The sequence below is a fragment of the Eupeodes corollae genome, chromosome 1, assembly GCF_945859685.1.
Source record: "Eupeodes corollae chromosome 1, idEupCoro1.1, whole genome shotgun sequence".
Taxonomy (NCBI): domain Eukaryota; kingdom Metazoa; phylum Arthropoda; class Insecta; order Diptera; family Syrphidae; genus Eupeodes; species Eupeodes corollae.
The window spans coordinates 23078102-23150190 of NC_079147.1; the positions used below are offsets into that span (position 1 = coordinate 23078102).

The 72089-nt window shown below is 37.1% G+C and overlaps 7 protein-coding genes across 7 annotated transcripts in view; 5 read left to right on the top strand and 2 right to left on the bottom strand.

Moving 5' to 3' along the window:
• The window catches only part of LOC129941700 (putative acyl--CoA ligase YdaB), a 2021-nt gene extending 1315 nt beyond the window's left edge, over positions 1-706 (top strand). Inside the window, exon 2 of the mRNA XM_056050401.1 lies at positions 1-706. This exon is cut by the window's left edge and continues 889 nt beyond it. Within this exon, the coding sequence (XP_055906376.1) occupies positions 1-337 (337 nt within the window). The 3' untranslated portion in view covers positions 338-706.
• An 11064-nt stretch (positions 707-11770) lies between these two features.
• Positions 11771-12738, top strand: LOC129941084 (putative acyl--CoA ligase YdaB). The gene is made up of 2 exons (XM_056049627.1): positions 11771-12167; positions 12239-12738. The coding sequence occupies exons 1-2, from the start codon at positions 11831-11833 to the stop codon at positions 12736-12738; spliced, it is 837 nt and encodes a 278-aa protein (XP_055905602.1). The 5' UTR covers positions 11771-11830.
• An 18-nt stretch (positions 12739-12756) lies between these two features.
• On the top strand, positions 12757-13598 carry LOC129941085 (uncharacterized). Its single transcript, XM_056049628.1, has one exon. It carries the CDS (start codon positions 12757-12759, stop codon positions 13552-13554), a length of 798 nt encoding a protein of 265 aa, XP_055905603.1. The 3' UTR covers positions 13555-13598.
• Positions 13599-21341: 7743 nt separating this feature from the next.
• Positions 21342-23144, top strand: LOC129939884 (uncharacterized). The gene is made up of 2 exons (XM_056048065.1): positions 21342-21728; positions 21805-23144. Exons 1-2 carry the CDS (start codon positions 21392-21394, stop codon positions 23118-23120), a joined length of 1653 nt encoding a protein of 550 aa, XP_055904040.1. The 5' UTR covers positions 21342-21391; the 3' UTR covers positions 23121-23144.
• On the bottom strand, positions 23142-23720 carry LOC129952874 (uncharacterized). Its single transcript, XM_056065832.1, has one exon. It carries the CDS (start codon positions 23718-23720, stop codon positions 23142-23144), a length of 579 nt encoding a protein of 192 aa, XP_055921807.1.
• Positions 23721-24851: 1131 nt separating this feature from the next.
• Positions 24852-26661, top strand: LOC129952933 (2-succinylbenzoate--CoA ligase-like). Its single transcript, XM_056065952.1, has 3 exons — positions 24852-25023; positions 25066-25188; positions 25261-26661. Exons 1-3 carry the CDS (start codon positions 24852-24854, stop codon positions 26574-26576), a joined length of 1611 nt encoding a protein of 536 aa, XP_055921927.1. The 3' UTR covers positions 26577-26661.
• A 244-nt stretch (positions 26662-26905) lies between these two features.
• On the bottom strand, positions 26906-28802 carry LOC129941997 (putative acyl--CoA ligase YdaB). The gene is made up of 2 exons (XM_056050790.1): positions 28368-28802; positions 26906-28297 (listed from the first exon to the last, which is right to left on the bottom strand). The coding sequence occupies exons 1-2, from the start codon at positions 28702-28704 to the stop codon at positions 26991-26993; spliced, it is 1644 nt and encodes a 547-aa protein (XP_055906765.1). The 5' UTR covers positions 28705-28802; the 3' UTR covers positions 26906-26990.
• Positions 28803-72089: the final 43287 nt, after the last annotated feature.

The following is a 72089-nucleotide window of genomic DNA, read 5'->3' on the forward strand; positions in this document are numbered from 1 at the left end:
TTTCATTGAAGGAGGTTGGTTCAACACAGGAGACATAGGAGTTGTGGATTCGGATAGTTTGTTGAATATTTTCACCAGAGAAAAACACATTTTACGTTATGCCGATGGAAAGATAATTTTTCCAGATACAGTTGAAGACATCGTAAATAGTTTTGATGGTGTTCATTCATCAGCTCTGATAGGAAACTGTAGTGCGGGAAATCCCAAACAATATCGTGGAACAATTTTTGTAGTTCTCCAAGATTTTATTGTTAATCTAGCTGATTTTGAGTATGATTTGAGAGCTTATTTAAGAAAAGAATTAACCAAAGAGCAACTTAAAATTATCAAGTACTAAAAAGTGATAGATCATTTACCAATGACAACTTGCTTTAAAATTGATAGGATGGCCTTGAAAAAAATGTTGTATGGAGGTTGTAGAATAATCTTATAACAACTGAGTTGTGTTTGTCAATATTTTGTTTTTGACAAAGTTTTAGTATAAATATTTATAAGATGTCTGCATTTTTTAAATCATTAGTAGTTTCAATAGTTAAATATTTTGAAATTGGAATAAAATTGCTAGTTTAATATTATGTCACAGTGTTTGTTTTCATTCTTATTCGAAATGTTCCCACGGCAGCTTTTAATGTTTTTTGATTTATTTATTTCAAAAAAAAGAAACAGTGTTACAAAACTCGTGAAATATATTTGCTGTCGTATCGAAAGCTTAAAGAACTGAATGAGCTTCAATTGAAATAAAAGGTCTGTTTGGATGTACTTAATTTTTTTGCTAAGGAATTCCATTTCTTTGAAATTCTGACTGTCAAAGACTTCTTTATAGATCTATTTCAAAATTCCCTTTGCTAAACACCATCTTCTGACAATTTCGAACAGCTTAAAAATTGGGTCGAATCGACTTAGCTGTCCTCCTTTTTCTGATGAAGACACCTAATTATTGTATTTTACTGTTCCGTAAAATTATTTGCAGGAGTTTCCACAAGACTTGGAACATTTCGAACAATAAATTAAAGCCAAATGATAACGAATAAATGGAACAACAAATGTTTCGTGCCTCCTGAGATTCAAATGTATTCAAAAACAATGATACGTATACTAGCTCCGGAATTAAGAACTAAGAGAACAAATGAGCTGTATACTCCCCAAATCAATTTAGAAGCTTCAAAGCAAGAACATGCCAATTAGGTAAAAGAAACAACAGCATCTTAAAGTTCCTTACAAGGACCAGATAGTTTTGATTAATATGAATAAAGAAAAAGCAGCAATTGAAGAACCTCCTACAACCTACATTAAGAACCACGAAACAAAGATTTTCAGATTTTTAAAAGACCGGTGTAGAATAGTATAGCCGATTTATCTGTCATATTTAATAGAATGATAATTTTTAGAGAGGCTTTTTATATCAAGTCCCATAAGTCATGACTTTTTTATTAGTAAAGGATTCATACTAGTAGTACCCGTGGCATGATGGTTAGTGCGTTGGACTGTCATGCAAGGGGTCTTGGGTTCAATCCCTGCCTGTGCCACCTTAATTTAAAAAAAATTAATTTTCGCGGGTACTGCCTCTTGCGAGGAATTGACAATTCCTTCAAGAGTAATTCTTGTCATGAAAAAGTGCTTTCTCAAATTAGCCGTTCGGATTCGGCATTAAAATTGTAGGTCCCTTCCATTCCTGACAACAGTACTCGCACACAGGAATGGTTGAGAGTTGTAAGTCACTAGGCCCTGGTTCACAACGGACTGTTGCGCCACCCCATTTGATTTTTTTTTTTTTGAAAGGATTCATACTAAGGCTTATAAGGCTTATTTTCTTAAGTCCTCAGAGGTGCCAGGTCCGTGGGTAGCCTTAATTATTCCTACCAAGATTGGGGAAAAGATTTTAACGATTTGTACTTCTGGTTTTCGGACTTCCGACTCTTCTGAGTATTTAAACGAGTGGATTCTACTGCATTGCAATAAGTTCCAAGCCCACTACCCTGCAGAGTTCTTCATTGGATATCGGCGTGGACATGATAATAGGTTATGTGTTCAATAAATACCTATTATAGAAGGTTAACAGTTTTCTAGTAACCGTTGCTATTATTTTCCAGAAGCTGCATCCTTATAACAATATTTTCGTTGCTTTGTCTTCAAGGTTAGAGAGTTGTTCTAGTAAATATTAGACAACTTCCTAAAGGCACCCTTAGAGGATGACTGGTAGGTTCTGAGGCTGAACAACTTACTTTTTCCCGTATTGATTTTCAGCCGCAAGATTTCTGCTTTTCTTGTGGCTTCCTGTTAAGTCCGCCCGAAGCACATGCCGGATCAGCAGTAGAAACAGAATTGATGACAATACGCAGACCTCTCTGACTTCACTTTAGACTTTAAACTCTTTGGAAATCTAACTTCCTTGGAAGACTTTGTAATATAAATGAGTTTATCAGGTATATCTTTCCCCCGCTAAGTAAGCCAGATAAACTATAACTGTTACCACTATCAAGACATTCTTAATTTCAATGAACAGCAGGTAAAGTGGTGATCCATAAGCAACGCACTGCTTGATAACAATCCTCAAGTTGTTATTGTTCAATGCAAGAGGATTTAGTGCGGAATTATTCTTGTTCAATATCAAGTATTTTATGAGTTCTAAAACAATCGTTTCTACTGTTTTGGGAACTGCATGCCAAACGCAAATGTCTTTCTAGTTTTCCCACTCCATCAAGTCTCCATTCTTGAGCTTGACAGTGATTCCCTTTTTCCACTCCTCAAAGAAGTTTTAAGATCTGATTCTGTGAGCGGTTGCAGTAATTCGCTGGATGAACTTGGCGCTTCTTGTAACAATTCTGCAGGAATGCCATTAAACCCTACCATGCTGTCGCCCTTCATTGCTATACATATCTCTTTCTCACTCCAGTAATCGTAAAGTTAGTGTCTTGAGGTAACTCAGGGTAAGTCAGTTGCACGGTCCTGTCGAATACATGGTTCGAAACCATAAGTGCTTTTCACACCTTCTCTTCATCCAAAATCAACAAGGCACCATTTATACCTTTCACCGGGTATTGTTTTCGGCAGCTTCTGTCTCTTGAACCGGAGCCCGTTCCGTTTTACTCCACTTTGAACTTGCTTTATCTTAGGCGAGTGCTGATTTCTGTCCAAATCCTAAAAGTTGCACAGGTTGCAACTTCCGTGAGGAATGTAGTTCAGTTTAAGGAGTTTTCCTCTTAGCCGGAACATGCGCGAAATTTGGTCAGTGTTATATTTTTTGTAGAAGTATTTTCTTTCCGCAGATCGTAGTAGTCTACTGTAAGTCATGCGGTGGAGTGAGCTTTTGGCTTTCCCGGTGTATTGTGTTCTTGAGGCTTCGTCAAAACGAGCTATTAAGCGATATAAAATTAGCTTCCAAGAGGCAAACATACTATAGTTTAGGTCAACATCCACCTGTTCAGGTAGTTCTATCCAGTCTTTAAACTATTTACTTCGGATTGAATTGTTTGAAGAACTACTTTCTTTGGGAGACGATAACTTGGCTTATCCAGAATTTCGAGGATGTAATCGGCCTGCAGCTTGAGAATTTTTATAAATAAAAGCGTTAAACCAGTTTCCGGAACGTTCATGTGCCACTTGTTCATATTTCCGACCTCCTCAAGCTTGCGCTGTATAAAACATAACTGATTCCGATACAGCTTTGAAGAGCCTGAATTTACTGGTGTGCGTAATTTCCTTATTATTAAAGCATTGCTTCCAATCTACGTTTATAGCTGTTTTCGCCTTACCAAGTTTGTCATGGAGATGTTTTTCCATGCAGACTTTTAGATACCTATTTGTATTCTTTTACCAACTCTAATCTTTCACCATTTAGTGCCATTCCTAACTTGCACCCGATCTTCCACCGCCATTCTTAAAAACCATCACTTTGGATTTGTTAAATTTACCACTAGGTTCCATCTTTTACAATATTGAGCAAGATTATTTATCACTGCGGAGTATATGCGAGCAGAACAATGTCGTCAGCGAAAAGAAGAGCTTTAATGTTAACGCTAATGCTAATGAAGAGTCCAAACAAGCTTGTACTAAGTGCACAGCCCTGTCTAACTCCAGATTTCGTTTGGAGCCATTCTGATAAGCATTGGCCATTGCACGCTGATGCTTTGGTAGTCTTGTACAAAATTTGCAATACATGTATCTGGAAAAGCTTGTAAATCAGCGCATTGTCATCCACGGTGTCGAAAGCAGCATTGAAATCAACGAAAAATGCAATTAGTTTCTTATGGTTTGATAGAAACGAGTCAGCAATTGAGCAGAGTACAAAAATGCTATCGACGGTTGAGTATCCCGATCTGAATCCAGCTTGGAACTCACTAAGCTGATTATTAGAATGTATCCAATCACTTAAACGACTAAGCACAATAGATTATAGTTTTACGGAACTTCAGTGCTTCCCTTCTTGTGAATTGGGAAAATCAAGGCATCACTAAACTGATTTAGGATGGTTCCTTCCTCAAAGATCTGGTTTAATACTGCTGTGAGAGATACAACAAGAGTATCTGTACCATATCTGTAGATTTCTTCGGGTATATCATCTGAGCCCGCAGTCTTTCGATCCTTTTGGTTGTTTATCTTTTTCCTTTGAAATTGGAGCATCTAAAATATTATTTTTGAAGCCAGGTTTGTCATACTGATTCAAAAACTTATTTGGCTCATCTGTGTTTAACAATTGCTCGAAATATGTTTGCAATCTATTTGAATTAAGATCCGGGCTAAAAGTAAATTTTGTTCCATTAAGTTTTCGGGCCAGGTTTCCAAACTCAAATCACTTGTTACACTTTGCAAGCTGATGTGCTTGGGCCGTATAGTCATTTTTTCTTTTTTCAGCAGAGAAGTTTATAATTCTGATTATACGCCATGTAACGATACTTTGAATAATTTGTATTATACTTCCGATATTCCCGCAGCCAAGGGTAAGAAAGGCTTTTCGCCTGCATGCATTCTTTGTCAAACCAAGGTTCTTTATGCTCCTTTAATGCTTTTTTCAATTTTGTTCAGGCTTGCGTCGTATCGTTCCATCATCAGAAGTGGATCTAAACGTGTTCTATAGGTGGATGCCGATTCGCTTGACCAGCGTAGTTTTTGAATCAGTAGCATTTGTACATAAGTTTCATTTTTGGCTTCCCCGTTAGTAAAAGATATACAAAGCGGCATGTGGTCTAAAAACGGTTTATTTTCTATTTCCAGATTTTAAACAACTGTTCTCGAACTTCCTTGATTTTCCACGAATGTAAATTCATCCAATTTATCACCATCATTGTAAGGCAGATAAACTCTCCAGAAATGGAAAAGTTAAACCCATTCTACATTTGATTTAAAGTGCTCAAGGTGCTTGCTATCTCTAAGCAGATCACTTATTAACTCGGTAATTAGTGTCATAACCGGATACTGTCTAAAAGAAAGCACGCTACGTTGCTAGGCGTATGCTTAAAAGACTTTTGACGAAGCTATAAATGAGAAAGAAACAATTCCTCACCTCCTCCGTACATGCCCCGCTCTAGCTGAAGACTTCAAGACCTACGTAGAAGAATTCTTCTGCAACGATCTCGCAATGATATTAACTTAAACAGTCACTGACTTTCATAAGGGAATAAAACATTTTAATTGAGCTTAGATGAACGCCTCGAGATTCAAGCTTCATCACAATGGTATCACAATGAACCATTAAAATGACCTAAATGCGTCCAACTCTATTTCGAACAGCCACTGATCTCGTGCCTGCTGATAGTTCTGATATACTGCAAGAAGTCCCTGAGTAATTAACTGCGGCCTTCTGATGTTTAAATTCGGTTTCTGAACTCCAGCTGTAAGTTATCTAACGGTAGGCTATGAGATGTTAATCGCAGACAAGTCCCATGTTAGCACGTCTTCTGTTTTTGATATTCTGGAAACGGCTTGTCCCGCGTCCGCTGATAGAGAATGGATCAATTTTGTAAGAATTACCATGTCTCTTCTCTTTATACGAAAAGGCATTAATTATAAAGTCGTATATAACAATGAATTGCGAAAGCTCAAGACGCTAGAAGTTTGCGTTGTATGCATCTCTCTCACTCAAGGGAAGCGGATGTATATGATTGCGGCTTATGCGGCTGGAGCTCCGCAGGTTACTTACTTTGCTTCAGAACTCGACATTCTTTTCAGCGAACTTAAACTGAGCTTGGAAGAAAACAATTTCATTTTGGCCGGTGATTTGAACGCAAAACATGAAGATTGGGGAAATCAACATAGTAATCCCAGAGGTAATCATCTTTTTAATTTGATGAATCTTTACAGCGTTGAGTATGGCGTCGACCTGCTGGCTACCGAAAAGCCATCGTATCCAAGAAGCGGCTCCTTTCTGGACCTTTTGCTGTACGACACGAGACTGACAGTTACAGACAAAGTGGGTAATCACCCGCGAAACTGCTTACAGACAGTCGAGTACGACAGTGATCACTGCGGACTGGCTGCTGTAATGCAGATTCCGAACGAACGCGTGGAGTTGGAGGAATACGTTCCAACGCATTCTTACAATTACAGTAAGATGCGGTGGCCTCGTTTCAACAATGCCGTAGCGAGAGAACTTCGTTCGAGTGACATAGCCCCACCAAACAACAGAAACCTGACAAATACAGAAATCAACCAACACTAACAACAGATGGACGAAACAATAAAACGAACGATGGAACGGACAATCCCAAAGTACAAAGAACGGGACCAAATGGACGCTTACAGAAACGCGACAATTGACGCACTACGTAGGCACAAGAGTGGCTTACTGACAAGACTCAAAAACTTGCACAGACGACTTACAGACCCACGCGACTTGGAGGTTAGGACACTGAAATCGTCAATAAAAAATGTCAATCTGTTGATTAAGGAGAACTACAGGCTATCAATTAACAAGTACTGGGACCGCAAGATCCGGCCATTTAATTCGAGTGACCCTAGTATGTTCCCTAAAATCAACAAGATATTCAGGAAAAAAAACGATAATGACCTTCCGTGTCTTAAACTCCAAAAAACTTAAGAGAACAGAAACGTACTCAGGACAGCGCAAATAGATCCAGAGGAAGCCATCTTTGACGATGACTTTTACATAATTGAAGATCCGAAGGAAAAAGTGGAGACGGTAGGAGCTGCCTTCCAGCAAGTGTACAAGGTGAATGTTAGAATTCGCCCCAACCACGACCTGGAAAACAGAGCCCTACTTAATCACTTTTACCTCCGTAATGATATCACACATTGGCGATCTGAGAACCGCGGTTTCATGCGGTTCAATGACGATTCCTTGGCAAATGCCATAATCGCCGAGCAAACGGGACCAAGTCCCTTGTTAGTGACGAAGGTTGAACTTTAGCTCATACTCAATAAAAAATAAAAAGTCAGCAGGTGTCGATGGTATATCCAACGTTGTACTGATACATTTAACGACGGAAGCAATTGACATTTACACCACACTCTTGAACAATGCACTGAATATTGCATATTATCCAGTGCATTGGAAGACTGCTGTGGTTCACCCTCTCCCGAAAAAGGGAAAGGACAACTCCAACCCGTCAAATCTTCGGTCGATAAGCCTTCTTCCGAGCATCAGCAAAGTTTTCGAAAAAAATCATTAATAGGGCTCTGACTAAGTGGGCTGCGGACAACAAAATAATTCCGGTTAAACAGTTCGGGTTCAAGGCGGGTCATGACACAATTAATGCTGCGTCTAAACTCGTTTCTGATATCCAATGGAATAAATCAAAACAACAATGCACAGGTGCTGTTCTGGTTGACTTTGACACCGTATGGTTAGAGGGTCTTTACCTAAAACTGAGCAGGCTTGGCATAAGCAAGCCATTGTTGTATATACTTTATGATATGCTTAACGGTAGAAAGTTTTTTGTCAAAAGTGGCAATGTAACTTCTACCACAACATTCTCAATTAAAAATGGTCTTCAACAGGGAGCGGTGAATTCGCCGATTTTCTTCAGCATTTACACCAGCGATCTGATAGGTAGTCTTAAAAAAGCAATTGCTTACGCCGACGATCTAATTGCGTACAGAACGGCCCGAAAGGTTGAGGTTATTAGAATTCTCTTGCAGCGTGATTTCGACAAGATTCAGCGATATTGCGACGACTGGAAACTGAAAAAAAGAGGGTGGGATGCGACCTACACTGATAACTTCCCATCCCGTCTGTCGATTTGTCTTGCTTAAAAGTTTGTCTTTATCTACTCGTATCAATTTTTACCAAATTTGCGTACTCTTTTTGTAGATTTTATTTTTTATATGAAAAAACGGACTGTTGGATTTTTATATTAAAATTACTGAATATCGAAAACAATATTTTCTGTGAAATAAAATAAGTTTCAAGCCCATATTTTTAAGTTTTGAAAAGCTATTTGAGTCGAAAGTAAATTTTTACCAAGTTTTAGTATTATGTTTATTTTAGAGTTTTATTTTTTGTAAAAAAAACTGTAAATTCGATTTTTTTAAAATTTTACCAACAATATTTCTTATGAGATAAAATTACTTTAAAGCCAATACTTTGTTGACAGCAAAATTTTTTGAAAGATAAAAGTAAATTAAAGCCAATATCTCAAAGTTTTGAAAAGATATTTGAGTCGAAAATCAATTTTTACCAACTTTTATAAATTATTTTTTTTAGGTTTTTATTTTTTGTAAAAAAACTGTCACTTCGATTTTTTTCAAACTTTAACTGAATGTTGACAACAAGATTTTTTGAAAGATAAAAGTAAATAAAAGCCCATATCTCAAAGTTTTGAAAAGATATTTAAGTCGAAAATCAATTTTTACCAATTTTTATAAATTTTTTGTTTAGGTTTTTATTTTTTGTAAAAAAAACTGTCAATTCGATTTTTTTCAAACTTAAATTGTATGTTGACAACAAGATTTTTTGAAAGATGAAAGTAAATTTAAGCCAATATCTCAAAGTTTTGAAAAGATATTCGAGTCGAAAATTAATTTTTACCAACTTTTATAAATTTTTTTTTAGGTTTTTATTTTTTGTAAAAAAAACTGTCTATTAGATTTTTCTCAAAATTTTATCAGATGTCAAAAACATTATTCTTCGTTGCACAAAATTGTTTTAGAGATAAAATCATATTTCAGTCGTAAAATTTTGGAGGTGACAAATTTTTTTTTTCAGTTTTATTGATTTAAAAAAAAAAACGTTATATTGATTTTTTTCAAAAAATATACCTGTTTAGTATCACGTTACAATCTATTATATAAAATTTAATATAAGTCTCTAGCGTTTTTGGTTCGTAAGATATTTAGGGTTAACCAAAATGTTCACCTTTTTTTTAAACTGCTATAGTAAAAAAACCAACCACTCAATTTTCTTGAGAGCCCTTTCTGCATCTTTCTGCCTTATTATCTGTATAACAAAATTTATTTGAAGTCGATATCCACGAAAAAAACGTCGCGAACGTACGGACGTACGGACGTACAAACGTACGTACACACGCACGCACAGACATCTTTCTAAAAATCTTTTATTTCGACTCTAGGGACCTTGAAACGTCGAGAAATGTCAAAATTTTCAATTTGACAAATCGGACCCATTACAATAACTTCCTAATAAGTTAATAAATGTCCAGAAGTCAGAGACAATTCTGTTCCGGACTCCGTTGGCTAGAGCCACGAGGGATACGTGTAAGAATTGGCGCAAGATGGTCATCGTTGATCTTCACGGGCAGCCATTAGCGAGCAAAAGTGTAGTGAAGTACCTCGGTATCTGGTTAGATCAGTATTTATATTTCGACAGACATAGACTAAGTAGGAAACATATCAAAATGATCTAAACTGCATCTAGAAAACAAAAATGTTTAATTTGCAAAATCATCATACAATTTATTTTTAAGGGATACGATGTGCTCTCACCTAGCCTTCAAAACGCCGTTTTTGACAGACATATAAATGCTGCTCTGACCAGGGCTAGAGGAGCCTTCGCTCTGACGAAACGGCTGTTTTTTAGCAGTCGGCTTGACTCCAGAGTGAAGGTAATTTGCTACATGGCCCTCATACGGCCAATGATCGTTTATGGTTGTCCTGTGTGGTTCAACGTTGCCCCTTCCCAGATGAAGGAGTTTCGGGTGTTCGAGCTGCAGTGTTTAAGACGCTGTACCGGCTTATATCGAACAGCCGAGTCTTCTTATGTGCATTACTATTCTAACGAGGTACTATACAACGGGGCTCGAATCAACAGAATTGACAATTTCGTGATAAAACTCGTTCGAGGTCACATTGCAAGAGCTAAGTCTTCGACCAACAATTTAATTTTCGGGGCGTTCTATCCGAACGGCGAGTATTTCGAAAGTGCACGCTTGAGCGGCTTTATTCCACCAGAGGCATTCCTCTCTTTAGACAAATGCGGTCTGATACGGGATAGATTGGCAGTTCCGTTAATCTACCACGTCAGACGAAGAACCGTGGAAAGGCGACTCCCGTACAATCGGGACGTCATGGCACAAGGCATAGCCGAGCTCCTTCGGTTCAGTAGGGCTGTGTCCGAACGGGACCGAACTGATAGGGTGTAGCAGGAGAACCAGTTTTGGTGGCTTCAATCGGCACTTGATATTGGGTAGTCGGGATGGGGTTTTAAGCCTTGGCCGGCTTACATACTTGTTTTATAGTTTTAGGGTTTAGTTTTAAGTAGAATAGACATGGTGGCACGAAAAAAAAAATTAAAAAAAAAAACAAAAAACAAGAAATAAAAAAATATTAAAACAAAAAAAAACATTAAAAAAAATAATAAAAAAAATAAAAAAAAAATAAATTAAAAAAAAGACAACGAAATATGAAAAACAAAAATGTTAGATAGTTAGATTTGCTGCTGTGGTTGTTCTAGTTTTAAGTAGTTTATAGGTAGAATAGGTAGTTTAAGTTAGCTTTAAGTTTTATTTAAGGACCTTTTTTAAGTACTTTTTAAGCAAAAATAAAAAGGATATTGATATTAGTTTTTTTCAAAATTTTCTAATAAAAACAAAACAAATAAAATTTAAATTGAAGTAAAATAGATCTTAAGGCCGAAAGGCATTAGTAATTAATGTTATAGTTTAGCTTAGAGTGTCTGTATGGGACCATTAAGTTAGTTGTAAGTAATGGATAATTAGGCTAGTTTTATGAATTTTTGTCTAGCTTTAAGATAGGTTTAAGATTGAACTAATAAAAATGAATTAAACAAAAAAAAAAAAAAACCGTGTCTGTTCTGCATAATTCTAGTGGAAAGTTTTGTGTTCAAACATGGTGCCGTCAAAGTTGTACTTTTATTGGATTTGATTGAATCATGGGTTTGGTGCTTACAATACAAATATGAAGCCGAAACTTTTGTTGGATATCAATACAAAACATAACGATAAAATACGTATTATTTATAGTTTCAAAAATATAACCTACATAAATTTTCCACATGTCATATTATAAAATACTACATAAATGCTAATTTTTCAAGTTTTGATATCACTCTGAAAACAAAAGTGGATATAAAAATGAAAGTTAATAATAGGTATAAAATATCAAAATATTTTTGTTTGCTTTTCAGGCATACGCCAGCTTTAATTAAATTTAGCATGATTCGTAATTTCATACAAAAGAATGAACGACAAATTTTTGTTTAAACAAATAAAATAAAACAACATCAGCATTTATGTTTACTTAAATTGTTTTTATTTGATTTGGTGCACTAATTTTTTCAAACGAATCTTAAAAATATAAGCTTGGTGCTTGGTGTGGTTAAGAAAACGCTGATCATTCAGTTTTTGTCATCATAATTGAAAAGATCAAAGAGGTGACTCCAATTTTTGATCAGGGCAAAATGGACAGTGTTGAGTACGTTGTATCTGAGAATATCTGGCGATCTCGAGACCTTGAAGTTGAAAGTTGCAGTCTTGGTGTGACTATTTTGCTAGAATTGAAGCACAGTGATCCACAGAAAATATTGGAAGTGCATCACGAAAGTGGCATAAATGTCACGGTGAAGGAGATTCGTGATCAAACAATAACTGTTGCTCAAAATCTCTTAAATTTGGGTATTAAAAAGAACGATAGAGTTGTATTCTTCACAAACTTGAACTTGAAAATAACACCACTTACGTATGCCTGCTACACAATTGGTGCACCAGTCTGTTTCTTCGAAATACATCTTCCACAAGGTATGGTTTTACTATTTAACACCCAAGCTCACAAGTAAGGTTTAACAAATTTGTGTAAATTATCATTTCAGAACATGTTCCCGCTTATCTGGAAATTCTCGATCCATCTGTAATATTATATGAAGAAGAATTTAAGTCTATGGTCACAGAAGGTTTAAAAGGTCTTAATCTAACGAATCTGAGATATGTGCTCACTTTGGACGGTGAACAAAAGTCTGTTGATGAGTTACTCTTTGCACCAGCAGTTGATATTGAAAGTTTTGAAGTTCCTGACATTGGAGATCCAAGGACGCTACCAGCTTTGTTAACATTCACATCTGCAACTACTGGTCTTCCAAAAATTGTTATGAATTCTCATGCCTTGGTCAGACATAGTGTCCTCAAAGAATTCGTTACAAATCCAGAGAGTGTTGTTCTGATTCTGAGTGAAATCCGTTGGATTGGTCCGCAAATCTTGATGCTGCAACCTGCTCTTCTTGGGATTAAGCGAATTTACAGCTCAATACCTTACATGGAATTGACTGGTGAATGTGTGAGGACAATAATTGACAAACATAAAGTTACGGTTTAATCTGCAGTTCCCAGATTTATGAGAAGTGTATATGAAGCAGCAGAAAAATCTAAGGTGAAAAACCCGTCGACTCTTTCCTCACTAAAGATCGTTTATACTGGTGGTGAAAACCTTGGAGAAGCATTGGAAAAATATTTTACAAAAATAACGCCCCATTGTAAGGTCGTAAAGTGTTATGGAATGACGGAAGTGGCTGGCGGGATAGCCTCTACTGAAAAAATTAGCACCCAAAAATACGTAAACGGTGGTGTTTTAAAAAGTGGTTTCATGGTAAAACTCATTGATGATGATGGAAACTCTCTTGGATCGAACCAAATTGGAATAGTTTGTGTCAAACCAGCTACCCCGTTCTTAGGGTATCTGAAAAATGATCTGGCCAACAAGGAATCTTTCATTGAAGGAGGTTGGTTCAACACAGGAGACATAGGAGTTGTGGATTCGGATAATTTGTTGAACATTTTCACCAGAGAAAAACACATTTTACGTTATGCCGATGGAAAGATAATTTTTCCAGATACAATTGAAGACATCGTAAATAGTTTTGATGGTGTTCATTCATCAGCTCTGATAGGAAACTTTAGTAAGGAAAATCCCAAACAATATTGTGGAACAATTTTTGTAGTTCCCCAAGATTTTATTGTAAATCTAGCTGATTTCGAAAATGATTTTAGAGCTTATTTGAGAAAGGAACTAACCAAGGAGCAACTTAAAATTATAAAGTACTTCAAAGTGATAGATGATTTACCAAAGACAACTTGCTATAAAATTGATAGGATGGCCTTGAAGAAGATTGTCCATGGTGGCTATAAAATATAATTAAATCTTATTTACTTGAAGATTTCTAAATAAATGTTAAGATAATTAAAGTTTTTTTTGTTAATGTTGCGATTTTTGAGTTATGGACTATGGTACTCAATTTTTGTGTGGAATCCGATTTTAATATTCATTTTTAATGGAAAGCTTTTTAAGAACCTCAACTTTCTCTTGTTTATGTCCCTTGTTGATGTCGATGACTTTGAAATGCTTTGGTCCTTGAACGGTTCCATCTTGTCCATCATACCTTTGGTTGACAATGGTTGTATATTTTTGATTTGCTCCCCAAGAGGATCAGGAACATAAGTAGAGGCGGGAAAAGTATCATTAGTCTCTGAAGTTACAAGAGATCTGATGAGACTTGCCACGCTTTCTTCTAAATCCGACGAAGAGGGCGACGACTGTTTTTTTATACGGTTCCGTTGCAGAAGGCTATCTCGTAGAGGGTATGCTTTAAGGCTGTTGACTGGTTTGAATATCATTACTAATTTTTTTTTCTGCTAAATGTCCCAAATTCATAACGCCTTTTTTCAATCTTTACTACGGCTTCCTCGAACGGAGTTAGTTCAATTTTCTTGGAATTTTTATTTCAATTAAAGTCCTTAACTACCTGAAAATTACGTTTGTCGATAGAGACGTTTTGATCGAGACGTTCGGTGGTGTAAGTCCTTTCTTGATGACAGCATGTACTTTGTTTTGCCTTATGAACTGTTAAAACAATTTTTGCCCGTCTGAATCTATACTCATTAAAGCCCCATTGACATCACGCTGAGTTCTTCGGGTTATGTTAATGTTATCAGCATATGCTAGTAATTGGACAGACTTTTGAAAGATAGTACTTCTATTGTTGACCTGGGAGCTCTGCACTATTCTTTCAAGTACGAAGTTAAAAAAATCGCATGACAACGCATCTTACTTACTTAAGGTGGCGCTACAGTCCGGGGCGGACCTGGGCCTCAACCAACAAGCGTCTCCAGCCAGCTCGGTCCCTAGCTAGCAGTCTCCAGTTTCGCACGCCAAGTTGGTTGAGGTCCTCTCCCACCTGGGTGCGCCACCTGAGTCGCGGTCTTCCTCTACTGCGCCGTCCCTCGGGATTGGATTCGAAGACCTTCCGGGCTGGAGCGTTGATGTCCATCCGCTCTACATGACCCAGCCATCTAAGCCGTTGGACTTTGATTCTGCTAACTAGGTCAGTGTCGCTGTACAGCCCGTACAGCTCGTCGTTATATCTTCTCCTCCATTCTCCATTTATGCGTACGGGACCAAAAATCGCCCGAAGAATTTTTCTCTCGAAGCATCCTAAGACGCTCTCATCTTTCTTTGACAGGGTCCTGGCCTCAGCGCCATAAATGAGAACCGGGATGATGAGTGTCTTATAGATGGTGATTTTACATGCTCGAGAGAAGACTTTACTTCTCAATTGCCTTCTAAGTCCAAAGAAGCAGCGATTTGCAAGAGTTATTCTTCGTTTGATTTCAGCGCTGGTGTCGTTGTCTGCATTAATAGCGGTGCCTAGGTAGACAAAGTCCTTAACTACCTCAAAGTTATAGCTGTCCATGGTGACGTTTTGTCCAAGACGTCGTCGTTCAGTGTCCTTTTTTGATGACAGCATATACTTGGTCTTGCCCTCATTGACCACTAAACCCATCTTCTTCGCTTCCGTCGCAATGCTCAAAAACGCTTCACTGACATCACGCTTTGATCTTCCAATTATGTCAATATCATCTGCGTATCCGAGTAATTGGATGGATCTTTGGAAGATTGTGCCTCTAGTGTTGACGGTTGAGTTTTGCACAATTCTTTCCAGAACGATGTTGAAGAAGTCGCATGACAGTGCATCGCCTTGTCTAAAACCTTTTTTGACATCAAATGCATCGGTAAGATCTTTTCCGACCTTGATAGAGCAGCGTGCATTCTCCATCGTCATTCTGCACAAACGGATAAGTTTGACAGGGATGCCAAAACTAGACATTGCTCGGTAGAGCTCTTCCCTATAGATGCTGTCATACGCGGCTTTAAAATCGATAAAGAGATGGTGGGTATCGATTTGAAGTTCCTGGTTTTTTTCCAAGATCTGCGGTAGTGTAAATATTGGGTCAATAGTGGACTTTCCTGGTCTGAAGCCACACTGATAAGGACCAATCAAGTTGTTGACGAATGGCTTCAGACGTTCACATAATACGGCAGAGAGGATCTTATACGCAATGTTAAGAAGACTTATGCCTCTGTAGTTGGCGCAGTTTAGAGGGTCTCCTTTCTTATGTATCGGGCACACTATGCTGAGATTCCACTCATCGCGCATGCTTTCTTCCGACCAAATTTTGCAGATGAGTTGGTGCATGCTCCGTACCAAGTCATCGCCTGCTGCTTTGAATAGTTCGGCAGCGATGCCGTCAGCTCCAGCAGCTTTGTTTGACTTAAGTTTAGATATAGCTATCTTCACTTCGTCAAGGTCGGGTAGGCGGAATTGTTGATCTGCGTCGCCGAGGTTGAGTGGTTCTATCTCCCTTACAGCGGAATTCGGTTCGTCATCGCCGTTATATAATTTGGAGAAGTGATCTTTCCATATTCTCAGCATCGACTGTGGTTCTACTACGATGTTCCCTTGATCGTCTTTACAGGCTTCGGTTCGTGGCTGGTACCATTGGGAGGTTTTTTTTACCTTTTGGTAAAATTTACGAACCTCATTCCTGTTGTGACATCCTTCTATCTCCTCGATCGCGCGCTTCTCATGCTCTCTTTTTTTCCGTCTAAGAAGCCGGTGTTCCTCTCTCCTCTTCTGCTCGTAGATCTCGCGAGCACCTCTCGTCCTTTTGTGCAGCGCCGTTTTGTATGCCTCTTGTTTCGCTGCGTGAGCTTGCTGGCATTCGTCGTCAAACCAGGGGTTTCGCTGTGGTGGCCGTGTGAAACCTAGCACTTCAGAGGCGGCATCTCTGATGGCTGCAATGCAATGTTGCCACTGGTTTTCAATGCTTAATGCAGGCAGCATAGGACTCCTTAAGAGGTTATTAGGGACTCGATCGGAAAAGGTCATGGCACTCTCTTGCGATTGTAGCCGTCTAACGTCAAATCTTCTCACAGTACTTCCTTGTTTTGGCTTGGATCGTGATATCCGTAGCCGTACCTTGGCTACAACGAGGTAGTGGTCCGAGTCAATGTTAGCCTCTCGGAATGTTCGGATATCCTGGATACTGGAGAAGTGTCGTGCGTCGATCGCAATGTGGTCAATCTGGTTGACGGTTGATTGATCAGGAGATTTCCATGTCCCCTTGTGGATATTAAAATGCGTGAACTGCGTACTAGCTACCAGAACGTCTCGCCCCGCAGCGAAATCGACCGAATCGAAATCGGAGGTAGTGTCGTGCAGGCTGTATCTCCCGATTATGCCACCAAAGATGTCTTCTCTTCCTAGCTTGGCATTAAAATCTCCTAAGACAATTTTAATGTCATAGCCAGGGCACTGCTCATATGTCTTGTCCAAGAGCTCGAAGAACATATCTTTGGTGTCTTCATCTTTCTCCTCTGTTGGGGCATGCGCGCATATTAGGCTTATGTTGGCGAATTTAGCCTTGATGCGGATTGTCGTGATGCGCTCGCTCACACTGTTGAAACTCAAGACTTTTTGCCTGAGCCTAGTTCCAACAAAAAATCCACACCCAAATAGACGCTGTCTTTGTTCTCGGTAGCAGTCGCCGTAATAGATATCGCAGTCTTTTAGTTTGCGTTTACCCGGTCCATCCCATCGCACTTCTTGGATGGCTGTAATATCTGCCTTGCAGCAGTTTAGGGCTTCCGCTAATTGTTCGGCTGCACGTGGTCTGTTAAGGGACCTAACATTCCACGTACATATCCGAAGTTCGTTGTCCTTATTTCGTTTGCGTGGGTTGTCAACAGTGAATCCGTCCGTATCCGAGGCTTGTTGTTGCTTCGAGACTATGATGTTTTTACGTGGCCAGGAAGTCACCCCGACGGCACAACCCCCAACCTGGAGGGCCAGATCCTTAGTATAACTCCAAGGAAGGGGAGCCGGATGAACCGCTCCTTATAGGCATGGGCTCCGAATATGACGAAGAAGCCCTATAAGGTGTTCACTAAGTAGTTCGACCTTACTGGAACTGTAGACGCCACCGTTGATTCTATCTCGAGAATTCGTCCGCTGCCGCCTGGATAAGGATAGGTGCCTTAGTGGAAACACCTCTCCCCCCCTCTCTCGTTTGCTGCCCCCAACAACTTTCCACTGGGGTTGGAACCCAATCTCCAGTTGAGGTACTAGGCACCCGATGTTCACCGCGGGGAGGTGAGAGTAGGAGTTGATAGACAGAGGTGGGTTTTGAGAAAAACCTGTGGACGCTTGTGTCCTCTTGAATGCACATGTCTACCATTTGAACATCATGACAACGCATCACTTTGTTTAAAATTGTGTGTCCTCCAATTAGAGCGAGAATTTATGCGGTACAGGATATATATCTTAGGGTTAAGCGAAGTTCGATGGTTGGGATTGGGCTAACACAAGTCACCGACACCGCAGAGATAGCTTTTATAGTCAACTAGGATTCGCCTACAACAACGCTTCCCGCGGAGATATAATTTTGGTTATGGGAGACCTCAATGCTAAGCAACAGCAACAACAACGGGCTAAGGCATGTGATGGTTGTTCACGGAGTCAGCAATTGCAATGATAATGGTGATCAATTAACCACTTCGCTATTCTTCGAAGCTTTAGAAGCAGGTTTTTGGATGTACGAAGTAGAAGAGGGAAATGCCCGTGACCACCTCATAATGATAAATACCGTAAGATTGCGTATACAGCTACAGTTCGGAAATCGGAATAACATGAGCCCCAAAATCAACATTGCCAGACTACCCACAACCTAACAGCAATGCAGGGACAAACTCTCTCACGAAATGAGAACAATCAGCAGGACAGTACATGACGACGTCGAACACCATTGGAATGCTGTGAAAAATGTTTTAATTTTAGGTGCTGACAGAAAAGAAGGAAGCAACAACAATTGACTTTCAGAAGAATCTTGGGCATGGATCAACGACACTGCGACAAGCGTAACTACATCAACGTATTGGCGCAACAAGCAGAAGATGTTGCAAACAGGTGCGACAACAGGACCGTTTACAGAATAACCAAAGAGCTGAGTGGTGCACACAGATCAATGCAACGCCTCGTAAAAGAAGTAGACGGTACTGTGATAAGTTCTGTGGATGAGCAAGTCAGAAGGTGGAAAGAACACTTTCCATCGGTTTTAAACAGTGTGTGTTTGAAAACAACGGGCAGCCGATACCATCTGTAGAACCTGAAGAAACTTATCCTCGAATCCGCAGCACACTTACAACTTAAGATGAGATCGTTGCTGCATATAAAGCACTTAATAACAACAAAGCGGTAGAACTTGATGGAATTCCCGCACAGCTTTTACAAGCAGCGCCAATGTCATACAGCGAACTGCTTCATCCGCTCATATAAGAAGCCTGGACACCTATGAGTGGAAGAAGGGAATTATCGTCAAGCTCCTAAAAAAAGAACATCTTACAAAGTGTGAAAACTGGAGATGAATTTGCGTCCTACCTGCTGTTACCAAAATAGTAGCAAAAATCATACTGGAACGCATCAGAGAACACCTTGATGCCACACTCGATGCCAACAAGTAGGACTCCGCGCTGGACCCATTGATCACATCAACAACAGTGTGTTGAATATCGATCACCACTAGACCTGCTGTTCATCGACTTCGAAAAGTCCTTTGATAGCGTTAACAGGGAATATATCTGGTTAGCTTTGCGCAGGAGAGGCATTCCAGAAAAACTAATTGCTATTATTATCCAAGTGTCACGTTCTGCACGATGGTTTTGAAATCCGAAGCGGAGTCAGACAGGCCTGTATTCTGTCGCCAGTATATTTTTTTGTTGGTGATAAGCGATGTACTGCGCTCAGCCAGCTCTGTCAGGTAGCGGAGGGATCCAATGGACTTTGACATTCTAATTAAAGCACTTGGATTACGCAGACGATGTTTGCTTACTCTCTCATAGGATCATGGATCTCCATCAAATGACAACAAGTGTGGAGAGAGAAGCAGAAGTTGTGGGGCTGAAAATTAGGGTAAAACCAAAATGATTAGAATCGGAACAAGACCATCCTCTCAAATAAATATTTCCTAGCAACCGGTGGAAAAAGTGGAGAGCTTTCAGTACCTTCGAAGTATCGTCTCCATTGAAGGCGGAACTGAATAAGACGGCATCTGCCCGGCAAACCAAAAGCGGCGTTCGGTATTTTGTCGAAAATTTGGAGGAATAACTCTATCAGCTTAAGGACAAAGCTACGACTGTTCCGCACAAATTGTGCAATTCGTGCTTCTTTATGGGTGCAGCACTTTTAAGGTTACTTCAGCCATAACAAGAAAGCTGCAAACCTTGAATAGATGTCTTCGTAACATCCTAAGGATTTTCTGGCCAAACCTTATATCAAATGAGGTCCTTCATGGATAGACAGTTCATTAACCTATAGACCCTATAATACGAAGACGTAAGTGGCAATGGATTAGGCATACGCTTCAAAAAGGTAACGACTGCATTGCAGGCCTAGGACAGTCGAGGCGGTATCATCGTCACTAGGCAAGAGTTGGAGGGAGCTAAAACACATCTCCGGAAACCGTACACAATGGCGCGTAAGCGTAGTAGAGGCCATATGCCCCTTAAAGGGTTCCTAACGGACTTAACAGCTCTGAGGACCTAAGTAAGTAGTAGGTTTATATGTATTTTTCATGTGCTTGTCTTTTTAAGTTATTTTAGGTCGTTTGCGTAGAGGAGAATTTTGATAATTTCTTCAAGGATCCTTAGTCCCCTCTGTGATGCGACTTTTGACATCATTTAAAAACATTAAGAAGAGCAAAAGACTTCGGACTCAACCTTGAGGAAGTCCTGTTTGACGTCAAAAGTTAAAAACAAACAAATTAAGTAAGCCAAATAAGTTGGGAAGAAACTTTAGTGTGGAACTTACAAAATACGCAGAAGCTCTTCTCACTTTTATTTTCGAAAGATTCATCAACCATACGCCTACTCCTCTCCCCCTGGATCCGCCATCGGTTGTAAAATATGAAATATTTTTAAAACTGCCTTGAAAAAAAGAAAAGTGAAACATTCGCATGAAATTTGTCCTTATTTCACTTTATCAAAGTCTAAATAAACAACGAGTTGAATTTAAAATTATACAAATTTGGCCCTATATGACCTTGTTTAAGTGCAACAAGACTTATTTCTGAAAAGTGGGTATTTATAACTTTGGCACCATTTATAAATATTGTTAAGCAAATAAATATTTACAAGATACTAATCTCCTATTTCATTAAAGGTAAACAAAAAGACGCATGATATGACCTTTGGATATTTTATTGCTTGAAGCTTTTAGTTTAAAAGGGCACTTTCAATACAAAATACATTAACAGCGAAATAAAGTTTTTTTAATTGAACATTTTTTTAAACAGCACATAAAAATAGAAATTCAAAACAAAATACTATGTTATAAACAAGCTTAAGTATCTTATCTTTAGCATCATTATCTATTTTGTGGTGTGTAAATAATTTAGTGAAAAACAATTTATTTAAACAAATAAATAGAATAAACCATGTTTTATGTTGAAACAATGTTCGTAACATTTTATTACATTAGGGTCACCTACGAACATTTCCATAAATTTTAAAATGATAAGCGTTATAAAAATTTACACATAAAATCACACAGTGTTTAAAAGAAGAACATTTCAAAAAATCTGATCATTTTGTTATCTTAATTCAAAGTGAAAACATCATCTAATTTTTCAATCTCAGCAAAATGCAAAGTGTTGAGTATGTTAAATCTCAAATCATCTGGAGAGCTCCAGAATTTAAAATTGAGAATACCAGCCTAGGTGCAGCTATTTTAGAAAAACTCAAACACAATGATCCCAAGAGAATATTTGAAGTGCTTCACGATAGTGACACGAAAGTCACCGTGAGACAAGTCCGTCATCAAACAATAACCGCTGCGCAAAATCTCATGAACTTGGGTGTGAAAAAGAACGATAGAGTTGTCTTCTTCACTTTGTTGAACTTGAAAATAACACCACTTACGTATGCCTGCTACACAATCGGTGCACCAGTGTGCTTCTTCGAAACGTATCTGGAACAAGGTTCAGTTTTACTCTGAAACACTAAAGTTCTAAATTGAGAATTTATAAATTTTTGTAACATCCTGTTTTTTTTTAGAACACGTACCTGCCTACCTGCAGATGCTCGATCCTTCTGTGATCATCTACGAAGAAAGATTCAAGTCTATGGTCACAGAGGGCTTGAAAAACCTTATTCTAACGAATCTAAGCCATGTGCTCACTTTGGACGGTGACCAACAGTCTGTTGAGGAGTTACTCTTTGGACCAGTCGTTGATATTGAAAGCTTTAAAGCTCCTGACATTGGAGACCCAAGGACACTACCGGCAATTTTGGGGTTCACATCAGCAACCACTGGGCTACCAAAAGTTATAATGAATTCCCACGCTATGGTTAGACATTCTGCTTATAACGGATGGGAAGCAGATCCAGAAAGTGTTGTTATGGTTCTAAGTGAAATCCGTTGGTGTTGTCAACAGGTGGCTATGATTCAACCAGCACTACTTGGGGTCAAGCGAATTTACAGCTCAACACCTCCACTGGAGCTTACAGGCGAAATCGTGAGGAAAATGATTGACAAGCATCAAGTGACACATTATTTCGATGTTCCAAGGTTTATGAGAACCGTATTCGAAGTAGTAGAACGTTCGAAAGAAAATGAGCCATTAACCCTCTCATCACTAAAATTTGCTTGGATTGGTGGTGAAAGTGATGGAGGAGTGTTAGAAGCATACATTGCAAAAATAAGGCCTCATTGTAGGTTCGTTAAGTGCTATGGAATGACCGAAGTGGGTAACGCAATTGCCACTACGGAACAGATCCCAACCAAACAAAATATAAATGGCGGTATTTTGAAAAAAGGGTTTGTACTAAAACTTATGGATAAGAATGAAAACTCTCTTGGACCAAATCAAATTGGCCGAGTGTGTATTAAAGCAGCTGCACCATTTTTGGGTTATTTGAAAAACGATATGGCCAACATGGAAACTTTCATTGAAGGAGGTTGGCTCAATACCGGAGACCTGGGAATTGTGGATTCAGATAATTTTCTTAGTATTTTCACCAGAGAAAAGTATACTTTGAAATATGCTGATGGAACAATGCTTATTCCAAATTCAGTGGAAAACTTCGTTAATAATTTTGAAGATGTTCATTCGTCAGCTCTAGTAGGAAACTCCAGTGCGGACAATCCCAAACAATGTTGTGGAACAATCTTTGTAGTCCTTCGAAAGGGTATTCCTAATTCGGCTGATTTTGAAAATAGTTTTAGAGCTTATTTGAGAAAAGAATTAGCCAAGAAGCAACTAGAAATTATCAAGTATTTCAAAGTATTAGATGATCTTCCGTATACGAGTTGCTTCAAAGTTGATAGAATGGCCTTGAAATATATGGTTAATGGAGGTTGTAAAATTTAATCTAATATTGAAATTTAAATATTACCAAGATGTAAAAATATGCAGCAAATTATCTGAATCCACCATTCCCAAGTCTCCGGTATATAGCCAACCTCCCTCAATGTATGTCTCGTCGTTGGCAATTTTATTCTTCAAATATCCCGAAAATGGGGCCGAGGTTTTCAAACAAACTCGTCCAATTTCATTTGGTCCGAGAGAGTGTTTGTCCTTGTCGATTATTTTCACCATACAGCCTTTCCTCAGAACTCCCCCATTCACATTTCTTCTGGTAGCCAATTCTGATGAAGCTATTGCTCCAGCCATTTCGGTCATTCCATAGCACCTTCCGATCTTGCACTGTGGGGTTATTTTTGCCAAATAAGCTTCATATGCTTCACCGACACTTTCACCACCGAGCAGAGCCAACTGCATCGAACTCAAGCTCGATGGGTCACCAGAACGATCGGCAGCCTCTAACACGGTTATATAAAATTTGGGAACCTCAAAGTAGTGAGTGACTTTGTGGGTGTCGATAATTTCCTTGATAAATTCTCCAGTCAGTTCCATTGGGGGAGTTGAGCTGTACACTCGCTTGACATCGAGAAAAGCCGGTTGCATCATTATTGATACCTGACATAACCAATGGATTTCGCTTAGTATCATTAATACTCTTCCTGGCTTTGCCTGCCAACGACTGTAGATGAATATATAGACTTTATAGATGTCTTCGCAACATCCTGATGATTTTCTGGCCAAACCAAATATCTAATGAGGTCCTTTATAGAAGGTACATTCTGAAACCTATAAACTCTATTATACAAAGGCGTAAGTGGTAATGGATTGACATACGATTCGAAAAGTTAACAACTGCTTCGCACGCCAAGCAATGCAGTGGAATTCGATATCGCAAGATGTTAGAGGAGCAGCAGCAAAAAAGCACATGGCGCAGGACAGTCGAGGAGAAATCAGCGTCACTAGGCATGAGTTGAAGGGAGCTAAAACACATCTCCGGAAACCGCACACGATGGCGCCTAGGCGTTGTAGATAAATAATATATCACAAAACTGTTTTAAGTTAACTTTAAATTCTGAAATTAAGGAAACTCAAAATATGTTGTACAAAAGAATCATGATTTTTCATTAAAAAAAACATTTTCCTTCAACTAGCAGAAAATTAACATTGTAAAAAAATGTAGTTTTAAATACTCAGAAAACTTTATAAATGCCGTGTTTGTACCTTTATAATAAATCAGATATCAATAATTGATCACTTGAAGAGTAAACGTATCTATAAAAATCAAGAACACTTAAAAAAGTTTATTAACTTAACTACCTTAAACTAAATTATCTAATCGTATACAGGGTGTTTATTTAATCTTCAATTATATTTAAGAGCATTCTTGGGGGCTTTTGTTTAATAAATTTCACAACCATCGTTCAGACCTTTGTTTTGAGAAGACAAACAGTCTTTTTAATTACGGTCCATTTTTGTATGATCGTTATATTAGTAAAAATTAAAAATAATAATGGTTAGAAGCTCGTAAATATGTCTTTTAAGGTTTTTCGTTTTAATTTAAAAAAACACCCTGTAGGAATAGTAACTGCTCGAACTATTTCATGTTCATTTTGTTTGTCCAAAATATCGATTATAGTGTTCGACGCCCCTAAAACGGTAGTGTCTAAAATGAATTGATAATTTTCTTTAACTGGAAAAAGTTATAAAAACTTGAACTAGTGTGTCACTTTGAGCAAAATGCAAAGTGTTGAGTACGTTAAATCTCAGAAAATCTGGCGAGCTCCAGAGTTCAAAATTGGAAGTTTCAGCCTTGGGGCTGTTATTTTAGAAAAACTCAAACACAGTGATCAGGAAAAAATATTAGAAGTTCATCACGAAAGTGGCACACATGTCACGGTGAAGGAGACCCGTGAGAAAACAATAACTGTCTCTCAAAATCTCTTAAATTTAGGTGTTAAAAAGAACGATAGAGTTGTGTTGTTCACAAACTTGAACTTAAAAATAACACCGCTTACGTTTGCTTGCTATACAATCGGTGCACCGGTGTGTTTCTTTGAAACATATCTGGAAGAAGGTTTGGTTTTACTCTGAACAATAAAGTTATGAGTTGATAATATATATATTTTTGTTAAATTCTATTTTTTAGAACATGTACCTGTCTACCTGGAAATGCTGGATCCTTCTGTGATCATCTACGAAGAAAGATTCAAGTCTATGGTCACAGAGGGCTTGAAAAACCTTAATCTAACGAATCTGAGGCATGTGCTCACTTTGGACGGTGACCAACAGTCTGTTGATGAGTTACTTTTTGAACCAGTTGTTGATATTGAAAGCTTTAAAGCTCCTGACATTGGAGACCCAAGGACACTACCGGCAATTTTGGGGTTCACATCAGCAACCACTGGATTACCAAAAATTATAATGAATTCCCACGCTATGGTCAGACATTCTGCTTATAACGGATGGGAAGCAGATCCGGAAAGTGTAGTTATGGTTCTTAGTGAACTCCGTTGGAGTTGTCAACAGGTGGCTATGATTCAACCAGCACTACTTGGGGTCAAGCGAATTTACAGCTCAACACCTCCACTAGAGTTTACAGGCGAAATCGTGAGGAAAATGATTGACAAGCAGCAAGTGACACATTATTTCGATGTTCCAATTTTTATGAGAACCGTATTCGAAGCAGTAGAACGTTCGAAAGAAAATGAGCCATCAACCCTCTTTTCACTAAAATTCGCTTGGATTGGTGGTGAAAGTGATGGAGGAGTGTTAGAAGCATACATTGCAAAAATAAGGCCTCATTGTAGGTTCGTTAAGTGCTATGGAATGACCGAAGTGGCTAACGCAATTGCCACTACGGAACAGATCCCAAGCAAACAAAATATAAATGGCGGTATTTTGAAAAAAGGGTTTGTACTAAAACTTATGGATAAGAATGGAAACTCTCTTGGGCCAAATCAAATTGGCCGAGTGTGTATTAAAGCAGCTGCACCATTTTTGGGTTATTTGAAAAACGATATGGCCAACATGGAAACTTTCATTGAAGGAGGTTGGCTCAATACCGGAGACCTGGGAATTGTGGATTCAGATAATTTTCTTAATATTTTCACCAGAGAAAAGTATGCTTTGAAATATGCTGATGGAACAATGCTTATTCCAAATTCAGTGGAAAACTTCGTTAATAATTTTGAAGATGTTCATTCGTCAGCTCTAGTAGGAAACTCCAGTGCGGACAATCCCAAGCAATGTTGTGGAACAATCTTTGTAGTCCTTCGAAAGGGTATTCCTAATTCGGCTGATTTTGAAAATAGTTTTAGAGCTTATTTGAGAAAAGAATTAGCCAAGAAGCAACTAGATATTATCAAGTATTTCAAAGTATTAGATGATCTTCCGTATACGAGTTGCTTAAAAGTTGATAGAATGGCCTTGAAAAATATGGTTAATGGAGGTTGTAAAATATAATCTAATATTGAAATTTAAATATTACCAAGATGTTCTTTTATTTTCAAAATACAAAACAGTTGTGTGGTTCATATTTATTTCGTTTGTGTTGTTAATCTTGGTAGAGCTCTTTACAACAAGATGAATCTGAGAATCTTACGAAATTAGCCATAATTTGTCATTTCATGATTCATGGGGTGTAAGCCAAATCTAAATGTTCTCGATTTCAATACAGCTTCAGATATATAAACTGGATTTTGAACTAAAAATCTTTGGCGAAGCACACTTCGAAAACTTTTAAAAAACATGTTTAAAGAAAAAAAAAAGAACTTTTTTTTAAAAAGAGTTAATTGGATTTTTGTTTTATTTGATTATTAAAATAGTTTATTCTTAAAAATACATTTTTTTAAATACTTCATAATTACATCACAAAACTTACAATATTCTATAACCACCATCAAACATTCCCTTCAAGGCTACTCTATCAGCTTTAAAACAAGTTGTCTTTGGCAAATCTTCTAGAACCTTAAAATACTTTACTATCTGCAACTGCTCATCGGTTAATTCTTTTCTAAGATAATCTTTTAAGTTATTTTCAGCATAAATTGAATGAGTATTATTTTTGAGAACCACAAATATAGTTCCGAAGTCTTGTTTAGGATTTTCTTCGCTTGGCTTTCCTACCAGGGCTGACGAGTGTACTCCCTCAAACTTATTTACGATATTTTCAACAACATTTGGCATAAGAATCTTTCCATCAGCATATCGTAAGACGTACTTTTCTCTCGTAAAAATATGCAGCAAATTATCTGAATCCACCATTCCCAAGTCTCCGGTATTCAGCCAACCTCCCTCAATGTATGTTTCGTCGTTTGCGATTTTATTTTTCAAATATCCCGAAAACGGGGCCGAGGTTTTCAAACAAACTCGTCCAATTTCATTTGGTCCGAGAGAGTGTTTGTTCTTGTCGATTATTTTCACCATACAGCCTTTCCTCAGAACTCCCCCATTCACATTTCTTCTGTTAGCCAATTCTGATGAAGCTATTGCTCCAGCCATTTCGGTCATTCCATAGCACCTTCCGATCTTGCACTGTGGGGTTATTTTTGCCAAATAAGCTTCATATGCTTCACCGACACTTTCACCACCGAGCAGAGCCAACTGCAACGAACTCAAGCTCGATGGGTCACCAGAACGATCGGCAGCCTCCAACACGGTTATATAAAATTTGGGAACCTCAAAGTAGTGCGTGACTTTGTGGGTATCAATAATTTCCTTGACAAATTCTCCAGTCAGCTCCATTGGAGGAGTTGAGCTGTACACTCGCTTGACATCGAGAAAAGCCGGTTGCATCATGATCGATACCTGACATAACCAACGGATTTCGCTTAGTATCATTACTACACTTCCTGGCTTTGCCTGCCAACGACTGTAGACACCTTGTCTCATCAAGGCATGGGAATGGATGACAATTTTGGGCATTCCAGTCGAACCGGATGTAAAACCCAAGATTGCTGGAAGCACCTCTGGATCTCCAATATCAGGGGCTCGGAAGCTCTCAATGTCAACAGCTGGTCTAAAGAGCAGATCATCGACAGACTTTTGTGCACCATCCAAGCTGAGAACATGTTTCAAGTTCGATAGATTAAGCTTCTCCAAAGCTTTAAAAACCATGGATTTGAATCTCTCTTCGTACAATATCACAGTCGGATCGAGCATTTCTAAGTAACGAGGTGTTGGTTCTGAAAAAATTAAATTAAAAAAACACAGTTGCATGAAAATTTGTCAATAAAACTGAAAAGTTCAACATACCTTCTTCAAGATATGTCTCAAAAAAGCACACGGGTGCTCCAATTGTGTAACAAGCAAACGTTAGTGGTGTAATTTTCAAGTTCAACAACGAGAAGAACACAACGGTATCGTTCTTTTTCACACCCGAATTCGAGAGGTTCTGTGCAGCAGTAATAACCTGATGCCGAAGTTCCCTTACCGTCACATGTGTGCCGCTGTCGTGAAGCACTTCGAACACCTTCTCCGGGTCACTGTGCTTGAGGTTTTCCAAAATAGCTTCTCCAAGCCCCGCACTTTTGACATCAAGCTCTGGTGCACGCCAAAACTTCTCCGACTTAACGTACTCAATATTATGCATGTTTCTCTAATTTCTTTTAATAGTTCAAAATATGACTAACAAACTAACCCAGTGATATTTTAATTTGTTGTTTCCACTTTTTAATCCAGTTAATGAATGATTCGAATATTTATAGGTAATCGTTTATAAATGGAAATCTCAATAATATAAAAAATTTACTAAACAAAGATAAAGACACTTCATTGTCATAGCAATATTATTATGGCAGGTTATAGATTTAGACTTTGTTTTTATTTTTTGTTGATAATCTATCTCAGATCTTATAATTTAGTCATTATCAAACTATAACATTTGCATATTGTTTTTTTAGAAGTGTGGAGATCGAAACACCCGATGTAGCTACATCTGATTATAGATTAATTATAAACAAAATGACAAGAAAGCTATCACTGAGCTGTAAATCTATAAAAGCATGAAATTAGATAGAATTTCGTTTTTGTTTGTTTTGTTTAAAAAACAAGTTGGACAAAAGTTAGAATTTGCATAAATTAAAAACTGAAAATGTCAAAATACTATAATAACATTGGTAAACTTTGAGTTGATATAAAAGTGTGACCAATTGTTGCAATATAGTGGAATAAATACATTTTGTGACGCTTCAGATCGTGAAGAACCATAAGGTCTATTAATTTACAACTCTTAGCAATTAATGTGTGCATCAGAAGGGGACCTACAGTATTACGGCAAATGCGAATGGCACGTTTTATGGAAAAAATTAATCTTGCTGAAATTGTTAATTGTTCGCTGTAACTATAATTGTTACTAGAGTAACTGAAGTCAAAGGTGTTAAGTGAGTTCTTATCAATATGAGCAGCATTCTTGAAATGTGTGCAAGTAAGGTGATTAGGTGATTGGAGGAGTATGTCTGGCTTTAAACTTATTTGAATAAATGAAAAACTTGTCTAGAAGAAATTGCATCATTTTTAAAAACTGGTGCAGCAAGAGAATATCAGGGACTTAGCGGTGTTTTTGAGGGATTTGCAGATAAGATTATTAGAAAAGCTCGTTGTATAGACACAATTTAGTGATTCAGGGGTTTAAGAATATTTTAGACCAAAGTTTGATGAACCCAAGACTGTTGTATTTTTATAAAAAATTAACTGAATGTCTAAAATAATATTAACTTTAACTGTGGGATGAAAATAGTTTTCATCCAATGTTTTTAAATTTTGAAAAAGTATTTAAGTCGAAAGTAAATGTTTAGTATTGTTTTTTGTATGTTTTCGTTTTATGTAAAAAAACGTTAACAATATCTATATATATAAAAATCAATGCCACTTTTCGTTGTAATGTTATAACTCAACAATGGCTTTACCGATTTGTCTAATTTTGGTCTTAAATTATTCGTGAAAGTACAGAGAAGGTTTGTACGTAGAGAAAATTTAAAAAAAAATCTTGAAAAGGTGTAAAATCAACATCTTTCTATACTCCCATATACAATCAATTTGTATTAATACTTAAAGAAATCCAGATTTGTTGACTAACTTGGAAAAGTACAACGAAGCTCTAATAATAATCGAAGATACGTGTCTAACGATTGTAAATAAAGCATTTTCACAATTGGGAAAGACCGCACTAAATCGTGAGATGCATGATTTTTTGATCGTGAATTGCAACGTGAGCAGGAGTTCAATTCTAAAGATTTACGTTTATTTGTAGAATCGAATATAACCAAATAAAATATTCAACAAAAACATGTGCCGTTTCCAATAATACAGGTGGACTTTATTTCTGAGATACACCTGGTGGTACAAGCAAAACTTTTGTTGTATTATTTATTTTAGCGCCTATTCGATTGGAACAGAAAATTGAATTGGCACTTGCATCTTCGGGAATTGCTGCTACATTATTAGAAGGTGGTCGAGAAATTCTGCTATGGCAAAAGTTCTGCGATTAACGTCGATTATTTTATGGGATTAGTGCACAATGTCAAATAAAACATAAATAGAAGCATTTAATCGAGCAATACATTTTAGGCATTAATCAACAGCTGTTTTAGTTGTGCTCTGATATTGCACATTATTATGCGTATTCACATTCATAATGATGCTTGAGTTATCATAACAATTGTTAGAAATTGGTCATGGAAAATACAAATCGACAGTACCAACGGATTGATCACTTTACCGAACAATTTTTGTACAATTGCGCAATCTATAGATGAGTTTATAGAAACTGCCAGATGTAGTAACGACATATAAATCAATTGACAATATTGCGAAACATTAATCCACCAAAACTTTGTAATGGCACCAGATTGGCAGTGAAAAAGTTATTGCCAAATTTTATTGAAGCTACAATCGTAACTGGTAAACCAAAAGGAGAAGTGTGTTTGATACCGAGTATCGCTATGATTCGAACTGATATGCCATTGGAATTCAAATGATTACAATATCCTGTGTGTTTACCATTTGCGATGTTCAAAACACTTTACGTTTGTTCGGTCGATTTGGAGGAATCATGTTTTGCACATGGCCAACTTTATGTTGCCTGTTCCAGCTGTTTTAGACTAACCCATATAGATCCACCATAGTAAGAGTGCCCAATTCTTTTTTATTTTTTAGTTTGTACTCTTTGCTGATAAATATAATATAAACAATATATTATTTGGGTCATTTGGACTTTTAAAAAGCTAGCAATTTAAAATATTTTTTTGTTTGAATAAATTAACTTAATAATCATTTTTTTATTACTATGCCTTATACGTAGCGAAGCACGTACCGAGCCGCTAGTTTGTTATAAAATTAAATTTGATTAAAACCATAATCTCAAATTTTTTAAAAGACATTTGAGTCGAAATGTTCTTAAGGTTAGGTTAGGATTGCTTAAAGTGGCTGTCCATGATGGAACCGAGCACACTTAGGCCAGTTTAATTGGCTTCCTCCTAAGCTCAATGGAATCAGTTTGAGTCTCTTACAAAATGTGAAAGGCTGATTCTGCTGATATGATTTAGATCGTTGAAGAAGAATTCCCCTAGGTTATTCTTGCGTTTTTGAGCTAGAGCAGGGCATTTACAGAGAAGGTGAAGAACTGTTTGCTTCTCTTACTTGTCCATACAGCTTCTGCATAAGTCATTGTCATTGTGGTAGGATGGGCTGCACTGTATTGTTCCTGGCGAGTTTATCTGCTTTACAGTTACCTGGAATGTCTCTATGGCCCAGCATCCAGCAAAGGTGAATATTAAACTGTTGTGTCATCTCCATTAGAGATGATCGACATACTCCAGAGATTTGATAGCGGCTTGACTATATGAGGAGAATCGGATATCAGATGTTTATATCACGTTTTCTTTAAGCCATGACAAGACTTCTGCCAAAAGTTCGGCCTGGAACACGCTACAATGATTGGGAAGGCGGAATGAGAGACTTAATTTCAGTCGTTAAGAGTACACACCTTCACCGACCCCTTCTTATGTTTTTGAACCATCTGTATAAAAATGGATTCACCATCTTCCCGGAATGTCCTATTGTCCCACAAAGATTTGGGAGGTATAGAAATCTGGAAGTTTCTGTCCAAAGCAGTTGGAGGATGGTACAGTCTGTGTGCCTTGGATTTGATTCTAACTACCTAAGAATTACGGAGTGGCCAATATTTTTGTTAGTCCACTGGGACGAAGTTTTGTGGCAAATAGCAGAGCTTGCAGCTATTTGTTTGCAAAATATGTCAAGAGGCTTAAGGTGGAGTAAGGTGTCCAGAGCCCCAGATGGGGTCGTGCCCAAAGTATAGGTCTGTCTAAATCATTTTGTAAGAGTTCTTTAGTCGTGTTTCCTGAAACTGCTATAGCAACGTAGTCCGTATAGGCGATGATTCTGAAACCCTTCGCATCCAGACTAGTTAGCATTTTGTCTACCACTAGGTTCCACAGGGGAGGGGATAGAACACCACTTTGCGGTGTCCCTCTACTAACGAATCATCTACTAGAAGAGATGCCCAGTTTTGAGTTAATTATTATTATGTCTACGTTGTTAAAGGCACCTTCGATGTCGAGGAAAGCAACTATAGTGAACTCTTTATGATGGAGGGAATATTCGACGGTGCGTACTAAAGTGCGTTACGCTGTTTCCACCGATTTACCTTTACAGTAGGCATGTTGAGAAGAAGACAGAAGTCTTGTATCGATACTTGCCCATAAATGGATATCAATCAATCTTTCCAAATTCTTAAGAGGAAATGATAATAGACTTATAGGTCGTAGATCTTAAGGATTAAAAACAACTTTAACTTCTCTCCATGCCGAGGGAACATGGACCAGCTAAAGACAGCTTGTAAAAATTGCCTCAAGGATTGGTGCAATTATGTCAGAAGTTTTTTGTAACTCAGCTCGTATTATTCCATCTGGTCCTGCAGATTTTAAAGGTTTGAAGCTGTTGAGAGCCCATTGTAACTTGTCCCTTTTGATCAGACATTGTGGATATGTTGTATTGTTTCGGTAAGAGAACTACCAGGAAAGTGTGTGTCCAGTAATAAGTTCAGTGATTCATAACTTGAATTTGTCCAGGAGCCGTCTGCATTTTTCAAGCAGCTTGGCATAGCTGGATTAGTTGAAAGAATTTTCCGTTACCTAGAGTATTCAGAAGTTTCTTCTATCGTGCCACGGAAGGATCGTCAGGAATATCGCTTTGATTTCCTTAATGCTTTCTTGTAAATTCTTAGGGATTCTTATGAAGAAACCCACTGTCTTACGACTTTGGCTCGGTTGAAGAGTTTCCTGCATTCTCTTCTGAGTGAGTCAAGCTCTGAGGCACACCATTGTTGCTCTTTTCTCTTATGAGTATAAGTGGACAAGGTTCGTTAAAGTTCTTATTTTTTGTTAAAAAAAAAAAAAACAATTAAATTTTCACCAAAATTTGGAATTAATGTTGACAACGATATTTATTATAAGACAAAATTAATTTGTCGTATATAACTCCTAGGGAAGGAATAGATTTGAAAGATTTAATGGTAACATAGTGCAAACCATAAGTTCGGGAGGTTTTTCGTAATCATTGGCAAATAGAAGTCATAAAGTTAAAATAGTTTAGTTTTTGTTGTTTTAAGTTTATTACCAGTAAAGGGTTTTTCGTTTAAATACAGTGCGAGCTTAAGGAAAATAGGAAGGGATTTTAGACTTAAAATGTTGACATTGTACATTCTCGATATGTGGTTAAACAAAATTATCTACACTTGAAAATATGTCCAAAATTAAGCTCAAGGGTAAATTGATAAGCATTACTGACGGGAAATGCAACTGGCTAATTCCACAGAACATTGTTTTTAAAAACTCTGTACAAGGCATGAATCATTGCGGATTTGTTCGAGTGCTGTAATTGTTTCGGTTAAAGTTCTATCGCCTATCATTTCTAAAGGTAATTTTTGGATGCTATTCAAAACACTTGAACTTGTTTTAGAAGCACCTGCCAAAATATGCTTTTGGACTTTTATTTATTTTTTGGACGAATAAAGGCTTTGTAAATTATATCCAGATCAAAAGGAGGACAACTTTTTGCACCGTCTAAGAAATCTTAAGGACCTAGCAACATTCTTGGCAATGTCAAATATGTGGTCATTTCATTAGAGGTGAATTTTGAACAATGCTGCTGAAATCAGAATTTAATGAGCTTATCATACTCTGCCGTTGAAGTTCGACATAGAAATGACAACGATGTGAATCTAGAAAGGAATATAAAAAGTTAAGGGTAGTTTCGTCAGCGAAACAGTTAAGTGAATTAGAAGAGGCAGACAAAAGATCGCTTACCAATGTAAGGAAAAGAATCGAACACAGAACAGAGAAAAACCAGCCTATATTTTATGAGTTTCAGACTTGAAACCATCCAATACAAATTGTATTCAACGATTAGAAATGTATCTTCCAAACCAATAAAAAAAGGATTCATCAAAATCAAATGCACGCGTTTTCTATAAGCTTGGTGCAAAAGTCTTTTATTTATTTATTTATTTATTTATTTAATCCGTTAATTATCTAACGTTAATATAAACTTATAGCTATTTACATAATTTTTAATTTAAAATTTTAATCAATATAGAAATAAATAAATACTATATCAAATTAAAAAATCTTTCTTTAAATTGTTTACTTTTAACATTGTCATTAACAGATGAAATTAAATTATAAAATTTATTGAAGACTGAAATCAATTGATTTAAAGGGCTATTCATACCATAGTTAGTTCTGCTAAAGATCGGACATAAAGGTATCTGTCTTCTTATGCTAGTTGGGCTATAGCTAAAATTTAGACGATTCAGAGCTGTTGCGGATATAATAGAACCATTAATTAATTTTAAAATAAAACAAAATTGGAGATATTGTCTATGTTGTGAAAGTGTAGGGAGCTTTATTAGCAAAAGTCTCTGAGAATAAGGAGGTGGTGTAAATATTTGGGAAAACGGAAGAAAACGAAGACAAAAACGCATAAATCTTTTTTGGATACTTTCAAGTCTGTCAATATGGACTGAATAGTATGGTGCCCATATAACACAGCCGTATTCAAGTATTGGCCTTACAAATGATACATAAAGAAGTTTTAAGACGTATGGGTCACGAAAGTCACGAGAAAAACGTTTAATAAAACCTAGAATTTTGTTAGCTTTTTTAACTATAAAGTTATAATGGTCACAGAACGTTAATTTACTGTCAAGAATAACACCTAAATCAGAGAAAACGGAAAGCTTACAAAGGGAGGAAGAATCTAATAAATAGTTATAATCTATAATTGTTTTTTTGCGTGTAAAACACATAGTTTTACATTTGTCAATATTCAATAAAAGTCGGTTTGTATTGCACCATTCCCTAAAACTATGAAGATCTTCTTGAAGCTGTGAGCAGTCATTAATTGAACTAATAGATTTGAAAATTTTAATGTCATCAGCGTATATTAAAACGGAGGAGTTTTTTATAACGGATGTTATGTCATTTATATATAAGATAAATAATAAAGGACCTAAATGGCTACCCTGTGGAACACCAGAGTTGACGTAAAATTGGTCGGAGAATTCATTTCTGAATATAACGCTATAACTTCTGTTCTTGAGATAAGACGCGATCCACGTCAAGAATTTGTCGTTAAACCCTAAGGCCTTAAGTTTATGGACTAAAGTCTTGTGACACAATTTGTCAAAGGCTTTGCTGAAATCTGTGAATACGCAATCTACTTGTTTACGATCTTCGAAAGAGTCAAGGCAGAAAGAAGTGAAGTGAAGTAGGTTTGTAATTGTTGATTTATTCTGGACGAAACCATGTTGATTTTCACATACAATTGAATTACAATTAAAGGATAATATCTTACAGATAATGGACTCAAATAGTTTGGGAATAACGGAAAGTTTGGCAATCGGCCGGTAATTCGTTATTTCATTCTTAGATCCTTTTTTATGAATCGGAGTTATAAATGCACTTTTCCATAATGGTGGGAAAACTGAGCTTCTAAGAGATTCATTGAACAAAACAAACAGAGGGTACGATAAATGAGACACACATTTTTTTAAAACACATGATGGTATCCCATCAGGGCCAGGGTGAAAACAGTCATCAAGTTCTGAGACACAACGAACAATTGAATCCTCACATATTGTCAAGTCAAGTGAGTTAAGGTGAGGATAATTTTGGGCTGGAAAGAACGAATGGGGAATTTGAAAGTCTATCAAATGTTTTTGAAATATCAAGTGCAATAATCTTACTTTCTCCAAAACGATGTAAAGACTTGTTCCACTGCTACCGTTGGGCTGAAGGCCATACTGCCGGTCATTAAGAATCTTTCGTTCTTTCAAAGAGTTTTAATAAATCAGTAATTTTAGATTTTTCACAAACCCAAAAATGGATTACCAAGACATTTTGTTCAACGTAATTGATGGAATTCCATCAGGACCAGGACTGAAATAATGATTAAGCATTCAAATATTGTGTAAACGTCACGAGAGAATGAGCAGAAGAAAAACATTCAGAGGCAGTCTTAAAATAATCAGCGAACATGTTCGGAATTGACTCTGGAAGATGTCTTAAAGAATTTAATAATATTTCCATTATTTTTCCCTTATTATTTCATTCTTTTTCCTTAAGTTTGATAGCAGCTTCTGTAACTCTTTTGGCTCAATTTAAAGGAGGGTTTTTGACACCTTAAATATTAAAACTGCATCTGTCAAATCAGCTTCCCTTTGGGTTTTTTTTTTTAAACACAAAATAATAAATACAAAATCTTAAGTAGACTTTCTTTTTAATGGCCAAGGGTTGAAGATACATAACGTTTAGAAAACTTCTCAATAGCCCGACCATTTAGCTATAAAGAAAAAATCGCATCGATTATTCTACGGTTCTTGTCATTATAATGGCCTAATGACAAGAACGGTAGAATAAAGTAATCTGTAGTTTTAAGTTGTAATTATTAATCAAAGTGTGGGGAACTGTTTGTCAACTTTTTTAGCATTTTAAATATTTGCCTGCTAAGGGGATTGTTTTCTTAATTTCATCATAATGTTATTTTCTGAATTACTCATTTTATTACCAACAGAATAAGAATTGATAACTTGATGGTCAAGTACCTTCCGTGACGAATATCCTATGGATCGACTTATATTACTTTATTGTTTGTGTTTTTGTTAAGATACAAAAACTTCCATTGACATCAATTATTAAACAAAAAACAACAAAAAAAGCTCCAAAAATAAATTCAAAATTTATTGATTGTCTACGTAAATCATCATAAAACAATATATCACAGATAAATTTAACCAACAAAAAAATTGTTAAATAGTTGCTTCCCCGTAAGGTAAAACAAATTTATTACACCATAAATATAAAAACTGATCTTCGATAAAACAATAACACTTGACTCAATTGACGATTTAAAACGTTTCCACTATAAAAATATATATAAAACGATAAGAGACCTATTATTTTTAGAAAATATTAAAGATCCAAATTATCGATTAAAAAGAAACCAATTAAGTCAAATTTGATTCAGTTTGTTATGATAACGAATTTCGAGGGGGTAAATGAATGGTTTGTAGTAGGAATTTCCGTTTCCTCAAATTTTAAAAGATTTGCTTGGAGATATTAATCGTTGATGAACATTTTTTTAGAAGCATAGAAGGTACTTCGAAGTCACAATCGAATTAATATAGTTTTGAATTTGATTATCACTTCAACTAAGATAACTTTTTCGATTGAAAAATAGTTTCAGTTTCATAGGGTCATTGCACAATTATGTTTCCGTTTGATAAATAAGTTTGTTCCGGAAAAAATGTAATGTCAATAATACCATACATTTTATTTTAACAAATGTCAAGAAACGTGTAAACAAAAAATAACCCTCAGTCGCAAGAACAGCTATTTAAGCTCTTAACTATATTCTTGGGATCCCTATCGATTTTGATGTTTGTTCCCTTCTATTTCTGAAAATGGCAACCAATTGGCAGTGTTTCGGAGCATTAAAATTTTTAAAAAAGTAAGTGTTGTATTTAGCTGACAGAAATGCACAAAACATACAAAAAAGTGTCAAATATTGCGGCCTTGTAGTATCAGTGTGTTTAAAAAGCAGAAGAAACAAAAGTTTTACATTCTTTCAGTTTTAATATTTTAAAATGCGGAAGTGCAAAATGTCTGACAGTGTTCAAGATAGTCATAATAATAACAATAACATACAATTGGATAGTGTTTGCAATGCAAAAGTGTACTAATTTTGTGTTGTCTGACGGATGACAGTTCTTGATTTGCAGGTACTGTTTTCAAATGTGAAGTAAGCTGTGTTGCATGTATAGTGATGCCTAGTGGAAATTTTATGTTTTTGATGATCATTCTTCCAATTTTTTTAAAGGATAAAAAAAACTAAGGACATTGCACCGTTAGTTTAAAATCCGGAACAAATAATGACTTTATCCGGTTTCATTCGACAATCTGAAATCTCCTGTGAACTGGTATAATCATCATGTTTCAGAATTTTTAACAAGCGTATGCCCAAGTCAAGATGAAAAATTCGACGGGTTGTGGTCTGCAAGAAACTAAGGTGACGCAATAGCTCATAGAGAATCAGTCCCTAGTGATTTATAACTATCGACTATTCATGTATCCGAGTGAAAGATAGGGGAAACTACAGTTTGTTGTGCGAACCCGAACGTCTAATTTAATTAAGTACATATCAGGACAAATATTTCTCTTTGACAATTTAGTAATTCAATGCTACAAACGGCGTCTTTTTTTTCAGCATATAGGAGCTGGTACTGATTTACTGAACCTGTAAATTCAACTGTATCCACCAATCAGTAAATAATACTTTCAGTAGGAAAATTGTGAAGTTCGTAAAGCAAATGAAAAGACATTATGAAAAACATCCAATTTGACAGACTTATGATGAAAACAATATGGCCGCAATTATCTGTTAGGTTCAGAAACTACAATTGGAGGTCCCTGCAATATACTCCATATCAAAAAGCGTGCCATAACGCGTTAAAACTACCGGCTTCTCAATAACAGAATCAATTCAGTAAGGAATCAATTCAGTAAGGAGGAACTAGTGGATTAACAAAGGATATCAATGAAACGGCTACCGTTTCAGTTCTATATTCTGGGCCTTATCACTAAAGGTGATTTTTTGATTAAAGTACTCGTCATTTTGATCCATTTGAAGAGCCAAATAAGTGAGGACTTGACGTTGCATGGTGATTGCCAGAATTAAGTTTTTTATAAAGACTTAAGTCAAAAGGCTTTCAAAGTTCAAATTAACACAATAACTCTGTTCGGTCAACAAGGGCGAATCCAGACTTTTAATCAGGGGGGTGGTGGGAGGTGTCACACACTTAACATATGGACAAGTTTTTATTCACCGCTTTAAAATGTTCTCTAATTTTCTCTAAAGAGGCTGACAAAATTTAAATAAAAAATGTGCATCAACATAATGTGGAAACTTTATTGACTCAATTATTTTAGAACACTTTTGTTCAGCAAGGTATGGTCCAACTTTTTAATTTAGACGACTTCCTACATATGAAAGCATTCCAAGACTCCAAGAGTTTGTTTTGAAACGTAGCTTTTTTTCAAAATAATATATATTTTTCTTGTTTCCATTTCTATAAATACGAAGAACGTTACACAAATTCAAAAACCAAGAAAATAAGAGGGTATCTGATATGAAGAATTTTCGTTTTTTTTGTTTACGTAATTTGTTCGTGTTTAATTTTTGGGAGACTATTATTAATATCGCTACCAGTCTGCTTACTCGTAAATGCTTAAAAATATTTTGATCTTAAAGGAGTCAACAAAACTTCAAATTGTAGGAAGAAAAATGTTTGGTTCTTGAATTAAAGGAAAAAGTTGCATTTGAGTACATAATTTCTCTAAAAATTCAATACAAATAAATTAAGGGAAACAAATAAGTTGGGAAAAAACTTTTGTGTGGCACTCACAAATTACAAGTTTCAGAATCTCTTTTCACTTCAAATCTCAAGAGATTCAAAGCCTTTATATATATTAATAGAATTAAAACGTTGATTGTGTTCAATTAGCCATTTTGGGAGATTTATATTATTGAAATTAGAGTTTAAATCTCCGTTTTAGAGCATCCAAAGCAAATACCCTTCACATAAACTTGGTCACGAGAACTTGCCAATGTCTTCTAAAAAGTCTGTTTAAAAATATTTATTATATTTAAAGATTTAAAATTGTATCTGATGCAAAATAAATCTTTCTCAAGAACTTAAATGTCATATTACTCCTAAATATTTGCTCTTTTTTTTAGAAACAAATTTCATATAAATAATTTTTCCAAATTCTTAAAAATTGTAGTTGCTTTCGACAGCAAACCACTTTTTGAAAATTGTCGTTAAATTACTAAAAAATCTTAAGATGAAATCTTTACGTATACAACTTAAATGCATAAGCTTTATGACATATATCCTAAACCCCCCCCCTCCCTATATTTTTATTCATTGGTTCATTGGTCAAAAGTTGCTGAATTTGTGCAGCATTATTGGAAAAGTGCTGAATTTCCGATTCATATTATGTTCTTGATCAAGTCCTCAGTTAAAAGTAGTAGGTACTTTTAGCAAAGTTTTAGGAAGTAAAATACAAATTTTGTTTTCTTATAAACAATTAATAATAAATTACAAATATAATGAAGGTGATATCCAATAACGCAATAAGGTAGTTTTTTATTCAAGGGAGGTTCTTCGATAAAACAAATGAGGTCAAATTGAGGACCTTGCATAAAAAGTTGGGCAAGCCCATATTTTTATTTAACCATAAAAAGTGGTTTAAAATTTTTTTAAACTTCTAAATTGAATGCATTTGTTGATGCGTGTATCGTTTCATTTGGAGTAATGGCGCAATTTTCACTTGTCAAAAATCAAATTATGACAGTTTCTAAGGTGCCGGCTATTCAAATATTTAATAGTTCGAAAGTAAACCTTCTTTTATTTGGAAAACACCACGACATCTATCAATCAAGAAAACAATCTAATATAACAAACCATCCCCGATTTAATAATTCTGTATTTTTATGTTTGAATGTTGAGAACCCTTGTAAATAGCTTTTAATTTTAAATAAACGAACATTCCAGAAAAGTTAACTAACTAAACTAACCAAACCTGTATTTTTACATCTTTAGAATCTTGGAAATATAAACAACCACAAATTAACACGCAATCATCAAGCTAAATTTCATATTTTAATTCTTTTGCATCGTTCGCAAAGTAAACTTGAAATAATTTTTAACTGAACAGCATCATCTCTTCTAAAAAACATGCCGAATACGAAAACCGGTGATCTACATAAAAACAAGAATGAGCAAACTACATCAGCAGCTGGCATCAGCGAACATGCAGCTCGAGTTCAAGTTCCACAGCTGCAAGGATACTCAACAACATTGAATCATGGTTTACTCGCATGAAAGCATTTTTCAGAATTCATGGCTTCGGTAAAATGAACCAAGAGCAACGTAACCAGGTTAAATTTAACATTGCCGTGATGTACATGGACGCCTTAACAAACAAGTTTACGAAGTCGTGAAAAATTCTCCTGAGAGGTCAGACTCGAACAACTTACATCTGAAATACAGTTAGGTGACAACAAACAAAGCCACATGCTCGCACAACTTAAACGCACTGACGTCACAAACGACCAACACCTCATCAAGGATTTCTGGATGCAACGACTTCCAGTTTCGGCAACAGCAGTGATTGCGGGTGTTTCCAAAAACAACCCGGAACAACTCGCCTAAATAGCTGATGAAATTATCAACGCGGTTCGGATTAACTCAGTTGATACTGTACAAGCACGTCCAAACCAAAAAGTAGAAGCTGTGAATTTCAACAAAAACAAATCAATAAAAGATCGGGTCAAACAATTAGAGAAAACACTAGTTCGCATCGAAGCAAAAATCGACGAAATGCACCACCATCGTTCCCGACCCCATTCTTAAACGCACAGTCAAAATAACCAACCAAAAACATCACAGTGAAACCAAACTCATGACAAAAACATCTGTTGGTTTCACAGACGATATGGCTCACAGGCGAAAAAATGTGACACCCCGTGCAGTTACAACGAGATGTACCAAAAAATAAAAACTATTTTTGTCGGCAGCATCGAAACAAAATGCTGTCGACATATCTACACCTCATCCAACATTCAAGCCCACATCCACATAAACAACAACATCAGCTTTAAAACAATTTGACGACACATCAACAAAATTAAGGTCGAGTAGCCATCTTTTTATTCAAGACCGTAACTATAAACTCCTATTTTTGATCGGTACTGGTGCTGATATATCTACGAGTATAATTACTACCAAAAAAAATAAACATTTTCAACGCCAGAATGCAGCAACAAAACTATTCGCTGCAAATAATTCCACAATCGATACATACGGGCACCTCAGACTTACTCTGGACATCGGACTTCAACGTTCTTTCGATTGGATTTTCATTGCTGCGAATACTGCACACAACATTATCGGCGAAGATTTCCTGCAACATTTTAATCTTCTGGTAGATATTAAGAATTCTTAATTCATCGACACCACCACCAAACTGAAGAGCCACGCCATCCATTTGCACCATCGCTGATCCACTGCTATATCCTAAGATTTACATCGTAAATAACAAGTTTTCTCAAATACTCCACGAATTTAAGTACATCACAGTCATTAATCCTACGAACTCTACATCATCATCAACAAATATTGTGACACACTAAATTGAAACACATGGCCAACCCACTTTTGCAAAGCCTCGTCGTTTAACACAAGAAAAATACCAGTATTTGATGAAAATTGGAGTCTGTCGGCCGTCCAAAAGCTCATACGCTTCGCAAAGCAAACAACACTTGCAGACCTTGCGGTAACTACCGTGCCCTAAATGCCCAAACAATTCCCGACAGATACCCGTTGCCACATCTACAAGACCTATCAAACGGATTGCATGGTAAACAATTTTTTTCTAAAATAGATTTAGCTCGTGGTTACCACCAAATACCGATGGAAGAGAAAGATATACCAAACACAGCAGTTACGACAGAGTTCGGTTTCTTCGAATTTTTACAAATGACATTCGGACTCTTAAACGCAGCACAAACCTTCCAGCGTTATATGGGCCAAACTCTCCGTGTTCTTGATTTTGTCTTTTATTACATCGACGACATTTTCATCGCCTCGAAGACCTACAACAGCACGAGCAGCACATCCGCTTGATATTCGATAGGCTTCGACAATTTTAGCTAACAATAAATCCATCAAAATGCGTTTTCGGTCAGTCGGAGATAAAGTTTTTGAGACATCTCATCACTCCAGATGGTCTTAAGCCAAGGCCTGAAAAAATCAAAGTCATCAAGTCATTACCGCTCCCCAAGTTAGCATACGAACTCAAACGTTTTCTAGCTATGTTAAATTTTTATCGTCGATTTATTCCGCACGCAATAGAAAATTGTGCGTCCTTATAAAACATACATTTTATACCTTTTTGTTATCTAATATTTGCTCTATTAATAAAAATTCTAAAAATAAAATTATTGATTTATGATTTATTCGTCAAAAAAGTCATCAGATAATAGTATAAAATTTCCATTAAAGTTGTTAATGGAATCAAAATGTTTTGTTTTAATTATAAATTTATTCAATTACTACATTTTGTCGATAAGATTATGCAAACGACGTCAATAAACGTATTTTTAAAGACTCAAAACTGATGTGTTAATTTATTGAAACATGTGTGTGATAGCGGCTTTTATAAATAGATGAATATTGTTTGTGGTATAAGCGAAAGTTTTAGTTTAAATGTTTAGAAACCATTAGGTCGAAACTTTTCATATGTGAAGAGTTTTCAATAAGATATGTTTTATTCCGAAAAGCCCAATATTAAGGCAGCTGACTATTTGACTAGTAAAAACTACGCCATTACTAGAAACGGAACGATTCACTCTTTATCATCAACAATCCATACAAATTGTTGAAACTCACTTAAAAAATTGTGAACACTTTGCAGGCACGGTCTGTTTTGTTTTCATCTTTGAAACCAACCATGGTTCCAGAAGGCCAGTTGTAGCTATCATTATAATTTTTTGACAGATAGTTTACAGAATCATTGGAATCCACCAGAACAAATTTTGTGACAAAAGTCGGTGATCAAACTTGTGTGTTCTTGAAACAAAAACCGGTGGAATATTCGTTTAGATTTCGGACATGCACAAATCAGCTGAACGAAATTCCGTCTGAAAATAGAAAAACTCTTTTTTCCCACTTAAATAGTGTGAAATTTTATCAATTGATCAGTAAACGTTTTGCATTTCTTGTTAAAAGGAAACATAGTAGAATACCCGTTTCAATGACAGCTATAAGCTTTGTTTCAAAGAAATCAATTGGGACAACTTTTAAAAGTCTGTCCAACTACTAGCATATGTTGATGACATTGACATCATCGGAAGAACTCAGCGTGATGTCAATGAGGCTTCTGTGAGTATTGAAGAAGAGGCGGAAATAAAAGTTTAAACGGTTAATGATGACAAAACAAAGTGCTGTCGTCAAGAAAGGACTTACAACACCGACATCGAAACCTCACCATAGACAGACGTAAATTTGATGTTGTTAAGGACTTCGTCAACCTATTTTCAGCTTTGACTGCTGAAAACAACACCAGCGCTGAGATCAACCGAAGAATTGCTCTTACTAACCGCTGTTTCTTTGAGCTAAGAAAGCAATTGAGTAGCAAAACCTCCTCTCGAGGGACCAAAGTGCCGCTATATTTTTTTTATAATGAGCGCATACTCAAGAGGATAACAAAACTCTTTTTATGTAGACACAGTGTGTGTGAGCACTAGGAAAGGTAGAGAGGGGTTTAAAGGAGGTGTCGGTGCACATTGGTTTTGAATTCCTGAATATTGCAATGGGTGTTAAAGACAGAGTGTGGCAAGGCATTCCACATTCTCGTAGTTCGGCTAAAAAAAGAATCTCTGTAATTGAATCGAGGCTCGAGGTATATTGAAGAGCATTTCTAAAAGAGCGAGTATTACGGTTGAATTGTTTAAGGGGAAGAAGACCGCGGACCAGGTGGCGCGCACAAGTGGAAAGTGACCTCATCCAATTTGGAGCGCGAAACTGGAGACATCTAGTTTAGGACCGAGATAGATGGAGAAGTTTGTTGGGTGAGGCCCTTGCTCACACAGGACTGTATCACCAACTTGAGTAATTAAGGATAATTGAAACAATGTGCGTTGAATATTGCTGCTGTTGACGAAGCCCCTATATATTGTTTGTTTTTAGTCTACTCTCTAAGCACAACTGTTTAATATTCACCTTTGCTGGATGCCGGGCCATATAGACATTCCAGGTAAATGTAAGGCAGATGAACTCACCAGGAACGGTACAGTGCAGCCCATCCTACCACGTTTGTCAAATGCTGGCATACTAATCGCTACTTGTAAACTTGCTAATGCAAGACGCTTTAAAGAAGGCAAACACCAGGTGCTATCTCTAAGCAGATCGCATATAAGCTCGATAATAGGTTTCATAACCAGACACTGTCTAATAGGAAAGCACGCCACGAAACTAGGCGTATTCTCAAATGACATTTTCAGAAGCTGTATGGACTAGGAAGATTAGTAAACAGTTCTTCACCTTATCTGTACATTCCCTGCTCTAGCTCAAAAACGCAAGAATTATCTAGTAGAATTCTTCCTTAACAATCTAAACGATCTAAACCATATTAGCATAATCAGCCTCTCATGTTTCGTAAGGGACTCAAACTGGTTCCATTGAGCTTAGGAGGAAGGCTCAAGATTCATATGGTATCGCAATGGGCCATTGAACTGGCCTAAGTGTGCCCGATTCCATCATGGTCAGCCACTTTAACCTAACCTAACCTTGTTTTTAGTCTGTATTTGGCATTAGAAATTCACAAACATTACAACTTATTTTGTTTCAAGGGTTAAAATTTATTCTCTATGTCTTAGAAAAATCAATCAGAAAATAACATTGTCAACTTTTCCAAATCACAGGATTGTGTAATTTGTAATTTCATCCATTAACTTAACCAATGTTTTAGAACAGCTATAATTAGGATGAAAACCCGACTGTACTGAAGAGAGTAGATTAGGACTTCAAATATTGTTCGATATGAGACCTTTGACAGGCAGACTAAAATTCTAATGGGCTGGAAGTCAGGAAGTCAGACTAACGAGAAAGATGGGACTGATGAACTTAATATACAGAAATGTATTATGTTGGCAAAAGTCTCGGAAATCATTATATACAATGTTGTAATTAGATGCAAAGTTAGAAGATTTTTAAGACTCGATGTAAAAGCCTGGCTTAGATCGTTAAGGTCAGGAAAATAACCAAAAATGTCCTTTCTGCCAACCCCAATAGAACTAAGGCTACTCCAAAGTTTGCGAAAGGTTTTTTTTATCTAAGAGATAAAGTACTGAGAGTAACGAGAATTTAATTGTTACGAATACGACAGGACATTTTTCGCCTTGGATTTGAGTCAACGCTACAGCACACGTTACATCCATACAGCAGGATAGGTAATAAAAGAGATCTTACAAGCAACATCTTACTGCAGACAGGAACAAGCCTTTGGGATGACCACAGAAGACGCATAGCACTATATAACTTGCCAGTTGTAGTAGCTGATGGTGATTCCAAGAAACAGTCTAGTCGATTTAGATTTTCTTGGATTAAGGGTGAGGTTATGCTTGACAGCCTACTGTTGTATAACTTCTAGATGCTCATTGACATAGTTAATAGCATTTCTTATGCATCTACAGGAGTGTCTAAGTATAACTGGACGTCATCAGCAAACATATAAACTTTAAAAGATTCAAGCAGTCGAGGAAGCTTGTTAACGTAAAAAGAAAATAATAGAGGTCCAAGAATATAACCCTGAGGAACTCGTGCTGGGACTTTAAGAAATGAAGAAGTCTGATTCGACTGCAACGCATTGTTGGCGATTAGATAAGTATGAATGCAGATGTTTCACCACAAAACGAGAGAATTTGAAATCATGCTTAAGTTTTTGGTACAGCAAAAAGTGATCGACAGTGTCGAAGGCTTTGGAAAATCTGGCAAAGTTAGGAATATAGCACGATTCATGTTCATAGTTCTCCGTATATCATCAACAACAATTAAAAGCGTCGTTGTACAGCTTCATTTTGCACGAAAACCAGATTGGTTTGTATCTAGCAGGCTATTGTATGTTAGGTGTCGAAGACTTTAGATGTGAATGGCAGGATAGCAATAGTCCTATATTCTGAGTAAGCACAGTTTAAAGTCTTAGGAATAGGAAGTATCTTAGCATATTTCCATATTCTCGGATGCTTAGGAGTGGTTAATATAGAATTAAATAAATGAGTTATGTATTTTAGAATATGAGGAAGTACAATTTTCAAGAGCTTCGGATTGATCCCATCAAGGCCTAACGCTCCTAACAGCGTTGCCTCGACGATATCTTCATCTGTGAAACGAGTAAAGTAAAACAGTTTTTTCAAAGTCGTCAATTTCATTACTCGAATTGAGAGGCAGTTGAGTTACATGTTTTGAGAGCAGATACAGACACAAACTGGGCATTGAGTTAGTTGCAGTTTATGTTAGCATTAGATTCTGAAATTTTTTTACCATCGCCCAATTTACACAAGTTTTTCCAAAGGGTTTTCACACATTGGGTATCAATAAATTTTCAAAATAGCGTCTCTTACCAGTTTTAATGCGAAGAACTACTATATTTCGGGAAAAACAAAGGTATCATTAAACACTTAAACTTCCAACGAATAAACGCATTGTTTCGTTTTCTAATCAAATCTATTATAAAAACATTTAACTAAGTCGAAGAATTACTTTTAACCACCTTATATTTCAGGGGACGTGACGATCATAATCTATGGTTCTATAGAATATCATAGGTTAAGAGATACCCAGTGCAGTTAGTTGGTTATAGAAAAGAGTTTTCTTAATATCACCAACAAAGAATATGTAGAGGGGAGTAGGGGTATAATTTTTAGTGAAGTGAGTCTAAGACGTAACATTAACTGGTAGAAGATTTAAACTTTTAAAATGATCAATCATAGTAGCTGACGACCGAGTATCTAACAAATTGAAATTCATATCTCCGCACAAAACTATATTAGAAGCATAGAAAGAAAATCTTTCTAATGTATTAATGACTGTATCGAATACATGAGTGTTTTTCTTACTTACTTACTTACTTAAGGTGGCGCTACAGTGCTGTGTGAACTAGGGCCTCATCCTAAATGTTTCCAGTTGGCGCTCAAAGTTGGGTGAGGTCACGTTCCTGCGCGCCACCTGATCCGCGGTCTTCCTCTACTGCGCTGTATTGTGGGTGTGGGTTCGAAGACTTTCCGGGCCGGAGCATTGGTTTCCATGTGCTCTACGTGACCAAGCAATCTTAGTCGTTGGACTTTTACCCTTCTAGCTCTGTTAAGTTGTTTCCAAACTTTATGGAGCAGCGTGAATTCTCCATGGTCATCCTGCACAAACGGACGAGTTTGGCAGGGATGCCAAAACCAGACATGGATCTATACAGTTCATCCCTGTAGATGCTGTCATATGCAGCCTTGAAATCGATGAAAAGATGGTGGGTGCCGATTTGGTGTTCTCGGGTTTTTTCCAGGATCTGTTGTAATGTGAATATTTAATCAACTGTGGACTTTCCTGGTCTAAAACCACACTGAAAAGGACCTATCAGGTTGTTTACGATGGGCTTTAGACGTTCACATATTACGGCAGAGAAGATTTTATAGGCGATCTTAAGTAGACTGATTCCTCTATAGTTGGTGCAGTTAAGAGGGTTTCTTTTTTCAGGATCAGGCAAACAATACTGAGGTTCCATTCATCGGGCATGCTTTCTTCCGACCATATCTTACAGATAAGTTGGTTCATGCTCCTAACTAACTTATCTACAGCTGCTTTTAAGAGCTCGGCATTCAAGCCATCCTCTCCAGCGGCTTTATTAGACTACAGCTTAGAGATGGCAATTTTTACTTCGTCTACGTTGGAAGGGCGCGATTGTTGGCTTTCGTCGTCTATGTTGAATGGATCATCCTGCAGACCACGGAATTCAGTTCGTCGTCGATTTTAAACAGTTTGCAGAAGTGGTCATTCCATATCCTCAGCATTGACTGCGGTTCCACTATGATGTTTCCACTTTCGTCTTTGCACCCTTCGGTTCTAGGTTTATGTACCTACAAATTTTGTTTCACCTGTTCATAAAACTTTCGAAATTTATTCCTGCTTTTAAACCTCTCAACATCTTCGACCGCACCCATATCATGCCCTCTCTTTTTTCTTCTGAGAAGTCGGCCTTCCTCTCGCCTCTTCTGCTCATAGAGCTCATGAGCAGCTCTCGTTCTTTTATGCAGAGCCGCTTTGCGTGCCTGTTGTTTGGCTGCATTTGCCTGCCAACATTCCTCATCAAACCAGGGGTTCCTTGTTGGTGGCTGCTTGAAACATAGCACATCAGAGGCGACTTCTCTGATTGCATCTTTGCAATTTTGCCACTGGTTTTCGATACATTGTGTTGGCGGCAGAAAACTTCGAGAGAGGTTACTTGTAACTCGGTCGGAAAAGGATTTGGCTATCTCTGGCGATTGTAGCCTTTCGACGTTGTACCTTCCCCCAGCACCTCCCTGTTTTGCCTTGGGTCTGGAAATCCAAAGTGCTACCGTGGCTACAACGAGGTAGCTCCTCGGAAAGTTCGGACATCCATGATGCTGGAAGCGTGTCTGGTGTCGATCGCAATATGGTCAATCTGGTTGACGGTAGATTGATCTGGAGAAGTTGAAGTTTCTTTGTGAATGTTGAGGTGTGGAAAACGCGTACTGGCAACCATGACGTTTCGCCCTGGAGCAAAATCTATGAGCCTGAATCCGTTGTCGGAAGTGCTGTACTGCAGGCTGTTTTTCCCGATTATTCCACCAAAGATGTCTTCCCTTCCTAGCTTGGCATTAAAATCGCCCAGGACTATTTTAATATCGTAGCTAGGACACTGCTCATATGTTTTGTCTAAGAGCTCGAAGAACATATCTTTGATGTTGTCGTCTTTCTTCTTCTGTGAGGGCGTGCGTGCATATCAGGCTAATGTTGCTGATGCGTATGCTCATGAGGTGCTCATTGATGCACTTATAGCTCAAGACTTCTTGCTTAAGTCTTTCTCCAATGACGAAGCCGCATTAAAATAAGCGCTGTTGAATTTCGTGGTAGCAGTAACCATAGTAAATGTCCCAGTTTTTCATCCTCTTTTTGCCCGGCCCATCCCGTCGTATTTCCTGGATGGCGGTGATGTCTGCTTTATAGCGGTCTAGGGCCTCCGCTAATTCTTCGGCCGTACGTGGTCTGTTAGGGACCTAACATTCCACGTGCATATCCGAAGTTCGTTGTCCTTAATTCGTTTGCGTTGGTTGTCAACAGTAAATCCGTCCGTATCCGAGGCTTGTTGGTGCTTCGCAACTATTAAAGCTTTTACGTGGCCAGGAAGTCACCCCGACGGCACAATCCCCAACCTGGAGGGCCAGATCCTAAGTATAACTGAAAATGGTTAGCCGGATAAAACCGCTCCTTATAGGCCTTGGCTCCGAATATGTCGAAGAAGCCCTATAATGTGTTCACTAGGTAGTTCAACCTTACTGGAACTGTAGACGCCACCTTTAATTCCATCTTGGGAATTCCTCCGCTGCCGTCTGGATAAGAAGAGGTTTCTTAGTTGAAACACCTCTCCCCCCTCTCTCGTTTGCTGTACCTTACAACTTTCCACTGGGGTTGGAACCCAATCTCTAGGCACACGATGTTCACCGCGGGGAGGTGAGAGTAATAATTGATAGACAGAGGTGGATGCTTGTGTCCTCTTGAATGCACATGTCTAGCATTTGTTCTTGTTAGGTCGATAAATCAGCCCTAGGATAATACTCTCTAATCTTCAATTATCTTTAAGAAGCAAATAATCATTAGCAGAGTTTTTATCTGATCGGCAAATTTCTGATATCCTATCTTTATGCTCGAGCGATTCTGTCACTACGGAAGAATTTGTAGCCCTTAATATCAAACACCGTATTAGGAAACTTGCAGCTGAACCAGGTTTCTGAAACCAGCACCGAAATTTGTCCAATTTGGACTCAAACTTTGAGCATTAAGATGTTAAATATGCAAACCTTTTCCTCGCGAGCGCAATGCCCTTATCATTTGAAATTAATCTTAATATTGTGCTCTTGGTATTGTCGTTAAATTGAAATCAAATACCAAATCCGTCCTACTTGAAGAATGGAACTAGATTTCTCAGGAAACGACTTTTGAGCTAGCGCATTCAATGAAAAAATCGATTGTAGGAAGTCATAAGGAATAGAGTAGGTCCTACGAGTTACTAGGCTGATACTTTTTAAAGAAATCCATCGCAAAATTGAGGTAACTGAAACTTTTGGTTATGATTTTTATTTTACTTGCTTGTTTTAAATTTTTAGTTTTGTTTTCAGTGACTTTCAAAGTGATTGTTTTTAAAATATATTTTATCTTGATTCTATCAGCAAAAAGAAAACTGCTGTACCGAAACTTGACACAACAATAGGCAAAAGATATCTAGCGTTAAGCTTAAGACAGTGTTTTAAAAATTGTTGGTAAATGTTTGACAATTTAAAGTGGCAATTCGATTTTCCAATTGCCGGTTTAGACTTCCTTTGGTTTTGATTTAAGTTATCCATTTTTAAGAGTACATTCTTAAATCGTTTGTAACCTGTGCTGTGATATAGTTAAATTATTCTACAAACCGCTTTGGAACAGAATGAAGAAAAATATCAATCCATTGAATATAATATTAAGTCCATCGCATCAAAAATATATATCTACAAAAAAGATAAAAGAAAGCCGCTATGAAATGTGTAATGTGTGACATAGCTACACACATAAGGATATATCGAAATCGAATTCGAAGTCTTATCCTCCAACCGCATCCACATCCGATCTTTTGGAGAAAATAAAAAAACAAAAATCCCATCAAGATGAAAATAAAAATGAAATCAACAAAAACCCAAAGTGGACCAACCGAAGCACAACACAAAGTACAATCAATCCCAGAGTCAATCCATCCGCTTTGGAGTATCTCTATAAAATTCAATGTCCAGAATCCAGATCTAGAGAGTGTTCAGTCTTCAGTGTTTTCTGATGCTGCAGCAAACCTCTTGCATTGGTCGGCCGGCATCAGAATCGTATCGTCGTAATCGGACTTTTCAGCACACATATGTGGTGTGGTTCGGTGGAGCTCTGCTTCCTGCTCCACAATAATTGAATTACTTGGTTGGAAACGACAAATACTCGTTGTTTATATGTCCGGTGATGATGTTGCTCCTCGCGCGCGCGATGACGATGGCTATGACGGTGATGGTGAATCTGGATGATGCAGAAGCGGCCATCAGCAACGGGCTGGGCAGCCCCGCATATCTATAGGACAACTCTCATGTTACAGAGTCGTTCGTACTTGAGTCGTATAGCTTTTATTTATACATCGACCAAGTCGTCGGACAACTAGAAAACATTCTGTGAGACATTTAGCTGTCGCGTTATTTATGCATTGCCAGAGATTGTTTCATAAATCGCGTATATAGGTACGTCCACTAACTCGTACAGTCCAATCCGGAGGAGCTCCTTTGGAGTGGAGGTGAGGTTGAGCTGTTGAATTCAGCAAAAAGGATGAGTGCTTGTGATGTTTTCTAAATGAACAGAGTATTCCAACTTTTCCTATGTTTATACAGAAACTGTAGATCTGGTCCGTTAAGGCTCTTTCCTGTTGTTTTACTTACTATTTTAGGGTTGCCATACATTTCATTTTAAATTTTTAAGGAAGTTCTTTATTCAATAAAAGACTCACTAAATCTTTAGAAATAAATGTGTTTTAGGTTTATTAAACGCAGCTGTCAAGTGATTTGCTTTAAGTTTAGTTGTGCCATTCCAGCATGAATAAAATGAAGCCTGAACAACGCTTTCAAGCTGTGAACATTTATTTTTAGCGATGAAAATCACTTTTCGTTGAATTGATACGTCACTTAATAAAACTGTCGTATTTCGAGTGATTATAATCCTGAAGTGTATGTTGCGAAAACTATAAATCTATAAAAATTGACTCTGTGATTCATGGGTTGGTAGAATAATTGGTGCTTGGAAGAATCTCTGTACTTAACAGTACGTCCGAAATTGGGCTCAATGGTAAATTGATGGGCATTCCTAGGAGTACGGGTATTACGGTTGAATTGTTTATGGGAAGGAATGCAAGTGGTGTTTTCGCTAGAGCTTTGTTTATAAAAATAGCGATGAAGCAATGACGGAAATGAGACCTTGCGGCGGTGTGCAAGAAAAGCAAATCATTTTTAGAGCTTTTTTTTCAATTCTATAAAGAAGACTCAAGTACGTTTTTGGGGCTCCAGCACAAATATGAAAGTGATTCTCGAGCTTAGGACGAATAAAAGCATTGTAAATTATAGCCACATCAGAAGGGGTAAGATAATTCTTGCAACGGAAAAAACCTAAGCACCTATCACAGTTTTTGGCTGTATCAAATATGTGATCACTATCACTCCACAACAAGTGGTTTTTGATGCACATACCCAGGACTAATAGTTGTACAATCTTTTGATGCAAGTCCCAACCAAGGATAGTGGCATTGGGGGAGGGTAACGTTTTTATGACAGTAGACAGCATTTAGTTTTTGAAGCACTAAATTCTACACGGTTTTTGAATCCTCGTTGAGCAATGCTGTCAAGATCAGTATTTAATGAGCTTATCTTAAGCTGCCGTTGGTAGTCCACATCCGAAAAACAAGGATGAGAATCTAAAAACGAATATGAGAAGCTGAGGGTACTGTAATCAGTGAAACAATGTAGTGGGTTTGAAGTTTCAGACAAAAGATCATTTATGAAAATAAGGAAGAGAGTCGGAGACAAAACGGAGCCCTGGGGCACGCCAGCGTTTATTTTGTGGATATCAGATTTGAACCCATCCAATACTACTTAAATTGAATGGTCCGAAATGTAATTTTTAACCCAACAAAGAAGAGATTCATCAATACTAAAAGAGCACATTTTCGATAAGAGAGTGCAATAATCTTACTTTCTTTAAAATGATATGTAAAGATTTGTTCCATCGTCGGTGAGATAAACCATGAGATTACCAGTTTACATGATCTTGGAAAGAAGGGACGTAAGTGCGATAGTTCTCTAACTATCCTTCCCCTCTGGGTTCGCCTTTTTTAAAGACAGGCTGGACAAATGCAGTTTTTCATCCACTCGGGAAGGGACCTGTAGAAAAGGACAGATGGAAAAGCTTATGCAGTGGTTTTGCCAGAGTTGAAGAATACCTCTTCGGAAGAATAGCGAGGCTACTATCCGGGCCAGTGGATTTTTGAATTTCAAGATCTTTTAGTACTCTAGCAACTGTACGAGTGCGAAAGAAGATTCGCCTATGGAATAGTTTACGCTTTCATGTACAGGAGGAGTTATGTCACTCGTTGGCGGAATCGAGTTAACAGCAAACTGTGCTGCTAGAAAAATGGCTTTTTCAAATTATGTCCGTTACTAGTCTAGGGCGTGTTTGAGCTTATTTCTTATTTTTTTATATTCAGTAGGGTTGGCTTTATAAATCCGGATACTTACATCTTTGATCTTAATAACCTCTTTACAGCACGAATCAAACCATAAGTTTTCCTTAGGTTTGATAAATATTAATTTGTTCGGGATAAAATGTCTCATTCCTAACAGAATTAAGTTTGTAACCATATCCATGTCACTATCGGGGAAGCATATTAACCAGTTAAAGTTCCTGAAGGAGTTGTTGAGATCGTTTCAGTTGGCTTTCTCATATTGTAATACCGTTCTCGTAGTGTTTTTCTTTTTAACTGGGGTTTTTTAGCATGAGAATTTAGTAGATATGACACAATGGTCTGATGTGCCTAGAGATGATGATACACTTACAGCATATTTATTAGCATCAGAGATAAGAAACAAGCCTAGAGTGTTGGAGGACTGACCTGCAAAGTCAGAAATCAGAGCTGGCTCGTCAATTAACTGAGTTGGATGGTTTAACTCAACAAAAATCTCGACAAACCTCCCTTCGGATGTTGCCTGGCCAGAATAGCGCAGCCACGAAGAATTGTGTTTATTGAAATCACTACGAATACACTTCGTCCGAGCTACCTGTGGCGGACATAAGCAAGAAATCATATTCAACCTGCAATTCCCGAATATTATATTTCTTGTTATATTCCTTTTCGTAATATACCTCTAAAGACCCTTTGCAGGACACAAGCCTAAAAGATAGATAGAAAGTTAGATTTATAATTTATAAGTAGTTAGTTGAAGTCTTTGCCCACCTGAGTGCGCCACCTGAGTCGCGGTCTTCCTCTACTGCGCCCTCCCTCGGGATAGGATTCGAAGACCTTCCGGGCTGGAGCGTTGATATCCATTCGCTCTACATGACCCAGAGATCTAAGCCGTTGGACTTTAATTCTGCTAACTAGGTCATAACAGCCCATACAGTTCGTCGTTATATCTTCTCCTCCATTCTCCATCTATGCGTACGGGACCAAAAATCACCCGAAGAATTTTTCTCTCGAAGAATCCTAAGACGCTCTCATCTGTCTTTGACAGGGTCCAGGCCTCAGCGCCATAAATGAGAAACGGGATGATGAGCGTCTTATAGATGTCGGATTTAGATGCTCTATAGAGAAGACTTTACTTCTCAATTGCCTTTTAAGTCCAAAGAAGCAGCGATTAGCAAGAGTTATTCGTCGTTTGATTTCAGCGCTGGTGTCGTTGTCTGTGTTTATAGCGGTGCCTAGGTAGACAAAGTCCTTAACTACCTCAAAGTTATAGCTATCCATGGCATGACACCATAAACTTGGTCTTGCCCCCATTGACCACTAAACCCATCTTCTTCGCTTCCATCGGTATGCTCAAAAACGGTCCATTAACATAACGCTTTGATCTTTCAATTATGTCAATATTATCTGCGTATCGGAGAAATTGGATGGACCTTTGGAAGATTGTGCCTCTAGTGTTAACGGTTAAGTTTTGCACAATTCTTTCCAGGACGATGTTGAAAAAGTTGCACAACAGTCCATCGCCTTATATGAAACCTTTTTTGACATCAAATGAATCGGTAAGATCTTTTCCGACCTTGATAGAGCGGCGTGCAATCTCTATCGTCATTCTGCACAAACGGATAAGTTTGAAATTGATGCCAAAACTAGACGTTGCTCTGTAGAGCTCTTCTTCTTCAATCAGGTTGTTGACGAATGGCTTCAGACGTTCACATAATACGTCAGAGAGGATCTTATACGCAATGTTAAGGAGACTGATGCCTCTGTAGTTAGCGCAGTTTAGAGGGTATCCTTTCTTATGTATTATGCTGAGATTCCACTCATCGGGCATGCTTTCTTCCGACCATATTTTGCAGATGAGTTTGTGCATGCTCCGCACCAAGTCATTGCCTGCTGCTTTAAATATTTTGTCAGCGATGCCGTCAGCCCCAGCAGCTTTGTTTGACTTCAGTTTAGATATAGCTATCTTCACTTCGGTGAGGTCGGGTAGGTGGAATTGTTGATCTGCGTCGCCGAGGTTGAGTGGTTCTATCTCCCTTACAGCGGAATTCGGTTCGTCATCGCTGTTATATAATTAGGAGAAGTGATATTGCCATATTCTCAACATTGACTGCGGTTTTACTACGATGCTCCTCTGATCGTCGTTACAGGCTTCGGTTCGTGGCTGGTACCCTTGGGAGGTTTTTTTATCTTTTGGTAAAATTTACGAACCTCATTCCTGTTGTGACATCTCTCTATCTTCTCGATCGCGCGCTTCTCATGCTCTCTTTTTTAAATCTAAAAAGCCGGTGTTCCTCTCTTCTCTTCTGCTCGTAGAGCTCGCGAGCAGTTCTGGTCCTTTTGTGCAGCGCCGTTTTTGCCAATTCTTTAGTGGCGATGGGCATTTTTGGATAATAGCAAGCAAAATTGACGTATATATGACGACACCAACCCACGCGAGGTTCACTAGGTTATAATGCATTCTCAGAAAGTTACAGTTTGGTGTTGATTTTTCGCCGGCGCCCGACGTAATTGCTTCATAATTTTTTTAAAACGATTTTAGTGAGGCGGGCACCGACACCGCGAGCGCTACATAACAATGATTACTAATTTCCTATGGCCCAATTTGAAGCATATGAAGAGTAATTTTGTCATTTTCAAAAGGTTAATAGTTACTTTTCGAGGTTGCCACGAAGTTAGCAAACCCTTAAAAAAAGGTTGAAAACATTGCGTGATTAATTAAGTACTCACGACTGATTAACGATAGATTATAAATCACTGAAACATTTAAGATACGAGTAAAGACTTTTAAATTCGGTTTTTGAGGATACCTTTCAAGTTAGAAAAACCTAGAAAACATAGAAGAACAAAATCAAACTGTCACAACTAACGAAAAATCATCCATAGACTATCTTTTCGATCGTTGAACGTCATTGGGCTGAGTTGACACTCATCAAGTTGGCTTGAGTCGTGTATTGTTATTCGACGTGGAAATGAGTCACAGAAGTGAATTCATAAATTTGTGGAGCTCTAACACTGGCATTTAGTGGATAATTTCGTCTTCTTGAAACGCATTAGGTCATTTCGAAAAGTATTGAAGAATCAGTCATTCATTAAGGAAATACAATTTGGTAACTTAAGATAAAATAAAACTGGTAAGATGAGTTTACAAAAAAACAATATGTGGCAGCTCTAAGTATCGGAGACAATATTATAAAAGTTTGTTGCATAAAATGTAGAAAGACGATGATGAGATGCGCAACGTTTTCAGTTTTTGTTTTTTCCTTTTCTTGCTAAAGTGTGAATATATTTGTTTTTGGATTTATTTTTCGCGAAGGGTTGGTTAACGCGGTTTGAGACAGTTGATTGCTTTATTATTCATCCTTCAAACTGTCCAGTTGTTGGTTCGTTATATGGTCTCGCATCGAATTCGGAATCTGATATCTGAATATTGAAAGAAGGTATAGGCCCAAAAGGCATCAACCCATATGACCTGTGACTGGTAGGTATATGGACTTAGTAACAAAAATACATACATATATGCGTGCTGTCGAATATACATAAGTATTTATTGAATGTCAAAATTAGAATGTGTGTCATGTGAGAGGATATTATTTGACAGTTAAATGACAAATCATTTGTGTCAATAGATTTTGAATAAACGTAAACTTAACGAATTTTGGTTAATCGATATTTAAGCTATTATAGATTTCAGATATTTCGGAATGTCTAGACTTTATACCAGCAGATTCGAGATGTCATACGCTACGTAAAAGCCCAATAAGGAAATGTTGTGTAATAATAATTGAAAGGATAGTTTAAGCATTTACCAATTTCACACATTTCGGAAGGTTCTTGATTTGTATGCCCCAGATTCGAACTTGAGGACGTGAATCAGAAAGAAAATGCTGTACATTGATTCTTAGCTATTAAGAATGGTTAAATAGAAACAAAAGCACTGCGATTAAAAAGTACATAAAATTCATGGCTTAAATCAAAGGTGAACTATTCCAGCAAAGACTGATGAAAATTTCCAATAAAGACGAATTTTAATTTTAAGCTAATCTATTTCGAAGAGACCACCTTTAAGCCTTTAAATGTCTCCATATTTTATGCTTAAATGTAAGAAAGTAATTATTCTGGAAGAAACTACCGCTCCAACCTTCAATGCAGTCGTTGACATTTATGCCATTGAAGACGAGACCACGTCCCTAATTACAATCACAGTAAATCTTGTCAATTAAATTATTAAATGAATATTAAAAAAAAAACAGAAAACGTACTCATTGGATGACTTGTGCTTTTGCAATTATCGGGTATTTTATCACCTTGACTATACACGGTGCAGACTGTTTCCCCCCTATCCCCTCCCCTCATGTCTTGAGGTGTAGTATATGTGCGGTGGCAGTAGAAGGTACTTCATTGCAGCTACTGGCTGCGCGGTGTGTAATTAAAATGTCTGCACTCACTTAGTACATTCCGTTGCCGGTTGGTGGTGCACAACCACCACCAACACAGAACGTCCAAAGACTTTTCGAGCCATCACCATACCCCCACAACTTTCCTATTCACCCCACATTTGTTGATGATGCAGTAGAACAAAACAGATGAATGAGCAGACATCATGAGACGCGCAAATTGGTGTGCTCCTCCATATAAGCTTCTGCTCTTCCACTACCACCAAACCCACCCATCCCACCTCACTACCCTACCGACACAAACCGTCGACAACAACGACGACGACGAGCGACGCCTTGCATCGTCCAAGAAGAATCCATAAATTTCCACCTTGTCAACTTTTGATATTAATAAATTACTAAAGCGCATAATTAATTAGTCCTATACTCGAGTAAGTAGATATATACATACATATTTATATGCACCTATGTTTATACCCGTATACTTTGTTTATGGGTGCTTGGGTAAAACCTATGCAGTTCGATTTCAATGGCGTCTTTGTTGTCCTTTAATTTGGCGCTACTGAATTATTCTGATGCTGGGCGATGCTATATATTTATGTTATTTCGTAGTACTGAGCTCGAACTGACTCTGTTCTGTCGCTGGATGTATACGTTAAGTTATTATGGCTGCTGGAACTCGAAGAGTCTATGCCTCAAAAACCGTTGACAACCGGCGGCTATCTGTTTGGTTGTAAAATTTTCACTTATGGTAATTAATGCTTAATGACAAATTAACACACACCCAGGTGCAACTGTTGCAGCTACCACCATCAACATTACCATTACAATTTTTACCACCACCCCCGATGCCTGTGGGTAACTTACCTAGCAATACCAAGACCTATCTTATATTTGTATAGTATAGCTTGCCCATGATTGTTATACGGAAGCAGGCTTACATAGACTTTGTATGATGAAATATGAAGTCCAAGTGGCTGGAAGCGGTTTTTGATCTATGAGTTGGCACAGTTTTATATCTGTCTGTGCCTGCAATGGCTATAATGTTATACATACGTAGTATATTGTTGTTGATGGCTAATAGCTGGGCTATGTATGGGACATACATAGAAACCTGTAATTTTTGTTCAGCTATGTGGCAATCCATATGGACAAAAAGTATCACTTGGTTATCGGAATACAGCCTACAACAAGAGGGTGTTGACAAAAAAGCTACTTAGAACAATCTTTTTAAAAAGCAGACAATTGTGAAACATGGAGAGGGGCCTTAAAAAAACTAACTTTTGCGACTGAATTTTTAATTGTTTGTGTTGACTACGTAACGGATTTATCGGGTAGCTACCATCGGTAAAGGTGGCCATATTAGCGTTGATGCCCACTGGAATATCCCTTGCATATAAAAGAAACAGTGTTGGCCCTAAGATACTCCCTTCTGGTACACCGACTTCAATTTTATTTAGTTTTGAGTTATTTTGGTCGTAAAGTACTCCAAAGAGTAGATTTTTAACATAAATAACGTATTTGTATTTCATAGTAGTGCCTGAATAAAGTCCCAAGTGTCACACCTTATCAAAATTCTGAGCTACGTCTTAAAATATCTGTTCCTTCTTACCAAAGAAACAGGGCATCAAGCATCAAGAAAGGGGAACGGAAAGAGGGAAACCAGTTCAAATGCATTGGATCTTGACAATTACGCCTCGCTGATTACACATATGGATTTGGCAGAAGTCTGTAGGTGGCTGCATTTGTCCGGCAGAGTTCACTAAAAACTCAACCTCGGCGACGCAGATCAACAATTCCGCCTACCCGACCTTGACGAAGTGAAGTTAGCTATATCTAAACTTAAGTCAAACAAAGCTGCTGGAGCTGACGGCATCGCTGCCGAACTATTTAAAGCAGCAGGCGATGTCTTGTTAGAGAGCACGCACCAACTCATATGCAAAATATGGTCGGAAGAAAACATGCCCGATGAGTGGAATCTCAGCATAGATTGCCCGATACATAAACAAGGAGACCCTTTAAATTACGCCAACTACAGAGGTATCAGTCTCCTTAACATTGCATGTAATATCCTCCGTCGTGTTATGTAAACATCTGAAGCCGTTTGTCAGCAACTTAATAGGTCTTTATTAGTGTGGCTTCAGACCAGGAAAGTCCACTATCGACCAAATATTCACACTACTGCAGATCTTGGAAAAAACCCAGGAACTTCAAATCGATACCCACCATCTCTTTATCGATTTTAAAGCCGCGTATGACAGCATCTATAGAGAAGAGCTCTACCGAGCAATGTCTAGTTTTGGCATCCCTGTCAAACTTATCGATGGAGAATGCACGCTGCTCTATCAAGGTCGGAAAAGATCTCACCGATGCCTTTGATGTCAAAAATGGTTTTAGAGAAGGCGATCCACTGTCATGCAACTTCTTTAACATCGTTTAGGAGAAGAATTGTGCAAAACTCAACCGTCAACACTAGAGGCACAATCTTCCGAAGGTCCATCCAATTTCTCCGATACGCAGATGATATTGACATAATTGGAAGATCAAAGCGTTATGTTATTAGATTGTTTTTGAGCATAGCGATGAAAGCGAAGACGATGGGTTTAGTGGTTAAAGGGGGCAAGACCCAGTATATGCTGTCATCAAAAAAGGATACTGAACAACAACGTCTTGGACAAAACGTCACCATGGATAGCTATAACTTTGAGGTAGTTAAGGACTTTGTTTATCGAGGCACCGCTATTAACACAGACAACGGCACCGGCTCTGAAATCAAACAAAGAATAACTCTTGCAAATCTCTGCTTCTTTGGACTTAGAAGGCAATTGAGAAGTAAAGTCCTAAGTAAAGTCCTCTCTCGAGCATCTAAAATTACCATCTATAAGACACTCATCATCCCGGTTCTCATTTATGGTGCTGAAGAATGGACTCTGTCAAAGAAAGATGAGAGCGTCTTAGGATGCTTCGAGAGAAAAATTCTTCTGGTGATTTTTGGTCCCCTACGCATAGATATACAATGGAGAAGAAGATATAACGACGAGCTGTACGGGCTGTACAGCGACACTGACCTAGTTAGCAGAATTCAAGTCCAACGGCTAAGGTGGCTAGGTCTTGTAGAGCGCATGGACACCAACGTCCAAGTAGAGGAAGACCGCGACTCAGGTGGCGCACCCAGGTGGGTGAAGACCTCAACCAACTTGGCTGCGAAATTGGAAACAGCTAGCTAGGGACCGAGTTGACTGGAGAATTATGTTGGTTGAGGCCCAGGTCGCCCGGACTGTAGCAAGTAAGTAATTGATTAAATGAGTGAATAAATGAAAACGATTTGTTTATAACGTCAAATTGCAGTGGTTTTCAGCTTAAATGATGCACTCAATCTTAACATTTAAAGCTTGTATCTATATTTTATGGAAAAATAGCTACCATTTGAAGTAAAACTATTTGTTTATAAGAAATTTTTAAAATTATGTTATCAAAGAAACAACATTTAATTAAAATTTACCTTTGAAAACATAACTTAAATTTTTTAAATTCAAAAATAAAATTGTTCAATATATATTTTCAAGCCTGTGTATTGAGGAGGTGTTTACATATCGTGAGGGTTGTTCCAAATCAACTAATACCGAAAAATTACTGATTTGTTTTGGGATCGTTGTCTTGGCAAAAGTCTGAAATTTTGCCTAATTTTTAAATTTTTTGCAACTTTTATTAAATTCTGTTTTAAAGTATCAAAATATAAACAAATTTGTATCCATTTTTTCTTCGATGAAAACAAGGTCCTGACTGAAAGAATACCAAAATCATAACGTGACTTCCAATATGCCTTACATTGCCACATACATTTTTGGACAAGAGCTCTGTGTTTTAAACGTATGTCTTATCTTTGTATATGAAAACTATAGTACTTTCCTGAGATGCAGAAATGACTTTAGAAAAAAGAACCATTTATGCTAGAGACTTGAATTAAAATTTAAATAATATATTGTAACGTGTGTATAGTTCTGTGCAACAAGTATAACGTTTTTGACATCTGGTAAAATTTGGAGAAAAATCGAATCGAAAATTTTTTCTATAAAAAATTAAAACCTAAAAAAAAACATTATTAAAAATTGGTAAGAATTGATTTTCGACTCAAATATATACAGATTATGGCTTTGAGCTGATTGTATCTTATAAGAAATATTGTTTTCTACATTCAGTTAATTTTTCATAAAAATCCCACAATAAGTTTTTTCATAAAAAAAATAATATCTTCAAAAAATAGTACGCACATTATTGGTAACAATTTATGTTCGGTTCTCCATATCTGGTGAACAATAGAAGATATTGACTGCAAATTAATTTCATTTATCCAATTTGTATTAGTTTATACAAAAAATACTACTAAAATTAGTAACAATTGGGTTTCGACTAAAAATCAAGTTAAAATAGATTTTGAAATACAACTATTTCATCATATGCAAAATATTGTTGGTACTTTTAAAATTTTTACAAACTGTTTTTAACAGATGTATTTTTAAATAATAAAATATAGGAAATATTTTTAAATAGACTAGGTAAAGGATTTTTTTTTCAATTCAACACATTACTTCTGAAATTGCTTCTACTTACTACACGAAGAGAAATAAAACGATAATCAAAAGTGCACGTTTTTGGCCAAATCTTGGCGGTCGAGCTATCGTGATCTCCCATTCTGTTTAAAGCCTTTGACAAACATTAAATGTTTTTGTTTTTTTTTCGTAAACTTCTATTGGAGTTTAATTTTATTATTAATACCTATATTTTAAAACAGTAGTAAAACTTTATGTTTATTTCAAATTTATAGAAAAATTACCCCAAATTTAAAAACTTTGCTCTGACAGAAAAAAAATTGCATTTGCTAAAATTTAGATATCTTAAGACTGAGACAAAGTCATCAAATTTATGTAGGTATGTAAGTACAATTACAAATTCTAATATTTCTCTAAAAATAAAGATCCAAACAAAGTTGATGTAAGCTCAAAAATGGGCCAGAGTAGGTTTACTAAAATAAAAGAAAGCATTTCCCTGCATCCTTGCTAACTTACTATTGTAGATAGACTATAATAAATACCTATGTACATATAGCACAATATCATAAGAACGTATACAAAATATGTCTCAAATTTTGTCCTTGAAACAATTTTTTGACAGGAAGATATAACTACCTACTTTATAAACTCAATGATTTGTATTAATTTTTAAAACAAAACTTTTTAAAAGTTCCTCATCCCATTTAAAAAATTCACTACACTTAATTGTCAATAATTTTGTAACCAGCTTTTTAATTGCGTTCAATATGAATCAACAAATTGAAGATTTAAACTTCTTTATGTTTGATTTAAAAACAAATTGTAAGAAAGGTTTATTCGATAAAATAAAATAAAATTAATTATCATTTATTATTGGATAGGAATACAATACCAACATATTTACTTGCCTATAACAGGTAGTTTAAGTTTGAATTCCCTAATACAATCCTCAAATCATCAAAAATATAAAACTCCTACACGAAATCGACTTCACCTGCTTTTGTCTTATCATCTTTGTATAGAAAGTCTACCGTTTTGCGTATGCAGAAATATAACCAAACCAAAATACAAACACAAACAAACACGTGTGTTTCCTCTCGCACTCAGACTTTCGTTAATTCACTATATTCTTTCTCTATTTCAAATTATAATATCTTCACTGAACGTTCCACAAAAAATATCTAGAAGCCGCCCTATTCGAATTCCACCATGAGAGTACTATGGTTTTCATAAACAAAGGCCTTATTAGCCGATCTATGAAGGTTGCATCTTTTAAGCTGAGAGCCAATGTAGTTTGAAGTCAACATCTTCATTTGAAAAAATGTCACCTTTTTGAGAAAATAATGATTTGAAAAGTTTAAATGGAAGAATTTTCTCATTAGCATTCTCGAGCTACTGTGAAGTATGGCGGTGTGAGGATGTGTAGCAAGTTCTGGTGTCCAAAACTAAGATTTTGTGGAAGGTAAAATCTATCAAATGCCTAACATTATATTTTGAAACAAGGTTAAGGGTTGGGAATACAAGACAAATTAATATTCTACCAAGAAAACTACGCAAGGCACATATCGTGTGCTTTAAAGTCGTGGTTACTGCATAGTTGTCCTAGGCTAGGTTAGGTTAAAGTGGCTGTCCAAGATGGAAACCGAAACACTTAGGCATAGTGATACCACATGAATCTTGAGGCTTCCTCCTAAGCTCAATGGAACCAGTTTGAGTCCCTTACATAACGTGAGAGGCTGATTATGCTTAGATCGTTAAGATCGCTTAAGAAGAATTCTCTTAGGTAATTCTTGCGTTTTTGAGCCAGAGCAGGGCATGTACAGAGAAGATGAAGAATTGTTTCCTCCTCTTCCTCGTCCATACAGCTTCAGCAAAAGCTTGTATAGTTGTCCTAAATTATTTAAAACGCACAAAAAGTCACCTGATCAAAAAGCAAAATGGGCTTTCAAGAAGAATGGCAAAAAATAAGTCCTAAAGTATGCTAACAACATGTCTCTTTAATACCTCGACACCTTGAAGAAGGTATTAAATAGACAGAATACGCAACGAAGTATTAAGTATTCGATTATGTGTGAAGTTTTTAATTAAAGAGTTGCTTTTGTTTTTAACATTAATTTGCTGTTCAATGGATCATATTGTAGTTGTGGCTTATTTAAACGAAAGTCGTGTTTGAATGTTATAAAAAACGGTTATAAAGTGAAAATATATATTTCATGTGTCTGATTAATCGTGGGCGCAACTGCAGTATATTATTAGACGTTAAGAGTGGAGTATTATGTACTTTGGCAAATATTTATATGCTTTTTTTCAATACTTATTTTAATTTCAAAAAAAAATATGTTCTGTTTTGTTTAACATAACCATTATTTTATAAACGGAAATGGAAACATTGTTTTTATTTGAAATAGTTGGAAGTGTTATCAAACTTAAGATAAAAAAATGTCACCTATTGTAAAATAGAAAAATTGATTTTAGGATCACGAAAAAAGTTAGAAAAACATTTTTGATATTCCAATTGACTATTATAGAGTTTTCTGGGTAAGATAATTCAACTCAATTAAATTCGATCAAACAATTTCGATTAGAATTGTCACAATTCATTGTAGCTTTTATGAAATTTTAAAATGATTCCAATAAAAAATCTAAAAAAGAGGCTATGACGCGACCCACACTGATAACTTCCCATCCTACCGGTTTGCAGAAAATGCAATAAAAAAGGGCATATTGCCCCATATGCCATATATATTGCAACACCGACATTTTTTAAGGCCAGACCAATTCCATTTGCTCAAATCGATGCATTTAAAATGGAAGCAAAACGTCTCGAAGATGATTGTATTTGGAAGAAAATTCGATTCAGCAGCTCCTTTAGTCAAAAGTCAACGGCAAACTTCGAATCTGTGGAAGTTGCAAGGCCACTATCAATCCTTAGCTTAAGATAGATAAGCACCCGCTTCCCCGCCCTGAGAAAATGTTCGTCACGTTAGCCAAAGGACAACATTTTAGTAAGCTTGTCTTGTCAGATGCTTACTTAAACTTTGAGTTAGATGAAGAAACTGAGCAATACGTTGTCGTTAATACCAATCTAAGATTATATAAATTTGTGCGTCTTCCTTTTGGTGTAGCTGCCGCCCCTGCAATTTTCCAGCGCACTTTAGAAGCAATTTTAGAAGGTCCTTCGTGTGCTATATTCTTTGATGACATTCTCGTCACTGGTTCTACTATCCAAGAGCACTTGTTTAATTTAGAAGCCATTTCTAAGCGATTGTATGAGCAAAGTCTTAAAGTGAATCTCAGAAAATGTGAATTTATGAAACCAGAGGTGGAATATTTGGGCCATCTGGTGAGTGCTAAAGGTGTACATCAAGCTGGAAGTAAAGTGGTAGCTATTAAAATACTGCCTCGCCCGAATAATCTAAAAGAACTGCAATCGTTCATGGGTAAAATTAATTATTATAATTCTTTTATTAGTAATTTTGCACAGATCGCAGTTCCTTTAAATGCACTCCGTAAGCAGAATGTACCATTTCGTTGGGAAGCTCCACCAAAGGACGCAACAGTGTTGACGTATTATAAACCTGAATTGCTTTAGCAACAGATGCGTCATACTACTCACATAAATCCAGATGGCACAGAGCAGCCCATAGCTCATGCTTTAAGGACTTAAAGTGACTCACAGCGCAACTATAGCCAAATTCAAAAGGAGGCCTTTTCAATTATTTTCGAAAATGTATCTTGTATAAGACGCTATTAACATTATTTCATCCAAGTAAAAAGCTACCAATGATGACTACAGGTCGTTTAACTCTTTGGGCTCTTATTTTAATGGGCTTCAATTATGAAATTCACTACACAACTTCAAGCCAAAATGCCAATGCCGATGCTTTATCGCGCCTACCAATGGGTCCAGATCTCGATGTTGATGCCATGGAAGAATCTTGCCAAGAACTTACTTAAGAAATTGAAGAAAACGTTCAAAACTTTCCAGTCGATGCCCATGAAATTGCAGAAGAGACACGAAAAGATATTGTTCTTAAAAAAGTAGAGTTTTATACACAGAATGGATGGGCAGAAAAACTGCTTCCTAAAGAACATAAGTTGCTGCCATTTTGCAATAAACGAAATTCACTCACAACGCACAAGGGTGTTTTATTGATCAAAACGGATTATATTGGAGTAACCTTCAAGTTCGAGTACTTAAAATGCTCCATGACGGATATTGGGATATAGTCCGCACAAAACACCTTGCTCGAAGGTATTGCTGGTGGCCTTACATTGACAAAAGCATTGAATCCAATGTAAAAAAGTGTTCTTTTTGCCAATCATCTGCTGTCGACCCTAGAAACCAATTTATCCCGTGGCCGCAACCTGAGAAGCCTTGTGAGCGTATTCATTTGGATTTCGCTGAGCCATTTTTAAACCAAATGTGGTTGATTTGTGTTGATACCCTCTCAAGATTTCAATTTGTAATTCCAATGAAGAAAACAGCTTCATCATTGACAAAATATTTGCATTTAGAAAATATTTGCATTAGAGGAGTTACCAGAAGTAATTGTAACTGACAATGGCAGCCAGTTTTCATCAAAAGAATTTTTAGATTTTTGTCGTTTCAATGGATCGGAGTAGTTACGCACAGCGCTATTTCATCCAGCCTCAAATTGTTGGAAATTCTATTTAGTCTTGGCAACCTTCATGATAGCAAAGAGGAAGTTTGAAATGCTTTGAAGGGAATTGATGACTCCAAGTCTCCTTGACCTGATGGATTATCACCATTTCTGCTAAAAAAAGCAGCTGCTTCTCTAGCAGAACCATTATTAATATTATTTTATATTTCTCTTCAAAGTCGATTATTTCTGAATGAATGGAAAGTATCATTTCTAACTCCTATCTTTAAAACGGGTTCCAAACAAGATATTTCAAATTATAGACCAATTTGTAAGATCTCATACTATACCAAAGCTTTTCGAAAAAATTATTTCCGACAAGATATTTTTCGTTGTGCGTGAGCATATATCAATTTACCAACACGGATTTAAAAAAGGAAGGGTTACTGCAACAAATCTTACAATTTTTGTCAATTATGTTCTATCAAACTTTGAGAAAAACTCCCAAACAGATATTATCTTTACGAACTTTGCTAAAGCCTTTGATAGAGTAAGCCACAAGCTTCTTCTTCATAAACTTGGATGTCTAGGATTTCACTCGAACCTCCTTAAGTGGATAGAATCTTATTTAACAGATCGAGTGCAGATTGTAAAAATTGAGAGTTCTTTTTCAAACTATATTTATGTTCCTTCAAGAGTTCCGCAAGGTAACCACATCGGCCCTCTGTTATTCCTTTTATTTATTAATGATATTTCTGAGATTTTTACAAATTCTCAGTGCCTTTTATACGCTGATGACTTAAAGATTTATAGAAAAATAGATACTTGTCAAGACTGTATCCTTCTTCAAGACGATTTTTCGAGACTCTCCGAATGGTGTGAATTAAATTCTCTGCATTTGAACGTATCGATATGCCAAGTTCTTTCCTGCTCCAGGAAAAAAGATATCATTCATTTTAGCTACGATTTGCAAGATGAAACTCTGCAACGAGTCATTCAAAAAAAGATCTAGGTGTTATCCGGGATGATAAATTAACATTTAAATCGCACATTTATTTTTCAGTAAGTAAATCGAACTCTACGAGTATGCTAGGGTTTATAAAAAGAAATGCCCGTGAATTCCAGTCTTTTTTTCTCAATGGTAAGGTCGATCTTAGAATATTGTTCTGTGGTTTGGAACCCGTATTATTTAACGGCATTAGTTAGAATCGAGAAAGTGCAAAAAAGGTTTACAAGGTATGCTATCTCCAAACTTAATTGGAACTTGGAAATGCCCAGTTACAGTAGTCGATGTTTATTAATTGGGATTAATACTCTCGAGCTTCGCAGGAAGTTCTTTTCAATTATGTTTGTTCGGGACATTCTCGCATCTCGAATCGAATGCTCATTTCTGTTAAAAAAAATTGGTTTTCATATTCCCCCAAGAGATACTCGTTCCACTGTTTTATTTTATGAACAATTTCATCGGACAAATTATGGTTATAATGAATCAATATCTCGTAGCATCAAGGTGGCAAACTCAATTTGTCAAAACGTAGATTTTTATGAAAATTGCTTAAGATAGACTTTTAAACATAAAACTTTATCTCTTTTATTGAATAATATATAATATGTATCTGTAAATTTCAATATTTAAATAACTTTTCATTATCGCTATTTGTTAATTTAAATTTCATATGCATTTATTTAAGTCTTGTTTTCCGAATTTATTTAAAAAAATTGTTATTCCTAGTCTGTAAGAGTTTCTGATTGACTAATATTGACAAAAGAGTAATGAAACTAAGAATTACCTACGATATCGGAAATGATTTCTCGACAAAAGACGGTTTGGTGCCATTTCGATATTTTTTTTTTAACTTGCAATGGCTTTAAATTTCACGGTAGACTATTATTATATTCGCGGGCTTAGAGCAAACTTTTTTTCGGGGTAGGTAGTAAATGAGGATTCTGATCCTGCTGAATTTTTGTATTCATGGGTATAGCTTGATGCTTTTGTTCTATTCACTACCATGACCTTGTCTTATAATTAGGAATGATGTTGGTTAGCAGCCCTCCAGGTTGGGGGTTGTGAAGTCGGGGTGACTTCCTGGCCACGTAAAAACATCATAGTTTCGAAGCAACAACAAGCCTCGGATACGGACGGATTCACTGTTGACAACCCACGCAAACGAAATAAGGACAACGAACTTCGGATATGTACGTGAAATGTTAGGTCCCTTAACAGACCACGTGCAGCCGAACAATTAGCGGAAGCCCTAAACTGCTGCAAGGCAGATATTACAGCCATCCAAGAAGTGCGATGGGATGGACCGGGTAAACGCAAACTAAAAGACTGCGATATCTACTACGGCGACTGCTACCGAGAACAAAGACAGCGTCTATTTGGGTGTGGATTTGTTGTTGGAACTAGGCTCAGGCAAAAAGTCTTGAGTTTCAACAGTGTGAGCGAGCGCATCACGACAATCCGCATCAAGGCTAAATTCGCCAACATAAGCCTAATATGCGCGCATGCCCAAACAGAGGAGAAAGATGAAGACACCAAAGATATGTTCTTCGAGCTCTTGGACAAGACATATGAGCAGTGCCGCAGATCAACAATTCCGCCTACCCGACCTTGACGAAGTGAAGATAGCTATATCTAAACTTAAGTCAAACAAAGCTGCTGGAGCTGACGGCATCACCGCCGAACTATTCAAAGCAGCAGGCGATGACTTGGTAGGGAGCATGCACCAACTCATCTGCAAAATTTGGTCGGAAGAAAGCATGCCCGATGAGTGGAATCTCAGCATAGTGTGCCCGATACATAAGAAAGGAGACCCTCTAAACTGCGCCAACTACAGAGGCATCAGTCTCCTTAACATTGCGTATAAGATCCTCTCTGCCGTATTATGTGAACGTCTGAAGCCATTCGTCAACAACCTGATTGGTCCTTATCAGTGTGGCTTCAGACCAGGAAAGTCCACTATCGACCAAATATTCACACTACGGCAGAACTTGAAAAAAAAAAACGAGGAGCTTCAAATCGATACCCACCATCTCTTTATCGATTTTAAAGCCGCGTATGACAGCATCTATAGGGAAGAGCTCTACCGAGCAATGTCCAGTTTTGGCATCCCTGTCAAACTTATCCGTTTGTGCAGAACGACGATGGAGAATGCACGCTGCTCTATCAAGGTCGGAAAAGATCTTACCGATGCATTTGATGTCAAAAAAAATTTTAGACAAGGCGATGCACTGTCATGCGACTTCTTCAACATCGTTCTGGAAAGAATTGTGCAAAACTAAACCATCAACACTAGAGGCACAATCTTCCAAAGATCCATCCAATTACTCGGATACGGAGATGATATTGATATAATTGGAAGATCAAAGCGTGATGTCAGTGGATCGTTTTTGAGCATTGCGACGGAAGCAAAGAAGATGGGTTTAGTGGTCAATGAGGGCAAGACCAAGTATATGCTGTCATCAAAAAAGGATACTGAACGACAACGTCTTGGACAAAACGTCACCATGGACAGCTATTACTTTGAGGTAGTTAAAGACTTTGTCTACCTAGGCACCGCTATTAATGCAGACAACGACACCAGCGCTGAAATCAAACGAAGAATAACTCTTGCAAATCGCTGCTTCTTTGGACTTAGAAGGCAATTGAGAAGTAAAGTCCTCTCTCGAGCATGTAAAATCACCATTTATAAGACACTCATCATCCCGGTTCTCATTTATGGCGCTGAGGCCAGGACCCTGTCAAAGAAAGATGAGAGCGTCTTAG

Excerpts from the sequence above, each read along its gene's own strand:
- LOC129941085 (XM_056049628.1), top strand. The coding sequence starts at position 12,757 with ATGAGAAGTGTATATGAAGCAGCAGAAAAATCTAAGGTGAAAAACCCG.
- LOC129939884 (XM_056048065.1), top strand. The coding sequence starts at position 21,392 with ATGCAAAGTGTTGAGTATGTTAAATCTCAAATCATCTGGAGAGCTCCA. Across the intron at positions 21,729-21,804 it reads CGAAACGTATCTGGAACAAG|AACACGTACCTGCCTACCTG; the intron begins GTTCAGTTTTAC and ends GTTTTTTTTTAG.
- LOC129952933 (XM_056065952.1), top strand. The coding sequence starts at position 24,852 with ATGCAAAGTGTTGAGTACGTTAAATCTCAGAAAATCTGGCGAGCTCCA. Across the intron at positions 25,024-25,065 it reads TGTCACGGTGAAGGAGACCC|GTGTTAAAAAGAACGATAGA; the intron begins GTGAGAAAACAA and ends TCTTAAATTTAG. Across the intron at positions 25,189-25,260 it reads TGAAACATATCTGGAAGAAG|AACATGTACCTGTCTACCTG; the intron begins GTTTGGTTTTAC and ends TCTATTTTTTAG.
- LOC129941997 (XM_056050790.1), bottom strand. The coding sequence starts at position 28,704 with ATGCATAATATTGAGTACGTTAAGTCGGAGAAGTTTTGGCGTGCACCA. Across the intron at positions 28,298-28,367 it reads TGAGACATATCTTGAAGAAG|AACCAACACCTCGTTACTTA; the intron begins GTATGTTGAACT and ends TAATTTTTTCAG.
- LOC129941084 (XM_056049627.1), top strand. The coding sequence starts at position 11,831 with ATGGACAGTGTTGAGTACGTTGTATCTGAGAATATCTGGCGATCTCGA. Across the intron at positions 12,168-12,238 it reads CGAAATACATCTTCCACAAG|AACATGTTCCCGCTTATCTG; the intron begins GTATGGTTTTAC and ends TTATCATTTCAG.
- LOC129952874 (XM_056065832.1), bottom strand. The coding sequence starts at position 23,720 with ATGATGCAACCGGCTTTTCTCGATGTCAAGCGAGTGTACAGCTCAACT.